Source organism: Onychostruthus taczanowskii, unplaced genomic scaffold (genome assembly GCF_017590055.1).
Source record: "Onychostruthus taczanowskii isolate IOZ18803 unplaced genomic scaffold, ASM1759005v1 scaffold49, whole genome shotgun sequence".
Lineage (NCBI taxonomy): Eukaryota > Metazoa > Chordata > Aves > Passeriformes > Passeridae > Onychostruthus > Onychostruthus taczanowskii.
Window position 1 is genome coordinate 581,795 of NW_024502458.1, and position 57,628 is coordinate 639,422.

The 57,628-nt window shown below is 53.9% G+C and overlaps 1 protein-coding gene across 5 annotated transcripts; it reads right to left on the bottom strand.

Moving 5' to 3' along the window:
* Positions 1 to 3,315: 3,315 nt before the first annotated feature.
* On the bottom strand, positions 3,316 to 49,395 carry DUSP8 (dual specificity phosphatase 8). 5 transcript variants are annotated; one of them, XM_041415006.1, is made up of 7 exons: positions 49,256 to 49,395; positions 34,949 to 35,354; positions 28,607 to 28,745; positions 11,980 to 12,146; positions 10,697 to 10,856; positions 10,389 to 10,512; positions 3,316 to 10,015 (listed from the first exon to the last, which is right to left on the bottom strand). In XM_041415006.1, the coding sequence occupies exons 2-7, from the start codon at positions 35,177 to 35,179 to the stop codon at positions 8,926 to 8,928; spliced, it is 1,911 nt and encodes a 636-aa protein (XP_041270940.1). In that variant the 5' UTR covers positions 35,180 to 35,354; positions 49,256 to 49,395; the 3' UTR covers positions 3,316 to 8,925. The 5 variants fall into 5 exon arrangements, with proteins under 5 accessions (XP_041270940.1, XP_041270941.1, XP_041270943.1 ...); XM_041415007.1 differs by having other exon boundaries at positions 49,250 to 49,395; XM_041415009.1 differs by lacking the exon at positions 49,256 to 49,395 and adding an exon at positions 48,962 to 48,987.
* Between the last annotated feature and the right edge of the window lie 8,233 nt (positions 49,396 to 57,628).

Genomic DNA, 57,628 nt, shown 5'->3' on the forward strand with positions numbered 1-57,628 from the left:
AGCCCCCTAAGCCAGCCTTGTTCCAATGCCACATGGCTGGGACAAGCCCAGCGACCATCCCATCAGCTCCTTTCCCCACCTGGGGTGCTCTGGCCACAGCTGTGGAGGCCACTAAAAACACACTTCAACAACTCACCCAGTGGCTGAGGGCTGGAGGGGTCTACCACACATGGCAGCAGGTCTGAGCTGTAATTCCAGAAGGGGGGAGTCACATGTGGAAATTTTGTGACAAGCTGCAGTGGTGCTCCAAACCAATATGCTCATGAGCCTTGTCAGCACCTACTGCCACGGAGGGCAGGGTATCTCTAACCACCTTGTGAAGGGACATTGTGGACAGGAAGGTAAGCAGCAATACAGAACTTCTGCATCCCACGGGGATCCTGCAGGTGAGGACCTGAAGGGACCAGAATTCCTCTGTCAGTTGTGGAATTATACTCTGGTGTGTAGGAGAAGGACTGGGAGCAAGGATTCCCCCGACCCTTCACTCCACAGAGGCTCCAACTCTGCCTTCCTGGGTGGCCTTTGGCAAATAACCTGCCCCATCCTGGCTCCAGGTTTCCTATTTGTACAAGCTGGGATGAGTGGGATTCTTCTCTGATTTCCAGAGCTCTCAGAACTAAGTAGAGTTGATCCCCATCTGCAGGGGTACATGGAAAAGGAAAAATTAAGTCCAATAACAATAATTACTTTTCTCCTTCCCATGGGTGTTGTAAGGATTAGCTCATGTTTAGCAAAACCCTCTGTAAGTGCTAAACATTATTAATGTTCTTGGATTGCTCCAGGAGCAAATGTGGTTTTCCAGGGAGTGACAGGGTTTTTCCCTTGGCTGGCACACAGCTGCAGTGAATTCCTCACAGCCCAAGGAAAGCAGCATCCCATTCCTGTTAGGCTCAGGGTGTAGAAGAGCGTCTACAGCACAGAGTGGTACTCACCTTGTTTTCCATCAGTCTTTGAGAGGTGAAGCCCATCCCTTCTTGCATCAATGCACAACCAGCAGTGCTCTGGAGGAACATGCATCCCACGGAGCCTCTCCGAGTGTGGGGCCCTAATAAGGGCTCATCTCACCCGTGTGGCAAAGGACATCTCCCGGGCTGCTCCCAGGCACACAACGAAGTGGGATAGCCCCGGGAGGGGACATGGTTGCAGCACTCCCTGAAGACCACCCAGCAGCTGAGGCCAGAGACCAGATCAGAGCCACAGCACAGCTTATGAGTTTGGGTGTCCTGGGGTGCTCAAGTAGGGGTGCAAGGGTGGAGGTCAATTCATGCCCCTGGCTGTCCTAAGTGTCCTAACATACAGCAGCTCTGTGCTCCTGCTAAGTGTGGAAAAGCAATGCACACCACCTAATGCTAGAAAGCCTGGGGATATGATAGATAGATAGATTCTCTTTTCCAGGCTCTGGTGCTGGAAAAAGACACCAAGTCCTCACAGGAGAGGAAACTGGCTTGTGACTGGTTCAGCCCCTGCCCGACTGCTCCAGCAAATGTCCTTCCTGAGGACCCCCAGCTCTCTGGGCAGGGGTACAGGGTGCCAAAGCTCCTCCAGCTGCCAGACCCTGTCACCCTGGCCCTCCAGCTCTGCAGGGCTGGGGCTGACTTTTTGTGACCCCTTCTCCCCGTGCTGACTCAGCCATGCCCCCGTGGTGGGTGGCCACAGCCCCGGGTGGGACGGCATGAAGGTAAAGGCAGTATGGACTGGCAAGCTTTCAAAGAGGCCACAAGCTAAATAAATAGCCAGCAGCCTATTTCAGTGGCTGCTATATTTAGCTCAAGGAACATTTATTTATAGGCTTGGCAGCCTTTCTGAGTCAATAAAAGCCAGAGAGCTGGAAAAAGGACGTTCCTGGGTTTCTCATTGCAGTAATGGTTTCTGCCATGCGAACCATGAGGAACAAGAGGAGAGGGGAGGAAACTCTGCTGGCTGCACACCCATGGGTGCCTCTGCCAGGGGACAGAGCCTCCACACACTTACAGCCCCAGCCCCAGCTAAGAGCAGCTTCACCTGGGTTTCCTCCCACCTGGGTGCTGCTGCCAGTCCCCTGGCCCCTGTCTCTCTGAAACATGAGAGGATTTAATTGTGCCTGTGGAGATAGTGACAAAAGATGTCAACTCTGGGGACTCTACTGCAGCACTACTCTTCCCCAGGGTAGTGAGTTTGGAAAAACTAAGCCAGGGGCAGGTAAATCGGGAAGGAGATGGGAGGAGTGTTCATGGTTCTCTATTAAATAATTGTCCCTTCCCATGTCACACATGGCAGCAAGTGGTTGAGAGAGGAGGACAAACAGCCTCTCTGGAGCTGCTAGGGGTGTCAGATGCACAGGAGGCCAAAGCTTCATACTGAGCTTCCACCCCAACAGCAGGTGATGGCAGTAGTTTTGTGAAGCTTTACAAAACACCCAGCAATTGCAGCTGGATAGGAGGAATGAATTTATAAAAGACACAGGGGTTTAGCCCAGCCTGTGGAAAGCAGCTGTGAGGATGGATGTCCCTTCTGCATACACATCAATAAGTGCTGAGGCTTTCTGGAGCCAGAACTGCAGGGAGCCTGCTCGCGCCTTCTCCTCTCTCCAAAGAAAACCTGCTGCAGGGGGGAGCAGGGAAATGCCTCCATCAGCTTCCACTTGAGCACAGTCCAGTCAAAATGGGGCTGCTGCTTGGCTCCTGCCAGCTGCACCCTGAGCACAGCATGGCTCAGTTGGCCATGGATGAGCAGGGAATGTTTATAGGGTTTTGCTGTAGTGCACAGCAAGTGTGTGGCTACATGTTGCTATTATGTTAGGAGCCAGGTGGGAGCAGAGCACAGCTAGGAAGCAAAATAATAATAATAATAATAGTAATAACACCAACAATAGTATATTTCCATGCAAACACTCCATGTCTTTGTGCTCTTTAGCATGGCAATCTGTGCCATTACCTACATGTGTGTTTCCATCTAGAGAAGGACTTGGACAATCCTTTCCATTAGAAAGGGGATGCTTAGGCACCTGACTACAGCTTCAGAACTCCTAGAGTGTCAGTTTGCAGTCTGAGTGCCCATGAATGCCCCAATTAATTTTTATGCCACTACTCTCTCAACCACGAGCCTTATTTCTGCTTTGAATTAGTCCAGCTGCAGCTTTCAGCTGCTGGGCCCTATACGTAGACACGGCTCTGGCTGTGCATCCCGGTCTGTCTGTGTCCAGGTCTGCCTCTATGTCCAGCTCTCCACCAGCTCTAGGCCCCATCACTGCAAACAAAAGTCCACTACCCTCCCCAAACTCCCAAAGAGCCCCATCCTGAGAAAGTCTGAACCTCAAAAACCAAGGCTGACACCAGCTGTTAAAACACCTATTTGGGTATTTATTACAACACGTTGTTCCAAAATACAAAAGAAAGGAAAAGAAAGTAGAGGGTAGAAAAGCACTGCTGTTTACAGCCTCTGGTAATAAATAAATAAAGACGAGGCAGGGGCAGGGTGTCTCCCCGGGTCCGACGCCGGCACTGGCCAAATGGACAGCGAGGAAGGGAGTGTGGTGGGGCTGGAGGCCAGACCCTCTCTTCCACGCTTGGGAGTCCCCAGGTACACCAGGGTGGGTACAGACCCCCTCTCTGTGTTGTGCTTGCTGAGGAAGGGTCTGATCCTACAGGGATGAGGAAGGGAGAAGAGGGTCAGTCCCGGCATGGTCGGAACCTGCCTGCTCCCTCCCTGTCCACGGCTGCTCCAAAGGCAGGTGAGGTAGGAAGGGTGATGCTGGACTGGGACCCCAACAGACATTCTACCAGGGTTCCCCAAGAGAGGGGTGAGACCTGAGCTCTCTCCTCTCCAGTGTGGTCTCAGAGCAACCTTGGAAATGTGTTCAGCACAGCATGATGAGAAGGACTCCAACCCATGACAAAGCGAAGTCATGACAGAGACAAGAAACTGTGCCTGGGCCACTTGGAGAAGGGCAGTGTTAAACCCTGCAAATTAAAATGACTCTTCACGGGGCTGGCACAGTACAGGGAGTGTTTTGTACCACAGTGCAGATGGGGGTCCTCTTCCCTTCCCCTAATGTCTCCTCCTACACCTTACAGTCATCTGGAAAGCTCCAGGTTGTACCAGGAGCACAGGCAATGGGTGCAAAAAACCAGCAGCAGCCTCTCATGACCTGCTCATGACACCACGATTTAACAGTGTTTGATAAAGACCACACCAAGTCCCATGCTGGGAGCTATTCCCAGCCTGTCTAAATCCCTCCAGGTACCGGAGGCATCTCACATGTCTCCCTGTGGCTCTGCCACTGGGCTTGCTCTAGCACTGTCCATGTGTCTTCCCCAGGCTGTACTTCTCCTGGGAAGGGGAACCACCAGCATGAGGAGGACACTCAAGCCCAGGAAGCCCAGGGCATGTGGCTAAAGCAGCAGCCAATGTCCCGGGCTCAGCTGAGCAGGGCAGCTTTGCAAAGCAGCTGCGATGCCAGAGCAAGAAGCCCCTGTGGGTGAAGATGCAGCCTGCAGCTGCAGCCAGCTGAAGAAGGTGAGAGTACCATCACCTGGAGGGAGCTGATTCCATGAACTGGAATGCCTGGCCAATGCTCCTTAAAGCTTTAAGCTTTTGCCATTTAATGCTCTGATGTTGGTGCCAGTGGGTTCCTGCCTCTTGCAAAGATGAGCAGGAACCTGTATGGGGGAGAGGAGCTGCAGGAAGGGAAGGGAAGGGAAGAGTTAAGAGAACGGATCTGCCCCGGGTTTGGGTGCCTTTATATCCTTAGGAAGCACCTCCCTCCAGCTCCTCTGACAAGGGTTTGCCTCCTGAGGCTTGGGGCAGCCAGGAGTTGTGCCGAGTCAGCCACAGCCAGGCTGCGGGGAGCAGAGAGAAGGTGAGATGGGGCCTTGCTTTTATTCACAACAGAGAAACAAAGAGCAACATACAAAGAGTAAGAAGCAAAAAAGTACAGAATCATAACCATAATAATTATAATAATAATCATAAATACTCAAATCTATCATTCATAGATTGCAATGACAACACTGATAGCTTATTATCATTAGTATTAAGAATGGGAGGGGAAAGGGGACAGCAGGAAGGGTTTCTGAGGGGCATTGTCTCCTAAGGGGCAGATGTCAGGGGGATGGACATCCAAAGAAACAAGCAGACAAACAGAAGGGCTGGGAAAGCAGCAGGGTCTGGGGATGCTGCTGAGGCCAGGGACGAGCCTGCTCTGACCCAAGCCTCTGGCTCAGTGTTGCCAACCTGATCACTGCCCTCCTGCCAGCTTTGCTCAGCTGGGACAGACGTGGCCGGGAGGCTCAGCCCTTAGGACAGGCAGAGGCTGGAGGGAAAGGAGCAAAATGTCCTTCCCAGTTCGAAGGAGAGCTGTGATTTGCTCAGTGGAAAGTGCAGGCATTGCCACTGCCATCGGCCACTCAGCAGCTTTGTTGGTTCCTCCCTTGAAAGAAGAGACCTTTCCTCTCCTGTGCTCACACTTCTGCCCCTGTAGGTCCGTACAAATGAATGCACCCTCATCAGACTGGCTTGGAAAGGTGACTTTTGGTTCCAGTGAGGCTTTGGGAAGGGTCAGCTGGCTGTGAGAGCCCACAAAAAAGACTTGGCTGACAGATGATGTGGAGGATTACCACCCGGCACATCCTTCCCCGTGACAATTCACAGCTCTCTGACTCATGGCCAAAGTGGTTCATTAGACAGAGTTTGATTAAAAAAAAAAAATAAATTGCAAGCCACTTGGTGACCCTGAAGGTTTTGGGTCAGGATGGGCAGGAAACACTTGGGCAGGGCTGCTCCATCAAGGCTTATTTTCTGGATATAGACTTAAAATATTGTATATATGAGGGTTTCTGATGCACATGCCCAATGTATAGGAGAGGGATGAATGCAAAGGCTGCAGAGGTGGGTCAGGAATATCTATGATCTACAAATCTTAAAATATACTTATCTTTGTTCTGGTTTCAGAGAAGAGAGGAGTCCACAGTGTGTAAAACCTCAAACAAGTCTCAGAAGCATCCAGATGGTGGCAGAGTGTAGATGACAAAAAGCTAACCACTGCCTCTTCGCAGACATTCAGGATCTCATTTACAACATGCGTCCTCTCCTTCCTGACTTTAGGTCAGCAGCCCAATCTGCTTTTTTGTGCTTGCAACACACTGTGTCACTTAACAGGAGGAATTAGATGGGAGCTAGTGCTTTGTCTCATCTCCCCACCTGGTTTTGGCCACCTGTTGTCCCTTCTATTACATCCCTTGGGAAGCCATTTAAGCCTCTCTCCATTGCTCAAAGCTACACCAGCTCCTGCCAGCAACTTGCCTGACCTGAGCTCAGTAAGTCCATGTTGGCACCAACCCTGGAGGACTATGGGATGGGCAGGGACTGAGTGCTACTGGGCAGAGATCAGCAGACAATCACCACTGGCATGCTTGGGAAGAGATGCCACCACTGAGGTCAGCAGAAGGGGAAGGAGGACCAGACTCCTTGGACAGGAGGCAGGTGACAGTAACACTCTGCCCAGTGAGAAGGCACCAGAGGAAGGATGAAGCCTTTTTCTTCTCCCTCCTTGGACTTGACATTGATGCCTACTTAGGACAGCCTGCTGCAAGTGGAGCTCCTGAAATAGCTGCCTGGCTCATGGGGTGGACCTAAAGGCCTTCTGGAGTCCAGAAAGGGAGCTTAGCAAATAGTGTCATCACTGCTTCATGATGAGAAGAGAGCAATGTTCAGGTTGGCAACACTGAGCAGGTGTGAGGTGGTTGCTGGAGGCAATGATAGGTGGTGGTAGGCTTTTCAGGACTGACTATGAGATCTCTCACTCTCATCAAATGTGATGTGGGGAGAAGAGCAGAAGAGCAGGTGGTCCCTGGCTCTTCATCCACCCCCATTCCTCCCTGCCACACCAGGAGCATGTGGGGGTCCCCAGCATCTCACCAAATAGCTCTGTGGAAAACCAGAAAAACTAAAGCCGGAAGAGAGCAAGGAGTCTCCAGGGAGACTTGCCTCAACTGCAAACACAGAGGTGGCTGAGGAAGCAACGAGCTGAAGCGAGCAGCCCCTCCTCGTGTGATTGCAGCTCCTCACGCCTCTGCTTTATGTTCAGTTTTAAACCTGAGATCATTTGGTTTTGTCACGGGTAGTTTGATTTAAAGATAGAAACGAATGACAAGAGGAGGAACAAGGGAAAGGGAGAGAAACCATGTGGACCCAGAAAAGAAAAAAAGAAACAACACTCCAAGGATGACACAGGACACAGACACGCACGAACACAGACCCCTGAGGTATCAGCTTTGCAAACTAGTGCGAGACAAGGGAGAAAGCAAAGAGAGCTGCAGGGAGAGATGTGCTTTGCAGGGGAGGCAGCTCAGTGCCTCCAGCTTCAGAAAGCAGCTTCTCAGCAATCCTGACATTGGGGTTTGGGGGCAAAGGCTTGGCTTCCCACCAGATGGGAGGAAGCAGCCAACCATCTCCAGAAATAAGTCACTTGTGCCCCTCCATGTGCTTGCAGAGCTTCATGTCTGGACAGCCTATCATCCACTGGATGGAGGGGAGCTGGCCTGGAGGGCAGCAGGACCGGGAGAGTCCCGGCACCTGCAAACACGCTCCGCCTGAGCTTCTTGGATGTGAAACAAAGGATGTGGGAAGCCAGAAGAACCGCTGCCCCCAAAGGGAGAGTGGTGCCCATACTTCCCAAGCAAGGTAGCTGAGGTGAGGGGGAGCTGAAGGGCTGGGGCAGGCAGGCAAGACACCTCCCAACAAGAAATCCCAACTACCACCAGCCTCGCGTCCCTCCCTCTGCTGAGGCAGCTTCCGACACCTTCCCCATGCAGCTGGAGGTGACATCCCGCAGCCTTCCATCCGCTTTAGGTGACTCCCACCTTTCCCCCTCCAGCAAGGATGGGCAGCTAAAAGGAGGGGAGAGGAGGAGAGGGGGTATGACTAGGATTGGGTGATGGCCAGGATGGGGACAATGCCTAGGATGGGATGATGGCTGGGATGGTGGTAATGGCTGGGATGGAGATGAGGAGAAACAAATAGAGACCAAGGTGGGAAGAAGAGGCAGCAGCTTCTAGAAGAGTTTTCTGGCTCAGTTTGTGTCATAAGAAGGTTTTATGGTTTGCTTGTTTACTTGTTCATTTCTAGAAAAGGTGCCCAGAAGAGTCTCCTGTCCCCTTGTTGATATGCCCAGAGAGAAGGGGGGAAATCTATGTTGTGGACATTAACTATAGAAGGAGCCACAGGCCTCAGGTATTGCTTAGAAACTCGTATTTCAGATTTAAATACCATACACAGTAAAAATAGAGCTGAAAGTACCGCCCCACATTGTCTGCAAATCATTGCCAGAATGAACAGCTTCAATAAATTAAAAACAAAACAAAAAAATTGAAATATTATTTACGTCTCAATAAAAATTGCAGTAAAACCATTTACCTTTTCTTTCGTGTGTGTGTTTTCGGGTTTTTTTCTTTATATTATATATAATATATATTTATATATGTATAGGGCTGCTCCAGTGCAGCATTTTTAGGATACTTAGCCAGAGAAACACAGCGGAGCATGCTTAGTGCACCAGGGTGCAGGGAAGGGGCAGCTGTGGTCCCCCCTCCAGGTGCTGTGCCCCATCACCACAGCCGAAATTGCAATCCCTGCCACTTCCCCAACTCTTCCCACTTGAGTTTTAGGCCCAAATTTTGAGTGTGGGTCTCTGAGGGCTGGGGCGCCCCGGGGATGGGTGGGGAAGGACCAGGGTGAGTGCAGGAGGGACACTAAGCATCCGCCACTATGTTTCCCGACTCTGGAAAGACTCGTCCACCTTCGCTTCGGTTTCAGCGCTTGCGCTCCCGAAAACGCACGCGCAAGTATAAATACACCCCCCGACCCCACCGCCCCCCTTCCCGCTCCCCCCAGCTTAAATATCCCCCCGCCCCAGCCCCGTCCCAGGTCTCCAGGCACCCCAGGTGAGTGTCAGGACACCTCGATGATCTCCATGCTGCCCGAAAAGCTGGACTGTTTGCTGATTTTGCCCAGCTCTTCCCGAGCCCTGCCCTCGGACATGGTCTCCTCGAATTCCATCTGGCAGCTCCTTCGCTTGAATTGCTTCTCAGCACCGGCCTCCTCGTGCCAGCTGTGCCGCCCGTCCCGTGGCTCGGCCCGCGCCTTGTCCCTCAGTCTGATCTCGCACCCGGCCGCCGCCGCGCCGCAGCCGAACGGCGGCGGGTACGGGCCGGCGCTGGGAAACAGGCCCCCGCCGCCGCCGCCAGCGCTGCCGGAGTCCTTGCCGAAGTACCAGCCAGCCTCGCCCGAGGCAGCGCCGGGGGACTCCAGGTGCACCCCGCTCCAGGCAGCGGTGGTGGCGCCGGGCGCGGAGGGCGGCTGGCTGAGCCGCGGCGGCAGCCCGTCCTCGGCGCCGGGGCTCTTGCGTGTGGCGCAGGTCCCGCCGACGTTGAGGCTGAGCCCGTGGGCCGGCGAGCCCGCCGCGTGCCGGTGCTTCCGCCGCTGCCTCACCTTGGCCTCCAGCAGCAGCTCGGGCCCCGTGGGCCGGTCGGGGCTGTCCGCCCCTGGGGAGAAGGGGCTGAGGCTGCCCGAGCCCGAGGGGCTGTCCAGCTTGCAGAGTTTGGGGGCTTCCCCAGGTCCAGGGGGCCCAGGGGGGTCCTGCCGCAGGCCGGGGGAGTAGGCAGACTTGATGTCCAGGGAGAAGGAGCGCTTCAGGCGGTTGGTGTCCTGGATGCGCTCGGAGGAGAGGTGCAGGCCATTGAGCCCCTGCTGCAGGGTGGTGGGTGACAGGACCTTTGGGGTCCCGCCCTGCCGCTCGGGGTCACTGGTGGGGGATGCCGAGCCGCTGCTCCTCGGCACATCCTCGGCCTTCTCTGAGGTAGGTGTTAGGGGATGCCGGCTGCTCTCAGCCACCTCTGCTGGGTCCTGCTGCGTGTCCCCCTCGCTCCAGTCGCCCTTTGACTTCAGGGCCTTGAGGAGCTTCAGGCTCCTCTCGTACTCCAGGAGCTGACCCAGGAAGTTGAAGTTGGGCGAGATGGATGGGCGACGGTCCTTAACAAACCTGCCGGGAGGCACAGACAGCCCCGTTGGTGCTTGGTCCTTCAGTAGGCCACCCCTACTCTCTCAGCCTCTTTAGGGAGAAGAGGCATCATCAAGAACCTTCTGACCAGACCCTCCACAGAAAAGGATCTTGGGGAACCATGGGGCCTTGAGATGCCTGAGAATTAGAGCTGGGACTGCCTCCCCACTCCCTACCATTCCTTGTTGCATGCATTTTATGATGGAGGGTTTGGTTTGGTTTTACTGGGACCCAGCCAAGGCAAGAGAGAGCTTCAAGGAGCCCTGACCCTCTCCTTCTGGGCTCAGCCTGCTTCCCTTCCTTGGAATGAAGCATACTGGCATAACCCCCCCGGTACCCTCAGGGGAAAACTCACCTGTAAGCATCATCTGATGACATACCCATGGTCTTCATGATGTAGGCGATGGCAATGGTGGCTGACCGGGAGATCCCAGCCAAGCAGTGCACAATCACCTGGCAGCTGGACACCTTCGCTTTGTCTGGAGCATGGCAGAAGAAACAGAGAGAACAATGATGGTGAGCAAAATGGTTCCAGCCTCCCTCCCAAAACCCCAGCCCCTTTGTGTGAGAGGACAACAGCTGCGAGCAAGACCAGGGAGGACAGAAGAGTTCAGGTTGTGAAGGCTGAGGACTGGAGAGTCTGCAACCATAAGAAAAGCTCACCAATGAACTCAATGGACTTGTCCAGCCAGGGAAGCAGCTTCTCACAGTAGTTGTCATTGACAGGAATGCGCATGAAGTGACTATCACAGATGAAGTCTGGCTTGGGACAGGAGTTGCTGGCATTTAGGACATAGCTTATCCCGTTCTGTGTCATCAGGTCCTGGTGGGAAAGAAGCCATCAAATGATCAGTTGAATTCAGCCCACATCACATACTGAAGGTCTCTTGCCATGCACACTCCCTGCCTTTTCCCATCCCAGCAATTTCTCCTGTGGGTCTCCTAGTGCTGCCTTGGCCTAGTTGATAATATGATGACAATACAGCAGAGACCAGCTGAAAAGGTCGTGTCAATTTAGATGACACAGGTTTGAACCTCAGCAGATCTTTATTTTGGTTCAAGTAAAGTGGGCAAGGCCAAAGGCACCTGGAAAGGGGTTCCAGAAGGAAAAACCCAGCAACCACAGTATGAGAGGAATAGGACAATACAAGAAAGAAAATTAGCAAAAACTCTGTCTGAACGCTGTGAAAGTATCAGCTGAGGGAGAAAGGAGACATCTCACTAACAGGATGGAGTGAGTCACTGGCAGCACCCTGCGTTAACCAATGTGGCCAGAAGAAGCTCTATCCATAGGCAACAGAGTGAGGCCTTGCGTGGGCAGTGCTTCTCTTCTCCAGCACGTGGCCACATTGTGGGGATGGCAGAAAACACAGTTCCAAAACGTGAACAAAACCCTCCAAGGAAGTGGGGAGGAAAGGAAACCATTGATTTCCCTGCCTGGCATTGGTTCCTCAGGATTTTGGCCGCAGGATTTCAGCCCTAGGTCTCCAGTGGCCTGTTCCTGCCCTTTCAGCAGGGTTGATGGAGCCAGTCCAGCTCACAGGCTCACATTCTTGTAATCTTTTTCCTTCATTTCCTTCTACTCCCTGTACATAATTTCTCACTCCCTCCCTTCTGTCTCCAACTCCAGTCTGGTGTCATGATCCGTCCCCCTCCTGGCCTGCCATGGATGAGGATGCCTGGCTGGCTCCCTCATGGCTGCAGTAGGCAGATGCTTGGCAGCACTTTAACTGCAATTCCTCTTTCTTTCTTCTCATCATTACTTTTCCTTTAAACAAAATTCCTTCCCTGGTGTGACATCACAGAACAGCCTTTCCGGCACCTTTTAAAGGGCACTGTGTGGTCTTCCCACTGGGAAGGAGAGAAATCCTTAATACCTTCATCCCTCTGCATGACTGGGGTCCCCAATGGTAGAGGGCAGATGTGTGCCCTCAAGAGGGCTGTACCTTGTTCAGGACATCCTTCTGGGAGCCCAGGTAGAGATGTGGCAGGATGCGCGTGGGGCCAACGTTGGCCACAGGCAGGCATGGCTGGGAGATGCTCATCGGCAGGATGGCAGCTGGCTTCCCCTCACAGAGCCCTGGGAAGCAGGATGAGAAGGTGGCAAAGCCTCCTGTGGAGAAAATGGGGACAGTGAGCTTGGAGCAGCATGGCCGAGGTCATCAGTAGCTGGGCACAAAGTGGTGATAACCCTGCAGCCCTGAGAACAGAACCTCCAGGAGCAACAAGCCAACAGTCACCACCAACCAGTGCACATACATTGTGATGGCCATGACACACACACACAGAGAAAGGAATGCAGAACCAGCCCCAACGTTTCCCTGTCACAGCTGGATATTAATGCACACGTGAGGCATCCCACACCCTCGCCAATGAAGCTGGCTCTTCTCAACTTCATTCAGACAAATAACAGGAAGAGACAGTCCTTTTCTTGACTCCCTACTATTCTGAGGACAGGGTCACATTTTGATACCAAAATCCATCAGGGCAGGATGACGACAAGCCAACCCCCTGAGATGCAAAGCTCCTGGGGTCTGAGAGGTCAGCCCAAACCTTGCTGCACTGGCTACACTTGCACATCGTGATTTCTGAGAGATGCCTTCTCTGCCCAGCCCTGCCAAGCCCATGATTTCTGCCGCATCATGGTGGCATAATGCTACTTGCAGGCCACTGCTGTTTTTCATGATCTGACCTTGATGAATGTGACAGCAAGCAGTGTCCAGTTTACTGCACCAAGCTGCTGGGCAGTCACACTCAGCTTGAGCATCTTGAAGCCCAGTGTTGAAAGAAAACCCCCAGCCGAGGTTGCAGTAGCTGGCATGTGACAGCCAGAGGTATTGTCACAGTGTCTGGCATGGTCAAAAGCCTGAGAGCCAGTCCTGAAAGCTTGAGCAGGGCTGCAAGTCTTGCCCAGCTTGCACAGAGGGCAGCAAGGAGAGCTGGAAAACCCCTGGTGCTGTTGCATGTCCTGCACAGTTGCATAAGACCACTGATCCTGATTTGCTCTCACTTGCTGATCCGGTACTCCAGGGCAAAGCCAGGTCTGGCTAGCAATAGCCTAATTCCACTCCTCTCCAGCTGAGGACATCTGGGTGGCAGCTTCATGCAATGGAGAGGAGCTTGAGTCATATCTGCCTCAAGTCTCCCTTGAGGTTTTCCCAGTTATGCGAATGAGCAGATGCAGCTTGACATCACCCAAAGGGCAGAGAGGACTTGGGGGCTTGACTGCCAAAGGGACCATTATGCTCCCACGAGATCCTTTTGAAAGCCCAAGTGTCTGGACTGAGCACCCTGAGAATCCCTGGCCCATCTCCACAGCTGAACAAGACCTTTTAACGAGCCAGTCCCTCTTCCCTTTGGAAGCAGGGCAGCCTTGGCATGCTCTCAATTTATGCTGCCTTCTCCAGCATTTTGGCAACATTTCTGCTGATCCTCCTGGAGCACCTTTCTGGCTGCTGGTGTGGCACCCACGCTCTAGAAAAGCATGACTGGTGCTGCAGACAAGCCATCTAACATGTTTGTGAGATGAAGGTGATGGAGAAGCCAAAGCAGTGCACAAAATCATGCTCACACTACTTGGGAACATCCAAGGTCCTCCATTACACTCCATCTCAGCATCTCCTGGTGTAAGCTCTCACTGGCTTAAGGAGAAGGTGTCCTTCAACAAACCTCTTTCGTCCCCTCTGTTTTCTTGTCTGGCAGCTAACACACCTCCCAGCTTTAAAACCTAGTCAAGACAGGAGGGGTAGAGTTAAAGCACCTTATCTTTTCCAGCACTTCCTTTTCTCTTGCTCCCTCCGAAATGACATCACCCCTCAACTGGGACATTAAATCAGAGCAAAAGCAGGAGGCCCAGCACAGGTGCAGCATAGCTCTGGTTACTGCTCATGCCTGCACTGTGGTCCCATTGCCAAGGACTGTCCCTCACTAGCCAGAGCTCTGCATGGACACATGCGACCTCCCTGCTTTGCCCCGTGCTGATGCCTGGGGTATGCTGGGGCAGAAACCCTTGGGAAGTGTTTCCTTCACTTGCCTCTAGAGAAGCCTGCAGCACCTGAGTTTGAGTGGGGCACAGATCTGACCCCAAGAATAGAAACATGGGATTTTTTCTGAAACATGGGATTTTTGTGTGAAACATGGGATTTTTTCTGAAGGAACACAGCATGTTTTTGGGGAGCAGGGCGTACACAAATGCAGCCCCAAGGATCAGTGCCTGCTCTGGGCCATAGGTGTCCAGCCTCTTGTACTCACATCCACCAGGAGCTGCCCAGGGCAGTGGATGGGTTTGTATGGCTCTTTAAGATGATCTCATAGTTCAAGCAGGTCAGGGCATGCTGCTCTCTGCCCACTGCCTGTGTCCACCACACTCAGCTGGCAGCAGATCCTCTGCCAGCCCTGCTTGGGGAACTCCAGGCAGGTGCTAAGGGGGCTGTAAGGAGGGCAGGGATGTTTGGGAAGTGGCAGCAGCACCCTCAGCTGCAGAGCCTACCTGGGCAGGCTGCCACAACTGGAGGATGCTGACACCTGACATGATGCCCATAGCTCACCTCACTTGTCCTAAGCAAAGCCTCAACCCTGTGTCCGGGAGTCCGGGCATGCTCCAGCCCCCCTGTCCTCATCTTCCCCATACCTGCAGCTGCTGAGGGCAGTCTGGGCTTGGGGGAAACCCTAAAGATGGGGCCAGGTACTTGACACCATCCCAACATGGAAGCGACGCTCACCCCACCCTGCAGCGGCTGCTCCAGAGTGCCTTTCATTTTTAGAAAGTGAAGCAGCTCTTCAAACAATCCCAAAGGCAGTGAATGTCCCTGGCCGGGCTCCAAGTGATACTTGGGCTTCCCTCCCCTCTATGCCCCAGGCCATGGATCCCAGGTTTTGCTGGGAGGGAGCAGCAGAGCACAATGAGGTGAGGAGCCAGGGTAGCACCAGTTCTGGCCTTTTCTCTTTTATTCACAATGCTTGTGCCAGGAGCACCATTTCTCTTGGCATGTGTGGAATTAAGCTCAGGAAGGATTTGTATCTGTCATGGAGTGGGTGTTTGGGGATCTCTGGTTTCTTCTGGATGCTCCCCTACCCTGGTGAGGGCTTGTTGGGGAGGAGCTGGTCCTTGTGTGGCGTGGCCCAGTGAGCTGCTCATGGTTCCAGCATGGAGCATTCTTAAAACCATTCCCTGGAAAAAACACTGTCTGCCTGCCTACTGCAATTAACTGAGGCACAGATTGTGCCCAGGAAGAGGAGTGGGAACTGGAAGGGAACGGAACCAGAACAAAAATGGGGATTCTTTCACTGCTGCTGCTGAAAATGGAGGAAAGAGGAGCCAAGAACCAGCATCAGGCAGGTTCTAGGAGACCTAGGGAGTGAAAATCACCCTCCTGCAAGTGAGAATCACACTGAGGCACAGGGTGCTGCAGCAACTTAGCGCCAGAAAAGTGCAACAACAGAGACCTTGTATCTCCCTCCCCCAAGGTTTCACTCACAGGGTGCTGACCACCCTTCCACCTCCTGCTGTGTCCTGCAGAGACCCCTCTGGGCCAGCCCCCCAGCCCTGCTCTGCATGGCCCCTCTGTCAAACAGAGGAGAGGGGAAAACATCACAACTTCTCCCCTATGCCCATCTTTGCCAGGCCCTCCCCTCTGCGCATTTTCCAGCTGAACATCTATGATAACCACCCAGTGAAATTTGATTTATTGTGAGAACAGACACTGCAGAGGGAAGGCAAAGAGCCTGGGAATCTCCCCAGGCCTGTCCATCAGGCCAGGGGGAAGATGCCAGCAGCATCTTTGAGCAGGCTCCTGTGGTACCTGCACTGCTGCAACTGTTGGGAGCCGTGTGACTCCTCCCCTCCAGCAGCACACTGCACAGGGAGGAGGCCCTCTGCCAGGCCCTGCACCAGTGCCTGCCTGCCCTGAGACAGCTGCAGCCAAAAGGAACAAAAACAGACATGGAGAGAGATTGCAAGATGTAAGAACAGAGGTGTTGCACTCCTGAGCTGGGACCCTCACAAAGCTGGGGGACCCTCCACTGCCCTGGCTGTCACCTTCAGGTGGTTTTTGGGGAAATCCTAGTCATAGCTGGGTCACTTACAACATCACAGGCAAAATCTGTCACCTGCAAGTTGCACTGTGCCCTTCTCTGCCAAGGCTGGGCAGCAGTGGTGGTGCAGAGAAGGTGACATAGAGGGTGACAAAGTCCTGACTAGGGACAGGGATGTGGTGTGGCATTATTTTCTTCTGGTGGTAAGCCTTAGCTTTAGGGATTTACAATCCATTAAGCTGCATGAGATGCTAACAGAGACACTGCTGAGGATAAAAAGGTGTGGGACACATGAAGCATGGATATCCCAGCTCCCTGTTGTTCCCTGTGTCCCTCCCTGCACAGAGGCCATCTTTTTAGGCTGGAGGTGTAAGTAGAGCTGGGGCTTGAAAATCTTCTCACACCTTGCTCTGATGGCTGCACTCCGCACATTCCTCTCCAGACCCATGGACTCACCACCTCCTTCAGACACCTCTGAAAAAACCCAACAGCTCTGGCCTTGATGCTGTGCCCCACTGACTGCAAGAAGCTGTGAAAGGGCCACCCAGGGCACCTGCCTGACACCAAAACTGCTCAGAAGAGCCACATGCCTCTTGAACAGCCCCATGAGTCTCACAGAATTTTCCTTAGAGACACACTGAGCAGCATGTCCTATTCAGCAGCCTCCCCTGTGCATTGCAGGCTCAAAGGTCCCCACCAAGAAACAGGGAAGAGGTGACATGTCACTCTGCTGTGGCATCAGTTTGTGGCAGCAAGGAGGGGATCCAGAGCTGGAAATCCTCCCTGGGCCAGCAGCTGCCACACCCCACTCCTCACCTCCAGCTCTCACACCAGAAGCTAGAAGGAGACCTGCAGGGGTATTAAAGATGTGTTTTACAGCCCACCCTCATGGCTGCAATAATGAGAGTTAGAGAGCAGCAGCCAGAGCTGTTCAGAGACCGGCTCCCCAAGCAGCTGCCAGAGGTTTTGCGGCAGCCCGCAGCCTCACCAATGAGTTTTGCGCCTGTGCTTTGCTGGAGACCCTCTGCCCCGCTAAAGCTCCTGGCAGCTGAGGGGGCTGAGAGCTCTGCCCAGCTCTCATTAAAATGCCTGTGGTGGCTGGGAGCTGCTGCCAGGGCGGCACGTGGCAAGGAGCAGCGGGGCATGCAAGCGAGCACGCGCCTCGGCTTGCTGCTGGAGCAGCCGCCACGCCGGCATGGCTCCCTCGCTGACGCGTTGTCTTGGTGGCCATGGTGGTGCCTGGATACCCCCTCTTCATCAGCCCAGCCCCCTGGGGGACATGCTGCTCCCAGTACTCTCACCCATCCATCCCCAAGTGTTAAAGCATCTTGCTGAACGGAGGTACGGCAGGAGATGACAAGAGCTGGGGGGACCCACAAAAGCCCAGCCCTCACCTGCATTATGCTCAGCCTTCTTATGACAATGAGCCTTAGTGCTCGGCCGAGCATCTCTGCCGCAGGTTGAACTGAAGGACAGAAAATGGAGGAGCCTGGCGAGCTGCACATCAACCCCCAGAGCCGCTGGGAAAATCCCTCTTTGCAAAACACCATCCCCCTGACTCTTGTGCTGGGTGGGAGCCTGTTGGTGCCGGCAGCTAAGCCGGGCGGCATGATGAAACACTGCTTACTGCCACCCTTACTCACTGTGCTCCAGGGAGCTCCGGGGCTTTGTCAGCATTTCCTGCTGCCTGGGACGTGTCTGAATTTTCCCCCTGCCTCCATCCTCACTGTTTCCCCGGTACTGTAGTCCCTTTTGATTCAGCCCATTCCTCCCAGCAATGCCTGATGTGGACACAGCCCATTTGATTGCGCATCCTTCCCACAAGTCGGGTGAAATCCTGGTGCTCTGCAGCCTGCCCAGCTTGCCCTCTCCTGGCTGGTGCTCTTTCATGTCCCTCCCGTCTCAGTGCATTGGAGAGAGATGTCCAGTTTTCAACCAGTCTCTTTTTCCACTCCCCTGCCCAGGTTTCACCATCCCCTCATTTGGTACAAAATTTCATCACCCCACTGTTGACTCGTTTTCTTTTTTTTTTTTTTTTCCCAGGCAGTGAGGATGAGAAAGCCATGAATCAGCCCTATTATGGATTCATGTGCATTCCCTGTTTCCCCAACGGTCACCCCGAACAGCCTCTGTCCATCTGCTGCTACAGTGCCCTGCTGCCTTCCAACCTGTGCCAGCCCCCATGCTTTGCAGGCTGGTCCCAGAGCCTGCTCCCATTCTCCCAGAGAAACAGAAAACATCTTTAAAAAAAGGCAAAGCAGCAGAAAGGAAGCCCTCTGCCTACACAACCGCGGACACACTCCCCGAGCTGTTGAGCTTGATTTTCCTCTGGTGACTGTGCCTGCTTTGGACCAGCCTTACTCGTTCTAAGTAAAGAAAAATGTGTCATTTCCAGGAGTGACTTATTACTAATGACACCATCACTGGGTTATGTGCTTCATGCCATAAAAACCTGTCAGGCACTTTTAGCAGCCTCCCATTTTAAGTGGTGATGGAGGGGAAGTTGCTTGATTCAACCCTTCGGTAATCTAGGTCATCCCAGGCTCGGCATATTTTTAAGCTGCTCCAGTTAATATCCCCTTCCTCCGCATGCCCTTCGCCCTGTCACTGCGGGGTGGAAACACTGCAAAACCCTTTTCTGAAAGAAACCACCCAAGATGGGCAGCGCTGGTGAAGCGAAATGGCTCCGGCGGGCAGCTGCCTGGGTGCGGGCAGCAGCGCAGCGCTCTGAGCCGATGGCCCCTTGTTCTCCGCGCCGTCCTTGCCCCGCACACTCTCCTCTGCCCGGTGCCCCCCGCCCCCGCAACCCGGCGCCCGAGGGCGCAGAGATGCTGGCGGCAGATCCTCCTGGCTCCCGCACCTTTCCTCCTTCCCTTCTCCGCTCCGTCCGCGCCCTCGCCAAGCTCGTCTGGACGGCGAAGGGCTCAGGGGAGCCCGGAGCGGTCCCCGCGGCCAGACAGTCTCACCGACCCCCGCAGCGGTGGGAGGGCTGCCTAGCGCCGGGGCCGCTGCGGATGCTTCTGCCCGCTGCAGGCAGCCGCTCACCTGCCTGAAGGAGCTGCCCTCTCCGTGCAACTCCCGTCCCAGCCCGGCCGCCTCCGCCAGCGCCGCGCACATCGCCCCTAGCTGGGGACCGGCCATGGCTCCGCTCCGGTCCCCTCCGCACGCTCCCCGCTCGCTTCCATCTCCCCGCTCGCCAGCTGCCTGCGCTCTTTGTATCGCCAGCACCGCGCTCCGCTCCCCGCCGGCCACTCGGCAAAGGCGATCTCCGGCCCCCGGGCAAAACAGGGCTCCGGCGGCGCAGCCCCCTCTTCCCGCTCCGTCCCCATCGGAAGGAAAGGCGCCGGGCCGGCTGACAAACCTCTCTTGTCCCTGCTCTCCTTCATCCTCCGCACCCTTATTTTCAGCTGCATCTGCCCCTCGCGCATGTCTGTCCAGAACTGGTCCTCGGAGGGAGCAATCATTACATCCACGGGCATCCAGGCAGCTGGGCTGCGGCTCGCGGGGGCACCTCTCACCGTCGCCAAACAACAGCTGGCGGGCAAACAAAATACTAAAAAACCCAAAAAAGCGCCGCTGCAGCACAGCAATGCCGGCCTCCCCCCGGCTCCAGCCTTCAGGCTGAACAAATAAAAAACATTAAAAAAAAGCCGAGCGGGGTAGGGGGGCTCGGCGTAGCCCCCTCTCCCCGGCCGCCCCCCTCTTCGCCGCCCGCTCCAGCCCGAGTGAGCTCAGCCCGGGAGCAGCCGCCCCATCCGCCGCCGCGCTCGCTGCGCGCCCGTACCGCGCTCATAGCTAACGGGTCAGGCATGCGGCCGCATTCCTTACTCAGCACACAGACACGCAGCACAACGCCGGGCTGACATATGCTCCGCTCCCCGCTTAAAGGCGCAACCGCGCTTTTCTCGCCCGCCCGAAGCCCCCCGCAGCGAGCGGCGGAAGATGGATCGCTGCACCGCGCCGGCTTTGGCCCCGCGCAGCTAATATGGGGACGGGAACGTGGTGGGAGGAAGCTCATGCTCACACCTCATTTTAGCACCTGCCAGGGCGGTGTGCGATCAAACCCCCACAACGAAGCGGGGATGCAGCACCACACTCCATCCCGGCTCCCTGCTGCTCCTCGTACCGTGAAGGCACCCCAGGGCTGCACCCCCTCCCCACAGCGGCTGCTGGCAGGACCAACGTGCATCCCCTGGGCGATGTTTAACTCTGAACCCCAGCACCAGGAAGGGCAATGCCATAATCTCAGTTTCCCAAGAGGGAAACTGAGCCACAAAAGATTAAATAACTTCTCCGGGGCTCTTTGGTGCAGGGCAGAGCTGGGGACGAGACAGCAGGTCCCTAATGACGAGCTCATCTTGTCTCTTAACATCTCCACTGAGAGCATCACCCAGGAGGATGCTCATCCTGGAGTGGTCCCAAACAGCTGACGATGAATGGGTCCCAAAAGCTGGCAGGAAAAGGGGCTGCTGGCACTGGGCTGCTCACACCTGTGCGTGGCCATGTCAGATGGAGTTATCTGCCTGGTCCCAGCAAAGCAGGACCATGGTCTGGGGGAGATGTACCCTCTGCCAAAGCCTCCTCATGTGCAAAACTCCAGCAAGAGGGGACATGTAGGAATAATCTTCCTAATCTCACTGGGGGTCTATCCATCTCTAGGGGCTTCTGAAGCAGGCGGGGAGTGATGTATTTTCTTCTTTGCATTTGTTCTGGAGGAGAAAATAACTTGTCCCCCGCTTCCCACCCGCAGAACTCCTTAATACATCTCCACACAGCTCCTTACGAGTTTATTGCTCTGAGCCCAGGCCTCCAGAAAATCATTCAGGATTATAGTAAGCGGGGGAGAGAGGGGGGGGCATGTATTGTGCCTTTGAAAATCTGAAGCTTTATGGGCTGAAAAACCCCAGGCTGAGCCATATGTGAGTGACTTCAGTGTTTTTCCTTTGAATGACATCACATGAGATGAGGTCATTGGCATTAACTAAGTGCTGTCTCCTCCCCCCCACCCCGAGCGGAGCCAGCCTCCTAACGAGCCTTGTTGTTGTAACAAATATGGTTTGATTATTATCAGATGTGGGTCAGAGGTTGGATAAAATTCAAAGCGTGCTCCAACCAGGCTGGAAGAGGGAAGCAGCCTTCCCCCACAAGCCGTGCTCGGGAAGTGACTACCACAGCACGTCCCCAGGGGGATGTGTGGTCCCCCACATTTGCCACCACTGTCACTACAAGGGAGGGTGCATGATGCTGATGGCCAGTGCCAATGCCTGCCAGGGATGGAGATCCCTCTGTGTCCCACTGCCACTGCACCAGCAGTGCTCTATCCGTGTTGGGGGTGATCCAGCTGTGACCTGCTCTGGTGGCCGTGGCTGGGGGTCTACTGGGGGGGACCTAGTCACTCTACCGGGGTCACCGGGTCATGCAGGGGCAGCGGGCAAGGGGGATGCTGCAGGAAGCATGTAGTGAATTAGGGGGTGCAATACTCAACCTGCCCCTGACCCAGAGATGCACAAACAAAATTTGCCTTTTCTCACTGCCCCTCTGGTTGTCCATCTCCCTCAGGTTTCCAAGAACTATGGGCACAAGTTATTTTGGTAATGCCAGTGTCCTTCATGATGTGTTTGGACTGAGATTTCAGTTCAGAGCTCCTGGGAGCACCAGGTGGGAAGCTGGGCATGACACCACCAAGTAGACCTCAATGCAGGAGGCTTACCAGTGTCCCACACCCCTCTGATCCTCAGCAAAAGACAATTGAGCACTGATAACCAGCACTCCCCTTCCTCCACCAGTGTGAAGCCCAGCCACATGGAGATGCCACTTGCAGCCACCATTCCCCATTTTCTGCACCCTTTTGCCAAAACCTATATAGGGGTTGGCACCTGGGGCAGGGGCAGCTGGCAAGCAGAGAGATAAAAGACAACATCCATAGTGCAGAAATACATTCCATGCATCAGCTGCTGCCCCTTGTCCCTTTTTCCCATGTGCTCCTCCTGGCCAGGATGTCACCCATCCTGCCTCCAGCCCCTATTTATCAGACAAGAGGTGCATCACCCAGCCTAGTCAGCCTCACTTCACTCTCATTGCCACAGCACTCACTGGAAAAACATCTGCTGCAATGGGTTGGAGAGACTCATGTAATCCTCCTGCAAGAGCAGGGAGCAGGATGAGTCCCTGTCCAGCACCTACATATCCCGTCAGGACAGTGCCTATAGCCTGGCACAAGCCCAGCTGGGCAGGGCCAGTGGTTCCTCTCTCCACCCAGCACTGGGACCTGGTAATAATTGCCAGTGACGACCTTTTGCAAGCATGCAGCACAGGCCCAGGGAGAAGGGGGAGGCGGATGAGGGGAGGCAGATTTCTCAGAAGGAAGGAAACTGTAACTGGGCAGTGGCCCCTGCCCATCAGGATCTCTTACTGGGGAAGTTGCCTTCCTCCCCTTGACCTTCCAGAAATGAGAAATGAAATTACACAGCAGTTTTCTAAGGCATAGCAATCAGAGGGCTGCTCTTCCCTACGCCCCTTCTCCTCTGTCCCACTCTGCCTTTGACCCTTTTGCTTGCCTTTTCTGGGTCCAATGGTTAAAAAACACGGCCAGAGGGGGAGGGGAAGCTCCTCAGGGTAATTATAGAATCGGGAAAACAAGCTGTCTGACGACAGCGTTGCTAAACAGGGAGGTTTAGAGCATAGGTCTGGAATACAATCAGCCCTGCACATACGTGACCTGGCTTAACCCCTCCCAGGGATGCAGTCACTGGTCCCGCCGGGCCGAAAGCCTCCCAGGCATCTCCTGGTTGTGGTTCAGGGTGAGAAGGGGGCACCTTACTCCGCCTCTGTGCCTTGGACTGAGGAGACTGGGAGCACTCCCTAGGGCACCCGCCAGGCTGGGTGTCTGAAGCTGGATGCCAGCACCCACTGAAGAGGGGCTAGAGGGCAAGAAAACACAGTCCTGCCCTGGCTAAAGTGGTCCCAGATGGCTTTGCTGTAGGAAGGGAAGCAGCTCCTCCAGGGATGTTTTGCTTGAGAGGAAGGGAGATTCAGAGACTTACCTAAACCTCCAGGATTGTAAAAATCACAAACCCTGGCCATTCCCATTTGACTTTTTAAAAAATGCCTTTCCCTCTAGGCTGGTATCAGTGTACTACCTCCAGTCCTCTGGACAGTCATAAGAAAAACATCACCACAATTAATCCCCATGCACCTCACCACCTACAGCCTGAAGAAAAGCTGGATGTAAGCCCCTGCACAGCCCTTCTTGCCCTTCTTCCATTCCTGACCATCATGTGGACAATTTTAGATGAACAACCAGAATCCCCATTCACATTATTTACAAAGCTGGCTCTTCAAAACTCCCAAGTCTAGGAAAAGCAAGAAATTGAGAGTCTTATGAGAGCTCTTTTTCCTGTCTCATCCTACTCCCATACCCTCCTTATTCATACCCACACTCCTTCCAGCTAAGCATCTGCTTCTTTGGGTTCATCACAGTATGCTGTGGGATGGAGATGGCCACAGGGGGACACAAGTGCTTGCAGGAGGTTCAGAGACACTAATCAGACTTAAAGGAAAATCTTGTAGGTACACCTGATGGATTCATGCCAGTAAGTCCCCAAGTGCTCTTAGACATTAGAGCCTGAGGGTACCTGAAATAGCCCTAATGCTTGACCTCCAAGGGCACCTTCAGGCCCATGTCTGAGCAGAGGCTCTGCTGGAGTCAAGGGACAAAACCCACCAGCTAGTGCATTTTGCACATGCTGTGTCTCCAGCAGACACAATGACAGCCCAAACTCAACAGGTGAAGTCGTGATGCTGTGCAGAGCGGGTGATGAGGAACGTGACCATCAAATCACCAGCTGCACTCAGGTCCTGCCTCCCCACTCCCATCAGAGAGCTCTGAGATTTGCTAACGTGGTTAGAGCATTGTGCTGGTGACACCCATGGGTTTGAGAGTTTGATTCCTGTATGGGTCATTCACTTAAGGATTGGACTTGATGATACTTGTGGGTCCCTTCCAACTCAGAATATTCTGTGATCAATGTGTGGGTATTTGGGGTATTTTCTTCCTTAGGTTTTAGTTTATTCTTTTTTCTTACACTGAGTTTATAAAGATACCTCAATCCTGTTTCTGGATCCTGCTAAGCTTTTATCTTCAGCATATGCCATGACAACCTTTGGACATACATGCTGCCACTCCAGCCTCTGAGACTCAGACTGAAGATAAATCCCTCTGCTCTGCCCTGCCTCTGCCCTGCTTTCCACCTGCCTAGCTTGGCTTTTTTCATTCATCTTCTTTTTTCCTCCAGAACAGCTCCAGCCCAATACGTTTCAAAAGGAGCAGGCAGCAAGGAAATGTGTAGCTGGCATGTGGCTTCTCACCAACACGACACAAAAAAGCATTACGGAATTTTCAGCCAAGGATGAGCAAAGTCATGTTCAGTCACCCTGATGTTTAACCTCTTTTTAGGACTGTCCCTATACAGAAAAAAAAGAAAACAACCCAACAAAAAAACAACAAAAAAACAACTGTTTTTCTTTACAACTTTCGGGGAGGTTTTTTCGGGGTTTATTTTTTTTTTTAATTTTTTTTTTTTTTTTTATTAAAATCATCTATCTCTGAGTCCTTGTGTCTAAAATAATTCCAGCTAGCTCTTCAGTGCTAAACCCACTCATGCCTGGGCAGCCCAACTCAGCTCCTGCAATGGAAATCCCCTTTCCTTTCTTGCTACTTCTTTCTGCCTGCGGCAAAGTCACCTGTCTTTGGTAGATTCCCCAAAATCCCCAAATCTCACCCCCCGCCCAGATGACTGCAGCCATGCAATTACAAGTCTCGGCAGCCGTGCTGGAGGGCCATGGCACCGCCGGGCCGGAGAGGAGCTGGGTCAGGGCCAGCCTGCTCGCTGAGGAGGATGGCGAGTGAAGGGCTGGGAGGGATTTGTCGCTGATGATATTGTTACATTCTTTCCGAATCCTGGGAGTAAACAGACGCTCCAAATTTAGAAGGAACAGGACTGGAAAATTTAAACATTCCTTGAAGAATTGGTACAAAAGGGGGGGAGGGGGGGCGCTGAAGATGATCTCACAGGCACTCCCGAGCCAGATGAAAAGCTCATGACTGGAGTTCAGAACGCAACTGAGGGGCCTGTTTCAGGTCGGAGCACGATATCGCAGCGGAGAAGCTCTCCCAGCACATGGAACTGAGCAAAAAGAGCCTCTGTCGTGCAAGGGGGGTCCCCAGCCCCGCAGCCCAGGCCGTGGGGCCGCCACTGCTGGCCACACTGCCACCCTGGCTTTATCTCCAGCTGGCACACGGCTTTGAGTGCAGGAGAGAGAAGCCCGGTGCTCAGCCTAAGGACCACAAGTAGGGACAGGATGAGTGACTGAGCATCACGTGGACCAGCATCCCTCAGCTGTCGCTTTTAGCCACGGAATAGGATAGAAGAAAATCTATCTCCACACTGCCCGCTGCAGCTGGACAAATGGAGAGGAGCTGGTGAAGCTCAGCACCCACCAGCTCAGCACCACACACGGCTCTGGACAGGCTCCCATTCCAGAGCTGGCACATGGGAGCTGTCAGGGAGCAATGGAGCCAGACTGCTGCTGCTGCTGCTTCATAAGCAGATAATGCCTCTTAATAAAAACCAAGCGGGTGATTACAAAGGGAGAATAAGAAGAGAATAAGGGAGGAAAAATATAGCAAAATAAAATTAAAAAAAAAGGGGAAAAAAAGGAAAAAAAAACAGGAAAAAAAGCAAAAAAGCAAGGGTTTGTGCTGAAGTAAACAAAGGTTAAAGAACAGTCAGGCTCCTGCAGGAATAGCAGAGCTGGGCTGGGAGGGAGGGGGCATTACGTAATGCAGGAAAAATGTTGGCTCCATTCAGTTTTCCACCACTTCATGTGATGTCAGGAAAACCATATAAATCAACAGTCTTTCTGCTCCCACGGATGGAGGGCAGCAAGCAGCACTATTTATACTTACACAATTAAAAAAAAAAAAAAAAAAAAAAAAAAGAAAAAAAAAGAAAAAAGACAGATACCTGATGATTTCCAAGACTGGGAATAATTGACTCAGATTCTTCCCTGCCAGCCACTGGAATCACTGCTTCTGGACTGTTAACCCTTGAGGAGTCCCTGGCACCAGTCCTGCCACCCCCAGCTCCCCTGTCCTCACCTATCAGCCTCTGCTCCAAGGGTCAGAAGGTTGCTGCCCTGGAGGTGAGCAGGAACAGCCAAGCCTGGTGTTTGCATGAGATGGGGACACAGAGGCACAGACCCCAGCATCTGCTGGGGCTAGAGAGCTGGGCAGCACAGAGGGGCTGTGCAGGGCTGCCACACGGAACTGGGGACCCTCAGCACAGCTTCCCTGGGATAATGGCATCCACTGAGGGACAGGCTGAAAGTCTCCCAGTTCTGGGATTGCCAACCCACTGGGATCACAAAGCATCTTCAAGGAGAATTCAGGCACTTCTGAGACACCAGAGGGGTTGGGGCTGGACAAGGTGCTTGAGGCCAGAGTGGACAGACCAAGGGGTTAAACCCCACAAGGGAAAGGGTTCAGAATCAGACCCACTCACACATCCTGCCCTGGACCCCCCAAGCACTCCAGAGCTGTCTCTACACCAGCCCACCGCAGCCAGGAGGAAGCTGTGCCTGTCAGCAAGTGTGCCCAGCTTCCTCTGGATGCTCTGCACAGCCATTCCAGTCATGATTTCCATGTGAAACACACCGCCATGACCCAGTGTTCTACATTTCAGCTCCAGTTTTTCCCCCTGCTGGTGGCACGTGTTCCACATAAGGCTGAGGCCCTGCTGCGCTTTTAATTTGGAAGGCTTGAGCTTTGCTTGGTGCCTAGCACATCCACACTCCTGCTTGGGCCTCCTGCAGCCCAGGAGGATGGAGATGGCTGTCCTGATGATGGAGGAGAAGTGTGCCCAAGTGGGGGACAGTAGGTTTCCTGGCAGGGGTTTGGTGGCGGTGTGCTGATGGCTGAGGGGGTGGCACGCTCCTGGGGGGTACTGGGACTACGAGGCACCCCCAGGCCTTAAGGCAAGAAAAGGCTCTGGGGTTCTCAGGGACACCTCATGCAGCCCTGTCTGGCTCCAGGAGGAGGGGGGGCAGGGGTTTGCAGCCATCACACAGCTCTGCTCCTCACCCAGCCCTGGGAAAGTGGCAGCGGGTTAGGGGGTGCCAGGGTCACACCCCCAAGGCTATTTCCTGACCCATCCCTATGACTAAGCAGGTTCCTTCCCAGATGCAGCTGAATCTACCATTTCCTTCTCCTGCACCACATGCCAAGCTGTGCCCTATTTTATGCCACAGCGACCTTGGAACCACAGGCACAGCTACTGAGGCAGGCCAGGTCGGGGAGGCATCCTCCAGCACTGGCCTCAGCAGAGCTCCTGCAACCCAGGCCACAATAATTAGCTTGAACATGACTTCATGTAGTCCCTGCTTGGTTTTGTTGGTAGCAGGGGGTTTAATCCAGCTGTTTCTCTGCTCTGTTCTCCTCGCCACAGTGTGGCTGCTCTAATTCAACAGCACTTACCCCTGCCTTGCATGGGCAGGGCTCCCTGAATGCCACTTGCCCGTGCTCCCCCACAATTACCCTCTCCCAGGGTCTCTCACTCTGCAGGTGTGGCAGTTCCCTGCATCCCTGTGGTGTCCCAGGGCACAGAGGTTGGTACCCTCTGCCTCAGCCCCAGAGCGGTATCCAACTCCCACAGGATGAGGACAGGCTTGGGGGACAGAGGTGATTCCCATCTCTGTGCTTTTGGCACTGTTTGGGAGCGTGGCTGAGCTCAGTGGGACTGAGGGGCTGCACTGGGCAGTGCCTGCCCAACCATCCATGGCAGAAAGCTCAAAGGCCATCAGAGCAGATGCCTGGCTGTCCCAGCCAAGGGGAATCAAAGGCATCTTCAGCTCTCCCTCAGGCAGTTCCCTGCTTCTCTCGTCTCCTCTTTGTTGGGCTGGAGCTTTTCATTCATCAGTCACCTGCCTCACTGCAGAAGGGCTGTAATTAGGGCAGCACGTGCCTCCTCCTGCCTGCACATTTGTGCCCGGAGAACATCATCTCCAGCAGACCCTCACTCACTCAGGGATAACCCTCTGCCCCTGCCATCCTTCTCTTTTCCAGTACATCCATGGATTTCTCCTCCTGCCCTCCCTTTAACAGCAGCAAGAGGGAGCAGAGTGCCTGAACCGGGTCTGATCCTTGGCACATTGACCAGGGATGAAGCAACAAGGGATAGGAGAACAAAGGGCAGCTTTTGGATGGCTGGATCTATGCCACCACAGCTCCTCCGTACCCTCCTCTTTCATTCACCCTGGCTGGCAGGGAGACGGACAGTGCAAGGAACGAAGGCATGGGGAAGACCCAGTGATGCCAGCGTGGGCTGAGCCTCCTCAGCCTGCATGCAGGGCTGCCTGCCTCCACCACAGCCACCGGTGGCCAGGGAAGCGGCTGCACATGGACACAGACGGCCACAGCTCTGTCACTCCAGGCTAAGGGCATGCGTGCCCCTTAGAGATGCAGTGGTAACCCAGGGCTCCTACCTGTGAGGATGGAGACACTGTGGAAACAGCTGTCCAGCTTGCCCAGGAGGATGGAGAGGAAGCTGTCAGCAGCCAAGCCGGTGACGTCCCGCGTGCTCTGGTCGTAGACCACCACGTCCTGGTGGTCTTCTGCCTCCACCTGTAGGGGAGTGGCAAAAAATGGGCATCAGAGAAATGGGCTGCACACTGAGGATTCCACAGCACCATGGGAAGCAAAGCTGAATTTAGTGGTCACACAAGCAGGAAATTCCAGCTCTGCACCATTTCCACAAACTGGTTTTGGCCACCAAATGGGGAGTCCAGCGAGGGTGGGACTCTGCTCCAAGGCTGCAGGTGAATGTGTCAGTAGAGGTGCCCACTGGCGCACTCTCACCAACCACGAGTGCTTTTGAGCATCCTACCTAAAAGAGGGTCACTCCTCCCCATCTCCCACCCTCAGCTAGCTGTTACTTAACTGCATCCCAGATATCACCTTGACTTCTTCCACCACTTCCTCCCCAGCCAGCTTTTGCCCTCAGATACTCTTCCTCAGCCTGGTTGGTGTCACAAGGACAAGAACACAGGGATTTGGGAGTGGTTCTGCAGACAGGGGTGCTGCTAGCACAGCCCTTGTGCTGTGGCTGGAGTCAGCAGGGGCTGGATCAACAGCTCGTCAGGGCTCAGCCTGGGGACACCATGCCACTACATGTCACCCCAAACAGATCACCCCTAAGGGCCGAAGGAAAGGGAAAATCTCTTCTTTTGCTTAGTGGATGTTCTCGGTGATGCTCTTTCTTCCTTTTGCAATGTGTGCTGGGGCCTGCACACTGCAGGGATAAACTGGGAAGAGGGGAAGGAGCTCCTGGGCTGCTCTCATGTGATTTTACATACCACAAACTGCACCTAGCTGCCCACCACTGCAGGGATAAAGTGGGGCAGGTGAGATGGTGGGATAACCTGCAGGCAGGAGTTGCCCCACGCCTGGTGATGACTGGATTGCAATGAGAGCACTCAAGGCACAGCCTGACACTCCCACACCTACCTGAAGGTCCATGCACCAAAAGGAGATAAAAACCCTCACAGAGGCATAGCTCAGCTCGCCTGCTGAAGAGCTGGGTGGATGGCACACACCTGCCCTGAGAGCGCCTGCCCTTCCAGCCTGCAGGGTAAGGCACATCCATCACATCACAGGAGGAGGGGAGGCAGCAGCAAGCAGGGAAGGAGGGAATCGCAAGCTGCTCTCTTCTCAGCAGCCAGTGCTGGAGCTGCCCACTGGCCGCTCTGTGCCAAGTCCTCTCCAAAAAGTCTTTAGGAGACCACTTGAACAAGGTACCACTCAGGGATACCACCTCGTTTTGCTGTCTCACTGCCAAGCCCTATCTCACCACCAGAGTGGATTCGCTCAGGGTTGCTGTCATTATAATGCTGCTTTCACACCCTGCTGCAGGTGCTTCCCTGCTCAGCAACGTGAGCACCATCCAAATAAAACTGCAGGGAGCACTGATTTAGCTGAGCTCATCACATCTCCGCGCCGCAGCGGAAGGACAGCCCCGCACCAACAGAAATCCCCGTCGGGGCACCACGCACAGCTGTGCTCGAGGAAGGGGGGCTCAAGGGACCCACCTGTCCCCAGCCCGGCACCGGGGACTGGAAGGCAAAACTGGCCCCACGGCTCAGCAGGATGACAGGAGGCATGAAAGGGCAGGATAAGAGGGAAGAGAAAAGGACATGGGAATTCTAAAATAAGACACTGAAAAATGACTGGAGCCACCTGAGATAAACCAGATGAGGATCTACTCCAGCATCTTTTCCTCAGCCAATCCTGACGCAGGACTTTTGTGGGAGGTCATCCAAGCACAGCTGGAGGGAAACACGGTGGCTGACAAGCTGGTTCAGAACTGGGAACCTACCTCAGCAGCTGCCTAGCCCTTCAAGGCTCCCTAGCACATCCCAAACACCCAGTTCTCACCCTGAAGTCCCATGCAGGGAAAAACATCTTTCCCCAAAAGCACAGTGAGGCAGGAAACACTCTGTGGTGGGGCAGGGGCTCACCCCAGCTGCACAATCCTGGATGAGGAGGCTGCAGGAGAGATACCAGCTCTGGCTGAGCAGCATTATCCCACAATAGGATTTAGTGTTCCCTCCACACGGGAAGGCTTTGTTTGGGCCATTACTGCAGGGTTGCTGCGCGACGGCAGAGATGTGCAACACGGTTTACATCTTATTAAAGTTATAAGGTTTCACTCAATGTAAATGCCAAACAAGTGCTGGCCTCACATGGCCTGGCTGCAGAAAATAAATACCTGGCTTGCTGGGGGATACCTGCAGGAAGGTCCTGAGGAGCCCTCATGGAGCATACAAGGATGCACTGGCATCCCAGCTCCTCACCACAACGGGAAATAAGACACAGACATTTAATCAAGACATGGGTCTCCCATTAATCTCATGCCCTCCTGAAATGCCCCATCTCTGGCTTTAAACATAGGGAGGCTAAAAGCTAACTGGGCCAGAGGAGGGTAAAGCTGAAGAGATGCTCCATACTATATTCCTGCTTCTGCCAGGTGCTGGCATAGGACAGGGATATAGCTGACAACAGAGGTATCCTTCTGAAAGCAACACTTTCACAGGGGTTGCTGTCACCCCAAAACTACTGAAGTAACCCCAGATATCACCCTCCAGACAGGGTCCCCACATCCATCTAGCAAGGGACAGGAGGGCCAAGATGAAGCAAGTCTTTTGGCTCCAGACAGATGTTGGTTGGGGCTTGCAAACCCATGCATGCCTTTGAAAAGTTGCTGGCCACTCCAGGGCTGGAGGTGCCCCAGAGCAGCTCCCCAAGAGCAAACATCCCTCCTGCTAAAATCCTGGCTGGAGGGATACGACCAGCCAGAAACCAGGACCACCCGGCCAACAGCTCCAACCAAACCCCAGCTGAGACCATGGATTCATTGCCTTTGTGCCAAGCCCTGTGCCTCCCATCACTGTGCCCAGCTCTGGCTGGAGGTAACTCCCACATGGACATCAGTCCCCAGCACTGTGTGGTTAACACAGCTCAGGTCCCAGCTCTGCCTCTCCCCAGCTGCCAAGCAGGGATAATGATGCTCTACAGGTGATCCAGGCTAAGATAAGAGTGAGCTATTATTATTATCCCAATTACTACTGACATCTCAGTCACGTATTGTTTCAAAACACAGTGAATCACCCCACTGAAATAACAGGGCTTCCATCAACACAAAGAGCAGCCAGGCACAAGGCTCAAAAATAAGTCCCAGCTTTCCCTCAAGCAAAACAGCTGCTTGCAGAGCCAAGCTCCTAATGCAAACAAATAAATATTCCCATCACCTGAAGAGACCCTTGTCTCGCCTCAAAGCATGGCTGCAGTTGCTCTGCAGATTGCTCCACTTCAGGAAGTGAGAAGTGGTTGAGAGGTGGACTTTCCAGGGGGATCTTGAAGAAGTAAAACTTTCAACATTTCCCTAAAGAAATGCTAGTGAAAAACCCATGCAGGATTTTCCCATAACCTCTGCTCTCCAAACTGCACCGAGGAGCTGAATTATTCCAGTTGTTATCGGAATTTATTATTGTGAGAGTCTATTATTGTCAGCACTGGGAGAAGGGTTCAAAACCAAGCAGAAGCAGTTATGTTGGTACCATTTCTGTGTGGAGGGAAATGACTGCAAGAGGAATTGCTGCTGCAGCTTTTCCCAGATTGGGCACCATGGGAAGATGGTCCACACCAGGGCTTGGCTATGGCAGCTGCCACAATCATAGGATCACAGGCATAATTTATTGAAAAAAAGAAAGGGATTTTAAATGTCTCTATTTCTTCTTTCCTCCCAACTGTTGGTCCTTTCCTCTCCTCGCTCCAAAAAAAAAACCAGGAGCTGCTGTTATCCGACAGCATCACTTCAAACTGCAGCCCACAGAAGCATTGCTAATGGCACCCTTCCTTAACAGCAACAAGGAAAATGAGAGAATAAGCACTGGGAAAAGCAAATTAGACAAATTCTCCCATCCCCCGCTGCCAGCACGCAGGCAGGAGAGCGGCGTTGGCGGCCAAGTGGGGTTTGCCCAAATGCTTTGCCCCGTATCAGCCCGTCTCCCTGCCCAGGAGGCGAACCCCACGCCTAGACTCGCCGGGAAGGGATGAGCAAGTTCAGCGCTCTTTGCTGGAGGCAGGAGGAGTGGGACGAGGCGAGGACTCGGGGCTGCCCTTCGGCTGCCCGGGCAGCCCCGCGCCGCTGCCATCCGCCTTTGTCTCGGCAGCCCCGGCCGGCCGGGAGCAGGAAACAGGAGGAGGGCGGGAGGCCCGTCAGGAGGAATAAATGGGGCCGGACAATCGCGCTACTGATGTCACCCTTCCTGCCATCTGCTCCCCACGCCAGCCGTGCCCCCCGCCCCCCAGCACCGGGGAGCCGGGCCACAGCAGGGCTGGGGGACGCTGACCAGCGGAGGCAGAGGAGGCAGGGTAATGACACAGGGTGTCAGAGGTCTAAATCAGCTTTCAGCATCCCCTTCTGAGGATCTGTGCACCTCACACTGATTTCTCGGGGTCCCAAAATACAGTCCGACTGAAATGGGAGGTGGGGAGAAGGAAAAAGGGCGAGAAGAGAGTTCATCACCCCAAAAGGCAAACACACAAGTGCATGCACAGAAAGGCTTGGACACCCCAAGCCACAGCCACCCGCCCTGCTTTATGCCAGATGAGAATACAGCAATGATCCCTTCCCAGTATGCCCTTCCAGCTTCCCAGGACAAGTGGTTTAACCTCTCAGGGGTGTCCTGAAGCTTAATTGACTCCTGAGCTGCATGTGTTGGGGGAACCAGCCAGCAATGGGCACGGCAGGGGCTGTGCAGAGCAGCAGCACCAGTGGGGACATGCAGCCTTCTACCCATGGATGTGCCAGGAGGGATTTCAGCTGCATCCAAAAGAGAAGCAAAAAGGAGTTAAAGGCGATGGCAACGCCTCACTCCTCTTCCCCTAGCATCCCTGGTTACAATCACATCTCCAGCAGTACGTGGACCATTATGCAATGATCCAGGAGCCGGGAGCAAACGATCCTTCTAAGCTCCTTCTATGGGGACAGAGCAGGGAATGCCAGGAAGGACCAGCCGGCCCCTTTGGGAGCCCACTGCTCCACTGCAGCTGGCGAGCTGCAGGTTTGCAGGCGGATGGCATCAGCTGATGTTAACTCTTCCACGCTTCCCCCTTCGCTGTCATCCTCCTCTTCTTCCTCCCCCTTGCGCATCGCTTGTTGTGCTGCTGCTGCCGCTCCACGTGACAGCGGCCACTGCAGAGGTGACCCTCGCCGGGAGGAGGGCGGCCGCTCCGCTCTCCTCGGAGCTCGCGAAAAACTGATTATTCTGCTTTATTCTCCAGGGGATTTAAGAGCAGCTTTTAAAGCCGTTCAGGAATCAGTCCCTGCAATCCCCTCCAAATCGCCCAGCCCCGAGCATCCCCGAAGCAGATTGGCGCGAGGCCGCCCCCCCGCGCCGCCAGCCCCCTTGATCCCGCGGGGTGATGTCACCGCCAGCCAATGCGGACAGCGGTGGCTTCTCGGGGTGGCGGGGCGGGGGGGGACACACACGACGCAGATGGCTCCAGCTGGGCCCAGCATTTGATTAATCGCCTGAATTACCCTCGCTTTGCCATAAAATTACAAGGCGGGAGTGGGGGAACGGTGGGAGCGAAGTGGCAGGGCTGTGATGGCAAGCCACCCTCCGGACGGTGGGCCAGCCGCGGCTCGCCCCGGGGCCACTGCGGCACCCACCGGAGCAGCCCCCGGCAGCACCTCAGCAGGGCACGACCCAGCCCACGGCTCGGCAGGGACAGGGACACCCGGCACTGCTCCGGCCGCCCAGCTCCGTGGCTCGGAGCCACCTCTATTATTTAACCAGGGGCGATAGAGAGAAGCCTGGGAGAGATAATATGCCATGACACCGGATAAGAGCTTCTGGCGTCACAGGGGAGGAGGATTACATGTCCCTGAATGGAGTTAGAGATGACAGAGGGGAGGGGAAGAGTTTTTAGCAGGGGATTAAGTTTACAGCCCCAGGAAGGCTTTGGGGGGTTGTTTGCTGTCATAAGACAAGTCCTAAAGCTGATATACCTGTTAGACTTGCTTGGGGAGGGCTCCTGAAGCAAGGAGCCACGTCAGTGGGGTGGGGGCAATGAACAGCTCCCCGAGGACAGCCCTGAGGCCAAATGAGCTCACACTTCAGCTCTCCAAAGGGTGTCAAAGAGATGCTGGCAGATACCGGGGGTCGAGGGATGGAGGGGAAGGATCCCTTAGGCCAGTCTGCATCCCACAAGAGAAGAGGGTGTGAGCACCTACCAGGAAAGGTGAGGGTCAGATCCCTTACCTTCATCTTGGAGGCAGGCTGGATGAGCTCCGTGATGGAGACCTTGTCCTGCTGGAGCCTTCTCTTGACAAGCTTGGAGCAGCAGATGTTGACGGAGCTGAGGACGTGCCAGGAGTTGTACTCCACGAAGGAGCGGCTGTCGATGACCAGGGTGCCCTCCGCTCCGTTCCTCAGGAGGCTGGCCAGCTTCTTGGGGTCCATCACCTTGCGTGGGAGCCTGTCCCCAGCCATAACGGGCCAGTCCCCTCTATGGCAAGTGGGGAGCAAGGGGTGGAAGGGCAGGGCAGGGATGCCAGCACCCGTCTCCCCAAGGGGAATGAGCGAGGGGTGAGGGGTGAGCAGGGCAGCACCCGTCCTATTCTCCTCACGCTGCTAATGCCCAGAATGCCAACTCATTGTGCTGAACCTGGAAAGAGAAGAAAGGAGACGACAACCCATCAGCTAGGCAGGATGATAGCTGGATGTCTTCACCAGAACCTAAGGGTGCAACAAGCCACACTTTCGAGGTGTGTTCTCCCAGCCTGCTGGCATGTGTGGCTCCAGAGCTGCCCAAGCCAGAGGTTTTCTCTTTGTATTTAATATCTCTCAGCAGAACTTTCTTCTATAAATTTGTCTAATTGCTTTTTGAAGTCATGTCAGCTTTTAATTTAACAGGCACAGTGGCCAGTGGCAGGGAGTAGAATGGCTTGCCAATTACACTGAAGAAGTCCTTCCCCTGGTTTGCTCCAAATCTGCTAGGTGGTGGCTCCTCCATCGTCTACTGCTTGCACCAGAAAAGACCACATGTGCCTGTTCCCTAATCTTCTCCACAGTTCTTACCACATATAGACCTAATTTTTAAGGAGCTTTTCAGGTCAAAGCATCTACAGAGCCACCAGTTACACAGACAGATACCTTTTGCCACGCTGGCCAGCCCCGATGTGCCATGTTCGAGAGCCAGGCACATCAGGGACCTGCACAGGGCAAGATGTCACCTCCTTTGCCTGTTTCCAGTACAACAGCTCCTCACACTCAATTTGCTGTTTCTGACCTCTGCCAAGCCCAGAGCTATTGGCTTCACAGAAGCAGCTTAGCTCAGCTCTAAGGTTCTGCTGCTGCACAGTAAAAGCTAGTTCGGGGCCCATCACACATACCACCAAATCAGGTTTGCTCACTCAAACCACTTCACACTGGATTTCACCTGCCTGTTTATTAGAGCCTGCTCATGGGTACTTTTGCCAGCTTGCCTCCTGGCAAGTCAGCAGAAGACAAGAAATCAAGTTGGCCTTTACTCCTGTCTTCAAGAAGCCAGGCCAGGCATCAAGGCAGAGGTGCTGGGAAGCTGTACTTGGACTGAGATGGCCCCAGAGAGCTCTCTGCTTTTCAGCACCTAACTTGCAGAATTAGAAAGTGGCTTCACATACAGGAGTACCTGGTATGCAAATAACCATCTTAGGAGCTGAGGGGGGTCGAGCCTGGTGCTCTCTGAGGAGAAGAACGAGATTCCTCCATATCCAGCCCACGAGGTCTGCAAGAGCAGCAGGCAGGCTATGGAGCATTCAGCTCAGGGTGTCCTCTTAAGTTTTAATGGAACACGTCACTGCAAGGATGTTTTAATGGCATTAGGTTTTAAAGCCACTGCAGTCATTCAGAAAATAAGCCTGGGCTACTACCCGGCTCCTCTTGTGCTTGCCAGACGGTGTTTTAGAGAGAACCCACAAGCTGCTTCATGGAAGCTTTAATGCATCTGAATTAGGAGGACTATGAATAACGTGCCTGAAAAGGGCAGCGTAAAGATTTTCATTGACCTCTGCAGGATCAGGATTTGGTCCACGGACCAGAGGAGGCTTAAGAGTCACTCTGATCCGAGCAAGCCAGGAGTTCCCATTAGCTCTTACACCTGCAGGCACCTACTGCAATGGCAGCTCAAGATACAAAAAAGATGCTTGAGTCAGACACGCTACTGGGTGACATGACGGGGACCTTAGTTAACCAGCCACCAAACCTGGAGGACACTGCCACCTTGTAGGAAAAGAATGGAAAGCCACAGAATGTGAGGATGGGGGCTCCAACATTTGCTCTGGCTCATGACTCCAGCACTAACAGCCCAAACTTCCCTGGGCTACCAGACCTATCTCCCAAAGCAGCAGTAGACGTCCCAGTCTTCAGCCTCAGGATCCAAGCTCCCAACGGGAGGCCACATGAGGATGTGTAGTACTTTTCTGCCCTTGTATCACACCCCGGCTGCCTCTGCCAACGTGTTAATACAAATTATGGGAGGGAAAAAAAATCCCCTAGAAGCTGAGATAGTGACAGCCCCTCCTGGCACAAAGCATTTTGGCAGCCCCGTGGCACTCTGGCACACTGTGCCTGGCCCCACGGAGCGCTCCGCAGCTCCTTGCCACAATTCCAATTAGAGCAGCCCCCTCGGCAGGCATCGGGCGGTCCCCCCGCTGCAGGAACCCCGCTCCCCCCAGCTCTCCTCAGGGGGGCTTAAAAATTGAAACAGTTCTAATTAGGGGGTCTGAGGGGGAGCGAGGCTGGCTCCTGCTGGGATATGACACACCTCATTACGTTGCTACCGCCTTACCAGAAGCCCCCCTGCTGTCCCTTGGCTATAGAGCCAGGGCACTCAGAAAGGATGCAAATTAGCCAGCTTTTCCCCTTAGTGTTCCTTTCACACCCCACTCCCCAAATCACTTTCTGCCTCCCTTAAGCATCAGGACACCAGGCTGTGAATGTTTTTTGGCTCTTCCAATTACAATGAAGAAAGAAAAAGGGAGTAGAAAGAGTTGACAGACAAAAAAACCTAGAATAATACAGTGGCAGAGGGATGAGTGAAGCGGAAGGAAGGAGTGATCCAACATTGCAGAGCTCCTCCAGATATAACATGGTATCCAACCTCCAGATAGTGAGCAAGGGGTAAACTTTTGCGGTGTCAAACACAGAGGGATCTAGGAAAGATAACAGATCCTGATGAACATAAAACTCTTGAGAGAAACCAAGGCACAAAAGGCCTTCACAAAGTTTGGCAGATGACCGGAAGCTTGGGTGGAAGAGATTGGAGAAGACAAATGAGGTTTCCCAAGTCAGCTAATAACCCTCTCCTGCAGAGCAAGCAGATAAACCTCTGCAGACACATGTGACACATCAAACCCCCTGCACTCTCAGCTCCACCCAAAAGATGTGGGGGAAGGCAGGGCAAGGTTAGTCTTTTCTGCCCCTCTTCCCTTTATAGGGGATGGAGTTGGCCAGCAAAATGTGGTCACGAGGAGCTGTAACCCTGGCATTAGAACCAAGACACGAGGACTTCTCTGTGTAGGTTCAGCCAGGTCAAAGGCAGACAAGCAACTTCTCTGATAGCACCTTCACAGCACCTTGCAGGCTGTGTACGAGATGGTCTCTGAGAAGAACCAGCTGTAATGTCCTCATACCTGGGAAGACCAGAGAAGGAGGGAGGATGTCTTTCTGCTTCTGCTCAGATGGGTCAGAAGGAAAACGAGGGAAGAGGCTTAGCCATGAAGCACTGTTAAAGTAAGAGATCTTCTCACCCCGGTGAGAGGAGACCAGGGGAAAAGGTTAACCTGGAACCTAAATTAGGGTTTCAGAAACAGAGCTGTGTTCCTCTCTTATCAGTTTATTAAAGCCATCTTAATCTTCTTGAGTGTTCCTGAAGAACATTATCATAATCCTTTAATCCCACCTCTCCCTGGAGTGCCTGTAATGAGGAGATGGCCACATGGCTTAACTGAATGGGGACAGCCAGCAGGAGAGGCCACACTTCAGCCGAGGGACAGAAAGATGGGCAGAGATTAGCAGAGGGCTGGGCCAACTCAATGGGACTGTGTCCTTGGTGTCACCTCCACAAATGTGTGTGTAGGTGAGGGGAGCTGGCCACATGAGTCACAAGCATGGCAGAGATGCACACAGCATGCAAGTGTTCAGCCTGGCTGTGACCTTCTTCTGGGCAGGCCAGGCAGGAGAGCAAGAAAACCCAGGATACACCTCAGCCTGAGTCTGTCCATGTGGCATGAAAGACCACAGGAACTCATCCCTGTGCTGGCCCAACACAGATCACCCAGACAGAGCCCACCTCCCTCAAATGCTCATCCTGCACAAAGCCCCCAGCTGACAGGTGTGGTATGGGAAGGGTGCAGATCTGGTTTCTCTTTTACTGGAGACATCAGCTGGAAGGGCAGCAGGTCTCTACAGCAACCCCAAAGCTCACTGACCAGCATGTCCACTCCTTGCACCAAGCCAGTGTTGGTGGGAGAGCTCTCCCCTCCACAGGCAGCCCCTCCGAGGAGATGCTACCCCCACTGCCACAGGCAAGCCAGCCTTGCTGCAGGAACGCGTTTCCATCTCACATGTGAGACTGGAGCTACAGCATTCTCATCCCAGGAGCACACTCTTCTGGTGCCATCTCCACCTTGAGTTTACCAAGGGATAAGAGCACCACAGGCAAACATTTGTTTATCTGTCCCCAGTAATCTGAAAGCAGCCACTCCTAAGAACTGCCACTTCCACCAGGGACTCAGTGGCACTGACCCAAGTGATTTGGCTTTTCCCCTCGCAGCCTGGAAATATCTGTGCCTTGTGAGCCCTGCACTGAGATGCTGCCTGGCCAGGGCTCCTCTATCCATCCAGGTCAGCCCTGCACCCAGCCTCAGGCTAACGGCTGGGATGCTGGCAGGACCCCACTGGACCCCAGCTCTCCAGACACTTCCTAAGATGCAAACCGCAGCAGTTCTTCCAAGCCCCACACCCTTTTTCCATCCTCATCCCCTCATTTCTTTCAAATGCTTCAGCATTTAGCGAACTCCCCTCGGCTGGCTCATGCTGTTTGAGGGATTCCTAAATCACAGGACCATTACTAATTATTATTATTATTTTGCAGCAGCAATCAGGGACGCGGGGCTCATTAACAAGTTAGCACCTCTGGTTTCCCTGGAAACCCGCAGCTGCCAGGCAACGGCAGCTCTCCGGCCCGAGGCGATGCTACTGCAGCGCCTTCAGCTCATTTCCAGAAAGATGCTCGGGTCCTGCACGGCTTGACGAACCCAGCCTCGCCACTGGGATGAGGTTAGGAAACTCCAGGATGTGTCCCCTGCTCTACCCCATCTGCTGGGAACCTCAGCCCTTCTTCCCGATCCCGTTCTGCCACTCACAGCATCTCAAACTGCGCAGTGGCTCCTCCCTCCCGGCGAGCCATGCAGGCTTTCTCCAAGGGCGAGGAATTTGGAGCATAATGATTCCCCAGAGTAACAGTGGGACAAAGCTGTCAGGTGCCTGCAGCAGCCGCTTTAGAGGTGATGTAACTGATGACGATTTCTCAGCAGTTACTCAAGGTCCCTTTAAGAGGCAGCACAAAAGATTTCTCTGCTTGACGATGGAAAAATGGAGTGGGTTTTTTTTCTTTTCTTCGCTCTTTAAAAGGAGGCTGGGAAACACCACTAACCACATCTACTAACTCAGACACAAAATCTGCTCATACACCTTTCCCTAGTGAATCTCAAGGATGGGGAGGAACGACATCTCCCAGTCCCCAGCAGTATGAAGATGCAAGGGAGATGGCAATGACTTTCCTGGTGTCAGTTAAGCCAAATTGAGATCCACTGCTCTTTCCTAACCCCTGCCACCCACATGGCAGACAGAGGACTCCCCCACAGCTTCATCCACACTGATCTTACAACCCCTTCTTGGATCCCTGCACACCCCACGCACATTTCTCCTGGGACAAGAGCTCCTGCGCATGCCTCTCCATGCAGGGAACACATCAGGAAGGAGGCAAAGGGCAGCATTCTCTTTTTCCCACAACATATCACCCAGAGGCAGCCACTGCACTTTTGCCAGGGTTTCAAGCTTGCTGATCTCATGACTTCTTTAATTTTTTTCTCCTCCTTTCTACACCGCAGTCTCCTTTCAATTCCTGTAGGCTGGAAGCAGCATGCCAGAGAGCCCTGCAAGGAGTTGCACGCAACCAAACAGCACCCACTCGCCTCCCTGCATCTCCCACTGCCCTCCCCAGCCGCACCCTGCGGCCCAGAAGGTGTTTTCCACCAGAGGATGTGGCTGCAGGGCCAGGATGTCCTTCAGCAAAGTGCCAGATGGTGCATTCACACCGGACAAGGGACGTGGCGTGGAGCCACGTGGCAGTGCTGGTGTGGGGGTGCTCAGCCTTGGGTACGTGGCTGGTAGCATGGGACAACTCAGGGACGAAAGGAAAGGGGACAGGCTGTACCCAGCTGCCAGGGAGTCTTTCCCATGCACTGCCACCCCACAAGGCAGATCGGCTCTCCTGGCTGCAGTTAAGCCAAGCAAAGGGGTCCTTCATCTTCTCTCACCATCTGATGTCGTGCCAGCAGCTTTGGATGGGTTATGACTGCAAATGCAATCGCCTCACAGCCTGTTTCCACCAAAAAAGTGCAGTTAAGGATTTATAGACTGGCCACTCCCAGAAAAATTTCTGACTGCAATCATGGTAGTCAGTCTGGAGATCCGGTCAGGAAAACCGACGGGGACAGCAGGGAAAGGAATTTGGCTGGAGTCTAGATGACAAGGGCAGTATCTCCTCCTCTTAGACTTGTGCTTTTAACATGATTTATATGGTTTTCCCCTTTAGTATAAACACAAGCTTTCATTTTAAAGCCTACAAAAGCCAAGACCAAAGGTTATCCATGACCAGCCAGCCATTTCATCACTGCCTTTGCCCATGCTGAGGATATTTCTCCCAAGCACACTGCTTTCTAATAGCAAAGCTATCCCCTTTCCATTCTCACCCTGCCAAGCTGAGAGCTGGCCACATTCTCATCCCAGACCTAAAAGCACCTTCTGCTTTGAGCAGCTTGGCACACCTCACAGAGGACATGTCATGATGGAGAAGAGAAACCTAGTCCTGCTGATCTTCAAGGGCCCTTGTTGCCCACTGCCTGGTATCCCATCATGTGCTGCATGACCCCTGAGCCCAGCAGGTTTATCCTGGGGATAAGATGCTTCTTTGCCTTTTTACAACAAGAGCAGACAGAGGCAGCCCAGAAAGGTATGCAGTGAGATAGTTGCAGGGCTGGTCTGCCTCTCTCGTCCCAGGACAGTAAACACCATAAATACCTGCTGGGTGCATTTGCAGTCTCCTGGAGAAAGGGTCTCCAGGACCTGGGTCCTATTTTCCCACAACACCTACACACCAAGTGAAAGAAAGCACAGGATTAAGCTGTGGTTCTTCAAAGCTGCAGATAAATATAGCATGTCACTTCTTAAGCACAATCCCCAGCGACAGGAACTTGTCCATCTCAGCAGAGTGTTGGGGACAGTCATAGGTGAGGCCAAAGCAAGCACCCAGCACAGCACTGCCCTTTGCAGTGACTAATGACAGTGGCTAATGCCAGTGCACTGTCATTAGAGCCCAAATTCAAATGACAAATAGGAGCCCTGCCTCCCTGAAGAATAATGATGTTCCTTTCTGTTAGGTTGTCTGCAGTTTCTGGTGAGTACCAGTGCAAACTGAGGTGCAGATCCCAGCACAGACTTGCAGCCAGAAAAAGCCAATGCCCTCAGTTATGCCTCCCTATTCCCACAAATCTGTGAATCTCCCTAGAAGATCCAGAATTTAATGAAAATGCAAGGGGCTGTGTTGGTTTTCTATGGGATGAGACATTCCCCAGGGCAGCAAACATATTTCACAAGTTTTCTGACCTGGTTCATAGCTTGCTGAATTTTCTATATGCACACAATAGCCAAATTGCTCACGGGTTTGGGATGAATTAGCATGTGTCAGCTCAGGTTCTACTTCCTACCACAGCCCTAACAAGGAGGCACCAGCTCTGAGTTTTGGAGGATTACCTTTCTCTAATAAAAAACACACAAGACAGGCAAAGCCCAAGCTGATGTTCCTGCCTTGCTCTTCTCCTTTTCCCTCGGGAGCCATGATTCATTACCAACTGGTTTTGTTCTTAATCTGAGGTGACACAGGGGTGAAACAAAGTGATTTGCAGGTCTTCCTCTATCCTCACCACTGTGTTGAGCCATGGCTTGCTGGTCAGAGGCCACAGTTCTTCATGTATGAAATGCTGCAGCCTGGCCTCCTGACTGAGAGCTGGGTATTGCAGCACTTTGTAACATGGGTCTTCTCTCTGAATCCATATTATCACTGCTGCTGTGGGTGGCATGGACTCATTTGCTGGAGGAAACAGACAGAAATATTCCCCTCACCAACTCCAGGCAGGTGTTAAGCATGACATATATGTGCACTTTAACCCCAGTTTCAAAAAAACCACAGAGATATATCATGACATCCACCCAGAGATTAAACATCCTCCAACTCATCTCCACGCTAGCAGGTCTCACCCAGCCCTGCTTCTGAGCCTGCAAGTGACAGCTTGGGTGATCACACCAAACCTTGCTCCTTTTGGGCTGCCTGACCCCCAGCTAAGACCAGTTCAGTCACCCTCACCTTCCCACCTGTCCTGCTGGACTCCAACAGAGCTCACTCTTATCTTTGCATCAGGTACTGCTGAATGAACCTTGCTCAGGTGCCAGACAAAGAGGCAGCCAAGCTCAAAGCAGAAGGGATTGTGAGGATGACACAGAATTAACAGGCATCAGCATTCAGCAAGCAAGCGGAGAATGCGTCGATCTATTTTTAATGGTACAATGAGAGTGCTTTACAAAAGGATGTGTCTGGGGAGATTCTGCCCAGTCAGAGATTTGCATTCGGGTTTTTTTGCAGCAGTCAACTTCCCTCGATGTGTGGGAGTCATTTTGTCTCTTCACCACCCCACAGAGCAAATCAGAGGGCCCTGGCTCAGTTTTGGCTGGAGGCTCATCCCTCTGGGTCACCTTCTGCCCTGCTACATCCTTCTGACTTTCCACCAGAAGACCTGACCTGATGTGAGCAGCAGCTGAGGTGTACAGGACAGGTCCAGGCTTGCTTGGCTTCTGGGTGTCAGCCCTGCTGAGCCAGTACAGCCGCTGGGGACGTCTCTGCGAGGTCCCCGACAGCAGCAAAGCGGTTAACGTGGCTTTTCATGGGCTAGCTCCAGTCAGCAGTGCTGGCACCCTCTCTGCACCAGCCCTCCACTCAACAGCCTCAAGTGGCAAGCGAGGCTCCGGCTGCGCCCGTCCGCTCCCCACGCAGGGCGGCCGGCCAAGGCAGACGAAGATGGCATGAATAACTCCACTCAAGCCACGGCTCGAGGAGGACCAGGCTGCCACCGCTAGCTTGGAAATGAGGGTTGTTAGAGGCAAGGCAAAAACAATCAGATGTTGTAGACACTTCTTGGTTGCTTCTTTTCAGCAGCATGCCCCAGAGACGGAGGGACCCTCTTTGTCTGGAGGGTCTGGATTTCAATGGGAGGCGCGCGATTCACGCAGGCACAGGTCTAACACGTGGAAAGGGCTTGACTTACTCGATGCAAAAAACCTGCAGTGCCCTAATAGACTGAAATTTCTCCCCGAGCTTCTGCTGCATCAGCTGAATTACCATGTGTTAGCTGCAGACAGCAGAGCTCCTCAGAGAACTAAATCCCCTATTAAAAAGCTGAAAAGAGGCGAGCTGAAAAGCCGGGATGCAGGCACACTGCGCACCTCCGTGCCGGATGAGTAATGTGGGTTGGCAGAGACGGGCCGGAAAGACGCACTGCATCGTGAGCAGGGCTGGAGGACGTGGTGGGGGACAGGATGCCAGGGTCATGCTGTCACTGGAACCTCCAAGCAGGATCAAAGCAGTGGTCCACCTCATTCACGTCCCCTCACCAGCACTGCCTAATAACAGGTATCCTACAAAAGCCTGGGAGAAGCAGGGCGGTGGGTATTTATGGACTAGTCACACAATAATTTAGGTTTAAAGGGACCTCAGCGGTTCAGCTGGTCCAACCCCTCTCTCCCTTAAAGGAGAACGAGCATCAGCACCAGAACAGGTTGTTCTTGCCCTTCTGGTTGCCAAATGAGTTGTTCCCAGTCATCAGTGGACTCAGAAATAATGCTCCCCATAACTCAGCATGCTCAGAAACCCTACACAGAACTCAGAAACCCTACACAGAGAGCCTCTTTTGCAAATTGCTGGAGAACCTTGAAGGATTCTGGAGAAATTCCTGAAGAACACAAGGTCTCTGACCCAAGAAAAGGCTTTCTTTAAAGAAAATACAGTAAAGGCAGACAAGACATATATGCACACATCAGGGAACCACAAGCGCTTTCCACACACAAAAAACAACACGGAAAAAGGCATAAAAGGAGTGCGAAGAAAAGAGGATATCAAAGAAGGGTTTCCAGCCCCAGATAGGTTCCTGGGAGTCTCTTAAGTAAGTTTAGGCTTAATGCACACAGCCCCTGCACTTCTGTCCTGTTATTGCTCCCTGTTTACAAGAGGAGACTCTATGTACTGGATCAGCTTCCAGTGGGCACCTCCAGGTTCTCCTCTGAACCCAGCCTGGGCTAGCACTTCATCTGTCTTCTGAAATGCTGATCCTTCCACAACACCATGCAAACAATACCCATCGCTTAGGGAAAATGAAGATCCAAAGCAGCAAAACCAACCCTACAGAAGCCCTGGGCAAAGCAAGGAAAGAAGCTTCCTGCACACCAGTCTATATTATCTTGTCCAGCTGGGTCTAGAAAACCTCAGAGGAAGAGAGCCGAATAGCAGAGAAGTGGAGCCAGCCATCCTACAGGAGTCATGGCAGTCTGCAGCACAGTCTGAGCAGGGCTCTGTGCTGTGCACAGTGTAGCCCACCTTTACTCTTAATCTCCTTTCTTGGAGATGGCTGAGAACCAAAGGAGTCTCTTGACAGCATGGACCCAAAGGTTTGGGGCAGAAAATCTAGAAACAAATCTTGGAAGAGAAAGAGATGTTTTCCTTGCCATGAAGTCATGCTAAAGAGGAGACAGGGTCACCAAGGCACCGACCATGACCAGAGCTTGGTATGGTCCAAGCTGCTGGCCCACTTCCAGCAAAACAACTGTTCCTCGGGGATGAGACACATGTCATGCTCTCCCCCTCCATCAGATGAGCAGGCAAAGCCATCACTGGGGTGCACTGCACCACTCCCTGTCCCTGCAGGAACCTGCACTACCACTGATCACACCACAAGCTCTGCCTGGCTTTGACAGCAGCCCCTGACACCAGTAGTGCACAGCATCTTGGCACGGTCAGATTTTACCCTCCCTCACACTCCCCTGGCTGTGTTATAATCCTGCACACAGAAGTACACCCAGGTCTCCTGAGCAAGCTTGAGAAAATCTTGGGCACAGAGCTTGTTTAGCTTCTTATCTGATGAATGCTCCCAGGCCACTCACCTCCCTTCCCCAAGCCTGCCATAATTACGTCAGGTGCTCCTTCCCACTGGCATCAGGCGGGACAGGTGTATCTTCAGAGAAGAAATGTAAAGCTTGAAAAACAGGTTTTAAAACCCAGAGGGCATGGGGATGCAGAGGAGTGTCGAAGCTTTCCCCACAGTATGACTGCACTGCCGCTCTGGCTGCAGGAGTTTCTCTGCATAGCAGCATGGAAAAGAGTGCAGTGAGACCCAGAGACTGCGAGCACCTGGGAATTTCTGCAACCATCTCCCCCTTAACACGGCCACTGCCATGGCAGAAGGTAGAACAGTCTACAGACTCTCCCTGGCTGTCCTACTGGGAGAGAGGGATCAGCATCCACAAGCTCCTTCTCTTCATCACCTCCTTCTCTACCAGATTCAGTTTGCTGGCATGATTTCAGTATGATGGCAGTGTCCTATGAGCCTGCACCATAAATCAGGGCTGCCAAATGCTGGAGCACCTCCTTTTCCTCCTCCCATTCCTGATAGTGTGAACATGCTCCTCACCTGACTGTGCCCAGGGCTTTGGAAGCCGAGCTGTGCACCAGAGAAATTAACCTCTGATCCCTAAGAAAAGCCTTGTTTAAAGGCAAGGAAGCAAACCCAAAAAGGAAAAACCCTCATCCCACATGCAGATTACAGCAGCTGGTGCAGAGGTAAGGGGTAGGGATGGAATGGGGACTCACTTGTACTCATGCCAAGAGAAGTCACTTCAGAAATCCAGAGGCACAATGTGTTTCCAGCCTTTTGGGGGGTTTCCAGCCTATGGAGATTTCCTGGGGGAGGACAGGGTTGCACAGGAGAGAAGAGAGTTTTCTCCCACCTCTTAAGATCCAATTTGGCAGCATGGGACAGACACTACTGCTCAGTCCTACCCAGCCCTCAGGGGTGTTTTTGTAGTAAAAGTGACGTTGCATTTAATTTTAGGTGAATATAAGCTCTCCAAAGGCTCAGTGGCTTTCTCAGTGAGGCACCTGGCATCCAGCAAAAACACACTGCAGACAAACATGGTGCAGTATTTGCAAAAATAACCTCCATGCAGAGTCCCCAGTGAATGCTCCTAAGGACTCTGGCCACTTTGCTCAGCTCTCCCAAGCTTAGCTGGTGCTAGACTTTCAAGAACAATGCTAGATCCAGGTTTTCCTTACCTTATGTCTAAGCAAGGACAACTGAAAGCCACGGAAGGACAATCTGTTGGGTTAGAAGACTTTTGGTGCGAGCTGCTGACATCTCTGCTTGGAAACCTTCCAGCCTCAGGTTTGAGCCTCTCAATTGTGTTGCCAATAGGCCAAGGGCAGGAATTTCTGTGTAGTGCCATTGCAAAGAGGCATGTGGGCATCCCTGTGCTGCTCACACTCTCGCCTGTCTACTCTTGCCCCAGCCATTTAGACAATTCTGCACATCCAGGCTCTGCCACTGTGGCTGTGCCATGCAAAATTTGGGACAAAACACCTGCAAAGTCCTTGAGGGTGTTTTAAAATCCCAGATACGCTATGGCCAAGAGGATTTTCTTGGTGCCACAGCTTACTTCGTTTCAGGAGCTGTCACAAGCAAAATCAAAGCCAGTGCAGAAACCCCCATGCAGACCCAAACCCCAACCAACCTCTTCTGCAGAGAGTCCTCCCGGCACAGCCGCACTCCGGCAGCGCGAGCAGAGGCACACAGAGGCAAGGCCAAACCCAAAAGCATCGACTCCCGTGCATCGAGTCCTCCCGAAAACAAAGCTCTCCACAGCCGCCTTTGGGCGCGCAGGCAGCGTGCCCCGAGCCTTTCCTCAGCGCAGGAGGATGAGACAATGCGAGCCAATGTCAAACACCGCTCCACGGGCGAGCTGCTCTCAAGGTTATCATGGCCCCTGCGCTGCCAGGTGCAATTCTCAGCGCTACCTGCTTGGATATCCTCACCCTTTCCTGCGGGAGAGGGGTCTGCCTTATAACCCCAAATCACAGGGAGATGGAACCTCTGGCAACCATTCCCAATGCATTCGTCATCGCCAGCTGCTTGGGACAGGGATGGGCTCTCCTACATGCAGCACCCAGCTCCCACCAGGGAGCTGTCAATAACTACCGCAATACAAGGGATAAACGCATCCATGCCTAGAAAAATCCAAATATCCCTGTGAGAACGGCACTGCACCGCGTTCTTCCTTCCAACGAAACCGCAAATTACTGACCTGTGCACAGAGCTCCCCCAATGCAAGCTGAAGCACTGACATCAGCTTTTGCTGTTGCTCAGGAATTTAATTCTGGGGGAGGAGAAAAGGGAGGGGGGAGCAGGAAGGAGAAGGAACTTATTTATCAATAAGGGAAATAAACAGGAATCCTTGAAAACAAACAACGCTCAGCACAGAAAGCAACATTTACCGCTATATAATGATTGAGGGTGTGTGGGGGGTGATCAATCGGTCCAGGCACATTAGGGGAGGCGGAGAGGATTTTTTTAAACGAGCAGCTTAACTCATTAATCGCGAGCAGCGCCTTTGGAGCCGCAGCAATGAAGTCTTGCATGAAAACCCCCGCTGCTGAACACATGCCGGCTTCGTTTAAACGCCAAGGACACAGGGCGACACTCCAACCTCTTTCATCATCAGAAAAACCACAGCGCTGTTAACACCGCTTCCTCAAACACCAGCCCTCATCCCCGCCAGAAAACCCCTCCGCCCGCGACCCCCGGCCCGCCAGGACAGCGGGTATTCCCGGTGCTTCCCAAGCCCCCTCCTCACCTGCACCGCGGCCGCCCGGCAAGCGCACACCGCCGAGGCAGGGTGGGATTTCCACCGCCCCCCCGCCCCGAAAACAAGCGCAGCATCCCCGACATGCGCGGCCGCGGAGCGCCAGCCCACCCCCTCCCCCCCGAACCCCCGCTTCTTTCCCCAATCCCCGCCGTGGGGCTGCTCCCTTCCCGGCCCCAGCGCTTCGCACACATCATTCCCCCCGGCGCCGGGGCCGTGCCGGCCCCTCACAGCCGCGCAGCGCTGTTCCTAGCTGCACACACACACGCACACACGCACATATACCGGCACATGCTGGCGCGCTGTCCGCCGCCTCACGGCGCGATGCCGGCTCGCTCCCCACACGCGAGCGCCCCGCGCCCCCCTCCCCGCCTCCCCCGGGGCGCACGGCCCCGTCCCGCACGGGCACGGCGCGGGCACGGCGGGACGCGGCTGCTCCGCGCTGCTCCGCGCCGCTCCGCGCGCCGCCGGGAATGCGCCGGCGATGAGGTCATGCCTCGGGAGCGAGCGGGGGGGTGAGGGGGGAAAGGGAAAAAAAAAAAAAAAAAAAGGAAAAAAAGAAGACAGCGTTGACGTCACCCGCAGCCAATCAGCGCGGGCGGCGCAGGGCAGGGTGACGTCAGCCCCGCGGGCGCGGAGCGGCGCGGAGGGAGCGGGCGCTGCGCCCCGGGAGCGGCGGGGCCGGGGCGCCGGGAGAGCGGCCCGAGCGGGCAGGGTCTGAACGGGGAGACCCTCCAGCATGGGACAGCCCCGGAGCCGCGCTGCTCCTGGCGGAAAACGCGCTGCCGTGTGTTTTTGGGTCATGGATGGTTCCCGGGCTGCCTGGCGTTGCAGGGCTGAGCCGGGAGCTCTCCCGCAGCCGGGGCCACCCTGCCTGCCGCCTGTCAGCCCCTGCCTGCTGAGCCGGGAGCAGCACGGACCTGCGGGGCGCCCCACGGCACTCATTCTCTCTGGGGTGCCCACAGGCAGGCAGCGCCGTTTTGGAGGGCGGCATGGCGAAGTGTGACCAAAAAATGACTCAAAAAGCAGAAGGAGCCTGACCCACGGGTTGGCTTCTGGATGGATGGAGTGGGCTCCATCCCCATCCTGGAGCTTAGGGCTCCCCATCCTGCTGCTGGTTTGCCAAAGAACTGGGCAGCTGACCTGGTTACACAGCAGGGGCATTTCTCTGCCCTTGGCCCTAGCCTGGCAGCTCCAGCTTAGAGAGGGATTAGAGTTTAGAAGCTTAGGTTTTGCTGGTGCTTAGGAAGTGAAGGGAACCTTCCTCCCTGCCTATACGGATGCCGGATGTTTTAAAATTAACTCTCATGTCTCCAGACACGCGGCCGGCAGCTCGCTCAAGAACGTCGAGCTTCCACAGTAACTGGCGGCAAAATCTTTCCCAGAAATGTCATTTCTCATAAAGCACCAGAGGTATAAAACCCTGGGATGCTAAAAAGTCTCACTCTCCCCATTGCATAAGCAATGCTGAGTTCATGCCCTTCTCCTAAGCGCAGAAAATCAGCTGACCCAAAGCTGTCAGCAGGGAAACTTTTACAAAATGAGGGAATATTCTACCTAAAGGCATGGGTTTCGGCCCAGTTATCATAATCAGTGGCAAGATGCTGGGATTGCACGGGCACTCGCTTCTTTAGTGGCATGGGAACACTTGGTCCTGGTGGAAGCTGGAGCAGCAGCGTGACCGGCACAAAGCCTTTCCTGCTGGTTTTCCTGCCCAGCTCCCTCTTTGTGGCCATGCAAAGCACCCAGATGGGGAAAACCTGAGAAAACCTGGGGAAAACCTTCTCTTGCCTCAGCTTCAGACTGTTTCCTCTCCTACCCAACACCCCTTTTCTGGAGCAAAATAGGAAAAAATAGGGGGAAAGGAATGAGTCTGAAAATCCCAAAGCTTCCTCATAAAAGCTGTTATCTAGGCAGAGAGCCATGAGCTCACAAAACCTGCTGAAGGAAGAGGATTTAAGCAGTTATTTTCCAAACTCCAGTTAAAATCAATGTTTCCAATACTGGACCTGGCACATCATAGATGAGCATCCCAGATGAGCCGTCAGGAAGATTGTTCCCTGTCTGTCCAGTGGCATGGCACAGGGGAGGAGAGTGGGAAGCAGATGTGAGAAGTATGTCGAGTTTGCAGCAGGCAAGGGATGGGTAGGTGATGAGGATGAGGCAGAGGATGGAGTGTCCTGAGGGACACCCTTAAACTGTACATTCCAGCAAGGGACCAAGCTGAGCTCCCTCTTGAGCCTTCATCCCTGGCAACCTCTCCTCAGCTAATCCCCGGATACCCCTGCTGCATCCCTGGCTGATGAGGACACAGGAGATTTGACCCTGACAAAATCCCCGCTGGCAGCAAACAGGAGGAGCAGCTCCAGCGGGGCTGGGGACCAGTGGGACCCGGGTTCTCACGGCCACGGGAGTGGCTGCAGCCCACGAGCCCGCATCTCTCCCACGCCCACTGCTGCTGCGGGAGGCGCTGCAGCCAAGCCTCTGGTGGGGAGAAACCAAAACAAATGATTCACTGCTGCTGAACTGCTCCTGGGATCACGGGGGCCAGGAGCAGGCGTTAACTGAGGCTTGCAAAACCTCACCTTCCTCCCAAAGCTGGGAGCTAACACTATTTAGATCCCAGTCCTGCTCAACCTGATATTCTGGCGTTTGGGTGCGGACCCACGGCTACATGGAAGTGGGCAGCCAGCCTGAGCGAGGGCAGGGCTCTGAGCACACCTGGTCAGCTCTGGATGGCTCGGGTCATCCCTATTACCCCTATTTTCCCCAGGGGAAATTAAGCTGGGAGAGCCAGGGCAATGCTGTAATGGTCAGGCAGGCAGAACAAAGCATCCTCGTCTCTAAGCTCCATCTACCAGATGTGAATCTATTGTCTCAGCCCCAGGGCCATCACACCCCCCTCTCCGTCACAGCCACCACGAGCTGAGCAAAAATTACACAGCAAGTTGCTTATGGCTAAAGAAAAGCACTCTGTTTCAGGTAAAGCACTCAAAAAATAATTCACCCCACTCAGGTTTTTCCTCTCTCCCAGATTTCAGGCACATCCAAAGATGGATTGCATCCCAGCTACGTGTTTCAAATGCAAGTTATGCTTGTACACGTAATAGCTCTTTGCTAAAACGTTTTCCAGGCCCCCTGATTGCCATGGCAGGCCAAGTGCAGAAGAGTGCAGCAGAGCCTTCTGCATGCATCCTGCAGGGATTAAAATTGGAACGTGATCATGTAGGAAACTAAAACTAGGAAAAAGGAATTGCTGCCAAACCAACTTTCTTACCCATCAAAAAGGAGACTTTTGTCAACTTGCAATTTCTTTAAATGGCCAAATAATATTTTTTTTAACCTATCCTAGTTATTTAGATGCAGTTGCTTGCACCACTGGCTCAGCCAGCATCCCATCACCGTCGCTCAGCAGGGCTGGCTGTGGCACAAGACACTGTGTTCCCATTGCAAGGGGTATTGGCACCTCAAAACTGTGCTGATAGCTGAGGCCAGAGTCAGCCCTGGGGCTGGCATGGCTCTGCTTCTTCCAGGCTTGGTTGGTTCCACCACGTGTTTGCCTGTCACCCTTGCTGTGACTTCCTGCAGTGGGGCACAATGTGGTGCTGGAGGAAGGGGCTTGTCAGGCTTTGTATGGCCTCGTTCTGTTCTGTAAAGAAATGTATTGACTGTGGTGAACTCCACATCAACTTTAAGAAGGGTATCACCCCCTTCTCTGGTGCCTGCCCATGTTCTCCCCAGCTCTCCCACCTCATGGTTGGGATGGAGGCACAGGTCCCTGTGCATGCCACCTTCTTCCTGCAAAGCCCAAAGTGGTGTCACTCAGTGAAGACAGCTGACATGCTTGAGCAGGCAAAAGACACTTACAGCATCACCAGGCAGGTGTGTTTCTCACACAGGGATTGCCCTGGATCTGTCTCCATTTTCCTGATAGGAGTATCTGCCTGTGGCTGGGCTGTGCGTGCACGGCGCAGGAGCAGCTCCTGTGCAATTAATCGCAGAAGGAGCAGGCTGAAGGGTGCGTGCTGTGCCATTCGGCTCAGCACATGCTGCAGAAACATTCTTTCTGTAGCTCTGACTGTGCCACAAGGCGCTCCTGCCAAAGGGGAAAAGGAAAAGTGAATCATCATACATTGAATGAAGTCCCTCTGATTCCCCCCCAGTGCAGAGGAAAGCTGGGCAGGAGCATGGAGATGTGCCAAACGCTGGGCATGGCTGCTGCGTGCTGGCACGATGGGTCAAAGTCAGGGGCTGGGAGGGGTGGAGGAGCAGGACCTTTGCACTGACGTGAGGCTATCACAACAGAGGAGCTGAGGCTGGCAGCAGCAGCCAAGCTGTACAGAGGCTTTACAGTAACACTCTCAGGTGCAGGAAGCGTTCCTGCTCCTTTGCTCCCGGTGCTGAAATGGAGTGCCGTGTTGGCCCACATTAAGGCTTGCCATGGGTAGTCAGGGTAGGGGAGGGGCTTAGGTGTGCTTAGAAGCTGTCCGGGGTCATATTCACTTCTTTGAAGGCAGAAGGGAAAGGACAAGAGAGAGGATAGGGACAGGGGAATGGGAAAGAAACCAAATGGTTTCATTTTAATATATCCAAGCCTTAAAGAAAATAATCACTGCCCAGTGCTCTGGGACAAGGCATAGTCTTTCTTCTTTGTGAGTTGGAGATGGGAAAAACATTACCCTGGGCCAGAAGGCAGCATGGAGCTAGGCTGTCAGGTCCAGACCCTTTCTCTGTACCCTTGTGCTGGTTTTTGTTAGGCTGCTCACCAGTTGCTAGGGTTTTTTTTTGTTTTGCTTCAATCATTTTCACTGATGAGAGCATCTGCTGCCATCTGTGCCTCCCCCTCCTCCCCCCGGCAGGGCTGCGCACCGCCGTGGTCTGCCTGCAGAGCCAGGCGCTCTTCAGTGTCCAACCTGCACACAGATGAGGGGATGGAGAGGAGGGAAGAGGCACCTCCATCAGTGTCCAGCTCTCCCCCAGTGTTTGCCAACCATAGCTGGGCACTCCTGCTGTTGTACCCATCACAGGGTACCCACAGTGACAACGTCCCAGAACCTGGTGGCTCTAAGCGAGGCTGCAGTTCTGCCTTTGAGAAGCCATCAACCTATGAGACAGTGTTGGAGGGGAAAATGGGGATGAAAGGGCTTTGGTAAGGTCACCCAGGACATCAGCACATGGCTGGGAAGGGAGGTGAGAGTTGCTACTTGCTGGCAGCGTGACTCTGCCTCCTGGCCCATGGAGCACCTGGGAAGCAGGGCTGTGATACTGCAGCATAGTTTGGCTTTGCTGGAGGATTACACACCCCAGAGCAGAATAGAGATTGCCATTTGCATCTATCTCTGACAGTTAATTTGGGTATCCAGGCTGGTAGCTGCTCCAGGCCTGACTCACCATGCTCTGCCTGCACACCTGGCAGCTCATCCCAGGCAGGGGAACCTGCGGATGTTGACACTGTGCTGGGAGGTCCTCACCTGAATGAGCTCCATCTCATGTTTATTACTGTCAGCCCATAGATAAAGGAGAACTGCGGAGTCGTGTTTACCAGCCAAACCCAAACCAGTTCACCCCAGCTAGGACGCTGCTGTCTGCAAACCGGCTTGCTGGCACTTGTGCAAAGGAGGCATCCCCGAGCCCTGCGTGGCACTGGGGCAGAGGCTCGGCTGGGCACTGAGACTTGCGTAAGCACGGCCAGGTTTGCTCACGCACTGCCTGGCTCCCAGCCACCTTTCCCTGCCAGCCTGGAGGGTCAACGTGCACCGGTGCCCGGGACGCACGCGTCCCAGCTGGCACATCCCTGCGGAGGGATGGGGACCCGCTCCTGGCTGGTTCTAGGAGCCACCCTCACTTCACAGCTGCGTCCTGCACAAGCCAGCCTTGCGCTGGCTGGGGCTGTTGGCAGGGGGTCCCGGAGCAGCGTGGATGGAGCTGTGCTCCTTGGCAGGGGGTCCCGGAGCAGCGTGGATGGAGCTGTGCTCCTTGCCGGGGCCAAGCGCCCCGGCTGCGGCTCTGCGGGGCCGCGGCGCTGTGCGGTGCGCTGCCGGCGCTGCGGCGGTGCGAGAGAGCCCTCTGCCTGCCTCCCGCAGCCCGGCAGCCCCGGCCCCGCTCGGACACCCCGCTCCCTGCCTCCGGCACCTCCTCCCGGCTGCTGGCGCTGCCCTCAGGGTCCCCCCGCAGCCATTTCATCGCGGGGCTGGACGCGCTCCGTCCCGAAGCATCATCTCCTCTGCGGACCCTCACCAGCCTCGGTGGCCTTTGCCCAGGCTCACCCCGAACGCCCTTCAGCTTCCAGGGACACAAAATCAGCGCAGGTGTTTTAGGCACAATTGCACGGTGTCGCCTAACAGGGAACAATCGCTCCCCCCGAGCTAAACGAAAAACAAAAAGCAATCCTCATCAAGCTGACAGGCTCAGTTTCCCGAAGGAATACAATTAAATCTTTAAATGGCAACGTGACCGTCAGCTCTTCCCCATCTCAAAAGATGCTTCTCAAGCTGCGTTCGGCTGTTCCTCTCTTCCACCCCCTCCTCACAGTTTTCCTTCCCGCCGCGGAGTGCAACAGAGGCTGCGGCTTCGCAGCCAAAAAAAAGTGCGATTTGGAGAGCGCGGCGCGACGTTGTGAGTGGCAGAAGTGAAAAGGCAGAGAAGCAACTCCTGAAAGCCTGCCTTCTGCCGCGGCGGGTGTCAGCCTTGGCAAAACCCGAACTTCCAGAATTTTCTTGCAAAACTAAAAAAAAAAAAAAAAAAAAAAGGCAATTAGAGGACCTGTCGGATTTGGCTGCTGCTTTTCTTTCCCTTGTTCCCTCAAAATCAAAAAAGTTCTTTCTTTCGCTTAACAGCACAGTTGGTGCAATCTGGGATGTACTTGCCTGACAGTATATGGGGACGTGGTTTTGCTGCCTCAATTTGGGGTTCCCTGACACTGACAAGATGAGAAATGAATGCTGAATACCTTGATGTTGCTTCCCTTGGAAGACACATGCATGAATAAATTTTTTTTTTCTCCCCAAAAAGATTGGAAATCTATGGGTTCCCCTTATTTCCCCCATTTTGGAGGTGCTTTCCTTCTGCTGTGGGTTTGGAGAGACTCCATTAAAGAGGAGACACTAAGAGAGAGGAAGGGAGAGCACAGGAGTTTTGCTGCCCCACAGCCCAGAGCTGCAGGTGGAGCCGAGGCAAGGCTGTGGTGGAGCTGAGCATGATGCTGAGCATCCTTCTTGCTACCCTGTTCTTGTCCATGGTGGGTCTGGGTGGACCTCCAACCTGCTGCAGCAATTTCACCTCCTACAACAAGGGTAACAAACAATAAATATGATGGCTATTAATCATAACCCTCCCTCTCCATCCCCAATGGGTTATAGATGCAAAAAATGCTGCTGAGTCAGTTCAATATTCCCCCTGGTTCATTAAACCAGCATCCATTTGCCTGCAGATAAGACGGTCTGTCAGGGGAAGGGATGATGATAACTCATTTGTCACACTTGTTAAATGTAGAAAAGGCTGGCTTTGGGTCACTTCCAGTTTTGTGTCAGCTCTGTCTTTATCAGAAGAGCCCTGTGCCTGCATGCCAAGCAGGATGGCTCTCTCCTGTGTAGCACAGGAGATGGGGACCGTGGCATTGTCCCTGCAAGATTTCCTACAGTTGGGGGTGGTCTCTGAGTGCAAAAGCCCTTGCAATGTGGCTGACATGAGTCCCAGCTCATAGAAAGGAATGCACTCATTATTGCAAGGATGCCATTGGTCCCACAGGGGTCTAAACCTGCAGCTTGGAACCCCTGGCACTACACACAGGGTGACCCTGTCTGAGGTATCCCCCCAGCCCATCCAGCTGCTCTGGTGTTTGAGCTGAAAAGCTTGAGAGGTGTGATGGGGAAGGATACCAAGCCAAGGCCTCAGACACAGCCAATGTGAGCTTGGTGTGGGTAAGGGGGAGGGAAAAGGGGATACAACTTAATCTCTGTGCCTCTCCTAACCTCAGAGGATCCTGGGATGACTGGTCTGGGTCTTGCTTAAGGTAGCACTGTCCCAGTGGGGTAGAATTTGCCAGTTCAGGGTGGCTGCAATGTGAGTCATTTTGGCTGTACCCTCTTTGGGGTCATTGCCATCATGACAGGCCACCTCCTTCCTCAGCCTGGGAGGAGGACTGGCTATAGCCCCCACATATGTGAGGATGGAAATGCCAACAGCCATGAGCCCTCAGGTCTTGCTTCAGGGAAGGGAGCAAGAAGTAACCAAGAGAGGCTGGGAAGAGTATTGACCTCTGAATGTGTGGTCATAGAGCTGTTCATGGCTGAGATACTTTCAGGGCATCATACACGGCACTGCCAGCTGAAACTTCACTGCAAAACAGACCCCTGATCTGCTCTGGCGTGGAAATGCTCTTCAGTGACTGGGGAGCAGGCAGGACTGCAGGTCTTTCTGCACATAGCTCCCATGGTAAATGAAGCCTGGGACAGGATGAAGGTGTGGAGACCTGAGCAGGAATGAGGTGACATCTTAGGGAAGCATCTTCATGATCTGTCCCCACATCTCACTATGGCACATCCCTCACTAAGCACAGCCCAGAGACAGCCTGCTGATTAAACCATGCACTCAGCAGATGATGAAGTGTCCCATGACAGCCTGTCTGCATTCCCCATCTCTTGCTTCACCTCTGCTTTC

Coding starts and splice junctions, on each gene's coding strand:
- DUSP8 (XM_041415006.1), bottom strand. CDS start 35,179: ATGGCTGGGGACAGGCTCCCACGCAAGGTGATGGACCCCAAGAAGCTG. Junction 10,857..11,979: donor AGAAGGATGTCCTGAACAAG/GTACAGCCCTCT, acceptor CTTTCCCACCAG/GACCTGATGACACAGAACGG. Junction 10,513..10,696: donor CAAGTCCATTGAGTTCATTG/GTGAGCTTTTCT, acceptor GCCATGCTCCAG/ACAAAGCGAAGGTGTCCAGC.